The following is a 72,089-nucleotide window of genomic DNA, read 5'->3' on the forward strand; positions in this document are numbered from 1 at the left end:
CAGTGTGATTGGAGATATCCTAAAAATTGTAAACAGCTCTCAACAATCAGGCGTCTTTCCAGACTCACTGAAGACGGCTGTAGTTAGGCCCTTACTCAAGAAACACAATCTTGATCCCTCTGTGTTGGGTAACTATCGACCTATTTCTAATCTGCCTTTCTATGCAAAGTTTTAGAAAAATGCTTCTTTCATCAATTGGATGTGTTTCTACAGAACAATAAGGGGCATAACAAAACACAGAAACAGCACTTTCTTTCAAAGTAATTCATGATCTTAGGATGTCTGCTGACAAGAAAAATGTATCCGTTCTTTTACTTCTTGATCTAACGGCTGCATTTGACACGATTGATCATTACATTTTGATACAACGTCTGGAGCACTGGATAGGTTTGTCTGGTACGGCCCTGTCCTGGTTTTCCTCCTGCCTAAAAGTTATTTTGTCAATCTAGCTGAGTTTGACTCAGACAAACACAACATCAGTTCTGGTATTCATTCCACAGGGCTCGATTCTTGGTCCACTATTGTTCTCCCTGTACATACTGCCGTTGGGAGAACTTATTACCAATCACGGAGTCAATTTTCATTTCTATGCTGATGATACCCAACTATATCTTTCTGTAGCTCCAGATGATCCCTGTGCTTTAGATCCGTTGTGGACCTGTCTGTCTAGCATCAAATGATGGATGAGTGAGAACTTTCTCAAGCTAAATGAGGATAAGAAGTTCTCATAATCGGTTCTAGTGAGCAGAAAGAATAATAATAAGCAGACTTGGCAACCTGACTGTAGAAAGTAACAGTACAGTAAAGAACTTGGGGGTAATTATTGATTCTGAATTGAATTTTAATTCACACATTAATCATGTTACCAAGATTGCCTTTTTTCACCTTAGAAATATTGCACGAATCAGAGCCTATTTGTCATTGGACGATGCAAAAACGCTAATCCACACCTTTGTTTTTTCTCGGCTTGATTACTGCAATGCACTTTTTTCTGGACTGCCTAAGAAAACAACTGACAGATTACAACTTGTCCAAAATGCGGTGCACTCTTGCTTTTAATTGATCTTTTAATTTGTTTGTTATTCATGTCCTCACTGTATTGCAGTACTGCCATTATTTTTAATGTGTTATGCCTTGCTTTTCTTTCTTTCTCCATTGCTCTGTAAAGCACTTTGAGCTGCATTTCATGTCATGAAAGGTGCTATACAAATAAAGTTTTATTATTAATATTATTATTAGTATTAATATACTTTGGAGTCCCCCTGGGATTTATACGAGTAGGCCCCTTCATATACAACAAATCGCCTTGTAGATCAGCTATTTTCGCTCAATGTTCACCCCAGACACTTTCAAGTGGTTAAAAAAAGTGTTAATCTGTTCTCTGAGGAAGACGCGGTGACTGACGTCATAAGAAAGGGGGCCCCGGCGAGACGCAGTGGCCTGATGCGTGATGCCTGCATGCCATCGTATAAGAGCCACTAATGACAGTACAGGAAGCAAGTCAGCGGAACACGAAGAATAACCACAGTCGTAACAAAACAATGGACACCCAGTCAAGTGAACAGGAGGAGAAGTGGGCCGTTCCCCTGACTGCAGATTGTGTTTGTTCCCCCCTCATTCCTCGTGAGCGGTAATTGTGCTGCGAAACATCCTGTTTAGCCCTGCTTTGTATAGTGAAAAAATTGCAGATCTACAAGCTATAGCAGATTTGGTTTTGTTGAAAAGTCATTTTAGTACAGCAGCAGTGCAATGATATTCATAATTCGTAATTTGTAGATTGAATACTTTGAGTATTTCTAAAAGCAAGAGTTTTTGTAATTTGACAGAGCAGTTTTCACTTGCAGTTGAGTAACAATTTTGACCAGTACTCCAGTTGAGTATAGGCTACTTTGTCCACCACGGAGAATATAGTATGTCAAGTTGCGCAACAATGATGAGTATGTGTGGTGTGTACAGGAGCAGCTTATGGCCGACTAACATCAGCCGATATTTGGCCTAATGTCCCTCGACTGGCCGTATACCATCCGTATCTTTGTCATGAAGCGGAGGTCACGCAGTAACACTGCCTTGTTTATGTTTGCTGTAAAAATGACAACCCTGGAGGACATTAATGGATGAATTGATAAGAGGATGCGGGGGAGGGTAGTGAGGGGTGGGATGATGATTTATGCCAGGCCTGAGCTCCAGAGGTGGCCCGGGTCACGGAGAAAATGGTGACCAAGGTTGTCTGTGGGAGCAGATTAAGTGCCCAGACGGAGCCTGCCATTGAAAATACGGCCTACCGCTATGGAAGCCGTGGAACGCAGCCAGGAGACATGCGACGCATATGGAAGTCAATCAAATCCGCTTTTAGGGGGCAAAACTCTACACCACGAATTGCACGCAGGCGTGCATGCATTCGTACACACATGAGTCATGACACACACAGACACAGACACACACACACACACACACACACACTTGGGGGGGGACATTTTAGGACGTTAATTTTATAATGACATTTTGAACACTTTTCAACCCTAACCCTAAAACCTAAGTTTAAATGTCCTTGCAGACTGGACATGTTTTTCGAAAAAACTGCGGAAAAACGCTGCTAAAAATCCGAGAAACGCAGCAGTGTGCACTGTGCACTGTGCAGGGACCTCAACTGTATGCCGGGAGTCGTGCACCAAGCTGAGTGAAGAGCCGAGAATGATGTGCTATTTTAGGTGTGCAACAACATCGCACAACTATGTATAAATCAAGCATAATTCCAGCATTCTTACAACCATGCATACCGGTAAAACAACCACTTTTCTTGTGGGGACCAGGACAATGGTCTCACATCCTACTACTTGAGGCGATATTTGGCACTCACAAGCCTAATAACAAGAGTATACACACACACGCACGCACGCACGCACACAGGCACACACACACGCACACGCACACAGGCTGTAAAGACAAGCGCTACACCATTAGAACAGGAAGTGATGTAGACCTGCAGGTGCTGTTTCCTGTACAAAGAGGAAGGAGAGGAAAGGGGTTGGGGGGGGGGGTGAGGGACTTCGGCGAGCAGATGGTGACTCTCTCTCTCTCTGGAGTACAGATCCAGTATACCATGGAGGATGGGAAGGAGAGTGGACAGCAGAGATCAGGAAGGATGTGGGTTGGTGTCCCAGGAGGGGTTGACGTAGTGGGGTTGTGCACCGGGCCCTGCAGCCTGGGAGGAGTTGACGTAGTGGGGCTGTGCACCGGGCCCTGCAGCCTGGGAGTGGGACCACATGAGGTAAAGGCAAGGGGGGTTCCCTTGCAGCTGGACACGATTGAAATAATTTGTGTAACCGCTTGAACCCTATAGCGTCTTAAATCTACATTCCCAAGGCCATGGGGATATTGCAAGCAGGCCACCATAGTCTAGTAGCCAGCCCATAGAGCCCCATTGTGAACCCGGACATGTTGAGGTCACCAAGGTTTTATGTTATAAATGTTTAGTATGGGTACCCAGCATGAAGAAACTGCCGGATGCCAAACCGCATATGTTGAGCAGACTCCAGTCGATTAAGTATGTGTACGGTTTAAAGATTGAGTGCGTGATTTTTCTGTTTTCTATGTGGCTATGGAGTTAACATTACTCGGCATCCAGGCTTTTATTTTCGTTCGCATTCGGCTCAAATAAAAATGAAAGCCCGGGAGAATGTGACACATTTCCTGGTCTAGGAGAGTATAGCAGTGGGAGGAGTGAACTACAGTGCAGAGGGGCGTCGCTTTCCTCCGCTGATATCTACCAGGGAGGGGTGGAGGGGAGGCGGTGCTCTGATCAGTGAACCAATATTCTCCAGCGGTTGTTCCAAGCGCGCCCCTCTAGACCAGAAAGCACGCTGGCTAGGCCAGGCTACTCTAATAGACCCACAGCTGTGGTTAGAATATTCAAATGTCTTCCCTGCATGTGTATTTTTGGTTTCTTCCTAAAAGCTGAAAGCCTTAAAAGGCGAAAATACACATTCTTTGTGACATCATAACCCTAACCCCTCCCCCATTATGATACAACGCACAGCTGTGGGTGAGGCTTAAGTTTAGGTAGGTGGAGCCAAGGTGAAAACCAGGTATACTCAATGAATGGCCACATAAAAACATAATTTTCTGTACACTTTTTTGAAAAACATCTTCCTCCTATTGTATAATACTGTTATAGTACCTGATGATCATGTTTTAGGGTGAGAGAGAGAGAAGTGGAGGGGGGGGGGGGGCAGAGAGTATAGAGCTCAGTGTTGTTCGACGTTAACAGGATCATTATGCAGCATTTGTTCCCTGGTTTTCAAGTCACCGCTAGCTCTCTTGCCATCATGCACATTGTTACCTGGCGACCGCGGCATCCCACTTCCTTACGGTGTTTCTTTTTCTTTCATCCTATTCTGAGGCACATCGTTGCTGCTCAAGAGCGTAATCAGCCTCGACTCGAAGCAAAAGCAGGTGTGCGAGAGAGGCTGCGAGGGGGAGAGGAAGCAGGGTGGCAGTGTGTGTTGAGGTGGGAGAGGGGGGAGGGCTTTGTTTTTCATCCCCATCTCCAGTCCTGCACAGTTGCACGCAAACTATTGTATTACTTGACGATCAGGACATCGTCATTTTAGGACACCAGTTTTGCCATGAAAAACCAATCACAAAAATTACACACAAAATAGCAGATCTGCAAGCTCACAATGCATTGCAACGCGATCTTGTATATTGGCTATTCTTGGTGCATGACCCTGACACGCAAGTATAAATCAGGCATAACTCTAAACCTAAGGCCATAAACTTAACATCTAAATGTCTAATCCTAACCCATCCTGATGGACCAGGAAGATTGTCCTTACAAATGTCTAAGTTCTACTGCACTTGTGAAGACATTTTAACGTATGGCAATAATACTAATAATAGCCATAGAAATAGAACCTCTATAACAGACTCCACGCTGCATGCGTCTCATAGCCATACAGCGTCAGCTGTCTTCTAAAATGTCTTGCGATGACACAACAACAAGCAGCACATCCTGTTTATTTGACTAGCAGCAGGAAACCCTTCTCGACGCTAACAATGTGCACCATTAACCCCCCCCCCCCCACCCCCCGCAAACTGCTATCTCAACGACAAAGTGCCACGGGAAAGATCTGCATTAATATTCATTAACATGCAAACATACATAAACACGTCGCTGTCGAGAAACCTTGTATATGTCCAAAACCGTTCTTTTTTTGTTGTAGAAAGAAGAGGCAAAATAAATAATTTAAAATTGGGGAAATGGCACTAACTGCATGTGCTGTGAGCTTGTCGATGGGCTATTACGCTATACTTTTGTGCGGCGCTCTTGTAAGATTTTTTTAACAAGATTTAAAAATATATATATTTAGATTTTTATTATCGTGAGAATGATGGCTTCCATTTTCGCACTGCAACTTTTCAGCTTGGACTATTAGCTTGAATTCTCCGTCGATGATGTTACTGGTGGACGGGTTTATGAACTGCCCACAGCCCTCCTATATGAGTCACAGACTGAGTAGAAGAAAATGGTGCTATTTTATCATGATTATTAGTGAATTATATGAAGATAGGTTGAAAAGTGTTGAAGTAGTCCTTTATTAATGTACAGGGAGAAAAAAAAAACTATGGAGATACAAGGTTTCGGTCCGACAAGAGATAAACATCAAGTAGAAATAGAGATGGGGAGGGAGGTGGGGACATGGCATTTATTTGTCATTTACCTCGCAGTATGCAAATATGTTGAGTGCCTGTGCACCAAAATTACAAAGTTCTGCTGCACGAATACCGATTTCTCTCCCCCCTGAATGCAGCTTGGCAGATCACAAGTGAAAAAATGCCAGGATTTTGTCACCAGAATGCTGTGATAATAGCAGTGAGCTACATTTTTCCTTTGAGGAGGCGAGGAGAAAATTATAATATTTGGTTTATTGCATTGTGTTCCTTCGGTATACTTCGATGATAAGGGGTGACTGAGAAGGCGAGAGCGTGGAGGGAAGCTGCACAAAGGTTAAAGCCCATGCCACGTTGAATTATTAAACCCAAGTTATATTTAGGGTGTCGGAAATAGCAGAGATCACTATAAGTTCAGTGAGTTTGTAGATTGGCTATTTTCAGAGACAACTATAAATCTGCCATTGGCTGTCACCCCGGTGACACCACATATATACTGTAGGTACACCCGCTTTGAATGTTATCGACCGATAATCACCAGTAGGTTACTGTCTTGTGATTAGGAAATGCGTAAGTGAAATTACTGCCGCCGAAGGGAAAACATCGTGAAACTGACTTAGCCTACGTGGCAGGTTAAGACTGATATGAGGTATGGGGACTTACGTGGCCGGTTAAGACTGATATGAGGTATGGGGACTTAGGTGGCCGGTTAAGACTGATATGCGGTCCGGGGACTTACGTCACGTGGTCGGTTAAGACTGATATGAGGTATGGGGACTTTAGTGGTCGGTTAAGACGGAGGTTAGGGTTAGAAATAGTAACAACGCAACCAACGTCACGTCGGACGTTCATAATCACAGCCAGTCGGCTCCAAGTGAGCCTGCTGCCTCGATTGCATTCGAGTCATAAGTATAACCTACTGGTGATTATCGGTGATTTTCATTCAAATCTGCTAATTAGTACAACTGAACCGTAGAAAGACGCTGTTGTTCGTGAGGAAATTCTGATGTGCTCTTTGACTTATTTCTTTTTTTAAGGTTTCAGATGTGAATGTCTGCACTGCAGCCACTGCTAACCGCCAAGGAAAGAATGACCATTAAATGGATAATGGGGAAAACATGGAGGCCTTGTCATGTTGCTTTGACATATTTTCCACACTCAAAATAAGATTTAAATGAAAATTACCATTATTCAATTCAGGAGTTTTGGACATTTTGAATGCCCTATTTTAAGTGTAAAAGTGATCGACAAGCTCGCAACACGTTGCATCGTGACATAGAGTGTATTTCTGAAGGGTTTTGAAAATGTGTAAAACGTTTTGCATATTCATTTTGGCCTAGAATGACATGCTGAACATCTTAAATTAAAATTGCCTTAAGGGAGGACTGACCGGCGGGCTGGCAGGCGACGTACAGGTGTGAGGGCAGAGAAGCGGCCCAGACCTCTAGTAATAACTAACTACATCCGGTCCATTTGTACGCTGATTATTTCTTCCACTTCCTAACGGTATTGGGCATACACATTTTCTGCATGACAGTGATGATATTCTATTTGGTGTAGGCTATAGCACCAGTCTCTCTCTCTCTCTCTTTTGCTTTCTCTCTGTGCGTGTAATGTAAACAGCATGTCTCATGAATAACATGTTTACTGGAGATAGAGAGAGTGAGTCAGGTCCCAGGTGGCTTCACAGCACACACCAGGCCTCTGGATGCCTGCGTCATCTCAACTATAATGGGGCTTTTAAACGCATGCTACCCCATCGCAGGGAGAAGCTACTCCTCAGTAATCCATGGGTTAAGCACGTTGCTTGGCGGGAACCATTAAAAACACTACGGCCTTGAAACCTGGCTACGAGAAGGGAAATTACATGGCTTTTGTCCAATGGTCCCTGCAGGGAGCTTCATATAACCCACAGACTTGGAGAGGAAGTTCAGGTATTGCAGCGGCCTCACGAAGATGTTTCATCTGTGCTTTTGTCATGTGAAATGGTAGAATGTGAGATTCTATCGATGTCATCTTTGCATTTGTTGCGTGTTCTTCATTATGGATTATCTCTGGCAGAATAAGACCTTGAGCTGTCCCGCCCCCGGCTGTGTCAAAGTTCCCCTGAGCAAGGCGTTTGTCCCCAGGCGACCACCCAAAATAATGAATGTATTATATCACCAGTGATCCAAATGGACCCTTTTGGGTCTGTAACTCTGAGAGGGAGGGTTATATACGGTTCCATTTGTACTCACTCACTGAGGATTTTACAATGCAGATTGGGGTTCCCAGAGATCCAAGTACAAAACAAAGGCTTTATCAAGGTCTGTGGTGGCCTATAATGCATATTATACTGGGGGAGTAATGAAATGGAAAAAAGATTGAAAATCACTGCGTCATGATCAACGTGGTTATAGGGCTTGAAACCGTGGGCCCAGGATGTCATGGTTGTAATTAAGAGAGGTTGACGTCTCTAGGAAGATCCCTGATCCCCCCCTATACCCCCCTATACCCCACCCCATGCACACCCCCGCCCCGCTGCGTGTGACTGACATTGTTTATGTTTCACTTATCTCAGGCAGATGTTAGCCGAGTGAAATTGAATTCCTGGCACGGGGGGAGGAGGAGGAGGTGTGGGATTGCAGTGTGCATCCTTCTTTTATATGTCTGGGGACAGGATTTCTCCTATCCTGGCCGGCCTTGATCCCTTGATTGTCTGCCCCTGCAATGTTGTCGCTCGGTAATGACAAGGGTCAAAGGTGAAACAGGCCTTCTGCCTGAGTCACGGGGGGCCAAGGCGACGCTAGCTTTGGCACGTCCGCTCGTGTGCGATCTGCAAGCGGCATAATTGAGCCACAAGAGAGGAGAAGAGCCTAAACTGTGACAGCGAAACATATATATTTAAAAATATATATATATAATTTATTTTTGTAATGTTCCTTTTCTTCTGTGCCTACTGTATTTATCTGCCCTGTATCTGTAGCTTTTACTTCTGTGCTGGTTTTTTTTTGCACTATCCTCAAGGCCTGGTGGGTCCACAGGTTGAGAAACCGTGACATAAGGTTTCCAAGACGCACACGCACAACCTTGCTTCTTATGCTCCCGCTCCAGCATTCGCACAAAAGACTCTGTGAAAGATGAATCCCACAGTGAGTAATCTTTATCTGATTTTTCTGATGCATGCCGGGAGACTCGAAGATGAAATCTGCTGCTCGCAAACAAGAAAAAAGGCGAATGTGAAATGCTTTGCTTGTGCTCGTATACCGAACGGAACGGAACACATCGATTTGAAAGCACAGCCACGGGGACCCCCACCGCTTTTCCACACAAATTGGTGGTTTAGTTGATGCAGTGCCACTTTACTGTGAAAAAAAGAAACATGCAGAGAGGGAGAGAGAGAGAGAGAGAGAGAGAGAGAGAGAGAGAGAGAGAGAGAGAGAGAGAGAGAGAGAGAGAGGAAATGGAGAGTCATTTGTTGACGCGACTGACCTCATGGGTGGAAGAAGTACTCCGATTATTCACTTAAGTAAAAGTAACAATACCACAATGTAGAAATGCAACGTTTTACTTTACCAAAATGTTAAGTCGGCTATTTTCTAATTTCCAATGGCTTAGGAAGTTAAGAGGTTAATGTATGTGTAATATTGTACTAATAATCTACAAGTAACACGGTGTGTAGTGTATAGGAAAACAAATAAGTAAAACATTTGCCTATGAGATGTAGTAGAGTAGAAGTATAAAGAATCTAAAAATGGACATGATGAAGCAAAATAATACAAGTACCTAAAAATGTTTATTACCGTTTACTGTTACCGGTAAGTACAATATACTTTCCACCAGAGAGAGAGAGAGAGAGAGAGAGAGAGAGAGAGAGAGAGAGAGGTATAGAAATAAGGAGTGCAATTTGTTGTAATTTGCTGAGGGCCTGGCCTCATGTGTAGCTGCTCTGTTTCTTCTTGTTTACCCCGACCCGTTGCTCCAGAAGGGAGAGAACAGGCCTGTGAGTGAACATGACCGTCAGCTGATAGACTGCAGAGATGACATGACACTCATTACCAGCAGCAGGCTGATGACATAACAACACTATGTACGTTCGGTTCAACCACCAGTTTCTTTAGCTTTTCCCCTCACTGACGGAACGGAAACCTTGTATGCCCCAAAAATCGGTTACTTTTCAGGAAAAAACTAAAACAACTTGTGTTCCAATGGATTCAATGCAGTTATAAAAATAAAAAAAATTAAGTATCGTTGCTGTCGGTCAGAAACCTCTTATCTCCATATTCTAACTTTTTGTGTTTTTTCGTAAATAAAATCCCTACTTGTTCATACTACAGCGTCACACAAAAGCGTCAAAAGTAGCTTATCGATCTGCCACTTTTGCTACTTTTTCATTTGAATCCAGAAAAGTAACAGTTTTGGACTCATGAGGTTTCCACCTGACAGAAAGAGACGTTATATATAATAGATAGATACCTGTATTGATCCCGCATGGGGAGATTCAGGCACCAGAGTCAGCACAGCAGTAGACGCTATACAGACACTACTAGGGCATAGAAGTACAAGTTGTTACAGAAGAAAACATTACAATAAAGACACCCTCAAATAAACATGAACACAATCATCCCGTCTGCATGGTGCAATACAAGGAGACAACGTTAATAAATATTTAAGTATTCAGGTAACGTTACAGATGACAACAGAGAGAATGTTAAACCTGCTACTGAGTCAGAGAGTAACTTTCCGCATCCCTATGCATCGTTCTATATTCTCACATGAATGGCAAATGATTATGTAGACCTTAATAATCCCATGAGGGTGGGGGATTCATTTTACCAGTCTCACCCAGCTGATGTTTGATCAGGAGGGGAGCAGCTAGAGGTCAAGTGTCTTGCTCATGGACACCTTTGCTGGAGGCGTTTTAATGGAGGCTGGCTGTGACCTTCTGTTTCCCAGGTGGCCTCTCTATACCTTAATTAAGCTATGGCACCAGCGTCGAGCCACAAGCCACACTTTTCATTTTGAACATCAAAAGCCACAGACAGACGTAGTCCCTATTTTGAGCATGCTGCATGCGGGCAAAAAATAATATGAGGCACAAATAGCAGATCTACAAGCTCACAAAATACTACTACTTTTGTGCGTCACTGTCATACAATGAATGAAGTATAAAATAGGGCTTGCGATCATTTATGGAAATACATTAAAATAAATCTATAAAATTACAGGAAATACAAGGTTTCTGCCCGTCAGCGTTGTTTTGTTCTGTACATCCTTCGGTAATTGGATACGAGCAGAGCTGTATGGGGCGATAATTATCCATGTTTGTTCACCTTTTCTGTTGAGTTAAGTTAATTGACGTGGTGACATTGGCATTAATATGCTGGCCTTCCAGCACATATTCCCTGGGTAACCCCGGGCCCACTCCTACCCCCCACCCCTCATAATGTACATTCATGAGTTGTGACCATACATTATCTGTGCCCATGAATATCCCTTATATTTATCTGCCCTTGCACAGTACAGATGATAGCTCCCTGAACGGAGCAGCAGCAGCAACAGTTGGCATGCACCCAACTTCCATGGGGCGAGTTAATAAATAAAAACCCCTTCGCTGTAATAATTCATCCGGCGTATCTTGTCTGAGCATCGCACGCATGTAAGTGACGTGGTCCTGGCGCGCCAATGAGCATGAAGGTGTCCTTCAGATGCCTGTGCGAAACGTAAATACTGTACATTGGAGGAGGAGAGGAAAAAAAGGCCTCCAGAACTAAAACTGTCATAGTTTCAATTTGATCCCATGTACAGCATGAAGTTGACCCCTTTTATCTGGGCCACAGATTGAATTGAAGATAAGTAGTAACTCAAGGAGCTTTTGTGCGGAGGAGACTTCATCATTCATGGCTCAGAGCAGCCCCAGAGCTTTAAATACGCAGATAATGCGAAAGAAGGAGCACACAGGTGGCACCATCAGTCAAAGACGACATCAGAGATTTTGATCAATCCGGTTATATACGAAAAGCCAGCGCACAACGTGGCTGATCTCCATATTCATATGGGTAAGTCTGTGCCATGCCATTAATAATCTCAAAGACGGTATACCATAAACCTGGCGGTGTAGCAGTGGAAATCCAATATGAGTAAGCGGATGGCGGGGGGGGGGGGGGGGGTTGATTAGGATACAGGGATGGGAAGAGGATAAGAGGTTGAGATATAAAATCAGCCACACATCTGCATCCCCACAGGAGCGCCTTGGAGAGCAGGATGAATATGGATTCCCATTAGGGAGTGAATAGTTCATATCCAGGTGATTTGTTTTGGAGGCATCACATCAGCAGACAGAATCTGCCGCCGCGTCCCCGCAGCCCAACTAGCACTTTACCAGAGAAGTCATTTGTGAAACGAGATTTCTCCAGACACCCCAGATTAAAATGCAGTTGAATGAAGTGGCAGCTGGCAATCACAGCCATCTCGTCGGTAGGTCTATGGCGCCTCGTACCCTATACCCGCCCAATCCCAACCCCCCCGTTAACTCCCTTCATCCCGCTGCCTCTCTGCCTCAACTCTTATTCCATTGAAGTGCAGACGAAATAAAAAAATATATATATATTATATAAAATATATATTCATGGTGGATGCACGTCAGTGAAACTTGAGGAACATCGGTCACAACCTGATGCTAACGACATGTCATGATAGGCCAGGGAGGATGAGCCTTGTGTGATGAAAATGCATGCAGGTGCCCCGAGCGAGCATCAACAATGAGGCTTGCTAACGAGACACCATAAATAATAACCAGTTGAGGCTGCTGAAGACTTGAGCAATTTTTTACAAATGTGCCACAGCGTGCCCCCGCACCGCTTGCCTAGGGAGCAATGCTCACTCAGTGCCACTCTGCGGTGCGTAATAGAAAACAGCTAGTATATATTTTGGAGCTGGGAAATGAAGGATGCTCTCCCAGAACAACAACGCATTGACCTGGATTCTGAAAATAGAGCCATTAGTCGCAACATTATCAACAACGAGAACGAGCACGAGATTCACGCACAAGCCCAAGCTGTTGTTCGCCACCCCAAACTTCTGCGAGTCACAACTTCTTCATGCCACAGCAGATATCTGCTGCTCATCATGGTGGCACCTTGTCCACAGCGGAGCGCTTTCCATGGCCTCGGCGTGTCTCTGAATGGTGAGCCAAGGTCAACATGTTTGCACAGGGAAGAGATATGTAGAGGTCAGAAGTTTATCAAAAGGAAAGAAAAGCCCCATTCAGTGTCTCAGCCAGTGCTGGACAATGGACGAAGATGGTGGTCATGAGCGGACAATGCCGCTGAATTCACACATTGTCTGCCACCTCCATATTGCTGCACAATTCTTGCAAATCCTTTCAAACTAAATCAATGTGATTTTTACAGAATGGCTGAATAGGAATTTGTAGCAAACTGGTGAAGAATGTGAATACTGTATAGGTGACTGGCGCAATGGCACTCCACAAATATCTTGCCATGCCTGTTTTGGACAGTTATAGAGCGTCGCAGTCCCGCCCCCTCGAGAGACCCGGAAAATAAATCCCCGTTAATTTTCCTCATAGACTTTTCAGAAAGTATTTATTCAAAGACGTTTACGCAGCGGACAAAGCAACTCTTGTCGTGACAAATCATGACAATAAACACAATGCTTTGGGCCAAACAAAGAATTGGAAAGTAGAAAAAAAACAGCAGGTTACAACACTTTTTTGTTGTTTTTCTTCTTTGTAATTATTTGATTGGTCCAAAATATTGTGTGTGTGTTGTCATGATTTGTCACGACTCGAGTTGGCTTCGTAGGACTCTTAAAAGGTCTTTAAATAAATATTTTTTGAAATGTCTATGGGAAAAATGCATTGGGAATCATTTCCTGGGCCTGGCGTCGTCATGAAAAGGGGTGGGACTGCGACGCTCTATAACGGAAACACTGAATGAAGGCCTGGGACAGTATGACACAGTTGTAATTATTTTATAAGTGTGACTGTGACTGTAGCTACAGTACATGTGTCCTACCACCTGGAATGAATGATACAGCTGTCAAAGAACAGAGCAGGATGTTGCTAATCCTCTCATTGTCACATTACCTCTCCTGCAACATGCTTCAACATAAACCTCAGTGATGAAGGGCATGTTTCCCTTTTGTTGGCACCTTTCCAGGAACTACTCCCCCTGCAATGCATCCCAGTCAATCCCTGTGCTGTTGCCTGACTGACACGTTTTGTTTGAGGATGATAAAGCCAGGGGTACCTGCACTTTTGTTAAGTATACAGACAGAGATTGCTGTGTGTGTGCGTGCGTGTGTGTGTGTGTGCGCGCGCGCGTGCACGCTATTGTACAGCGTGACGATACCGTCTCTGCCAGGCATGCCAAATATGCGTATATGCTAGCGAGTGAGCCTCATCCTTTCCATCAGCGCTTCTCTCGAGCAGAGGGACTCCAAGAAAAACAGTGCGAGGCGAACATAAACACGGGGACTACAGATTGATGAGTCTGTAGCCCAGTTATATAATCCTCTCTGCCATTCTGGAGGAGTGTTTTAGGAGGGGATTGGCACAACATGCAGACGTACGAGAGCGGCAGCTACGGTGTCAAAAACACCTGGCGTGTTGCAACATGGCATGCCTGCACTTGTACGTGTTCATGTGAGATCTTTATTAACGCTGGTGGCTGTTCAGGTATGTTACACAACGCAACACTATGGCGAGCTATGAACACAATACAGACATGTGCATTGGATTGGATGACAGTGTTGTTCCGAGCTTCTTTTTTTTAACTTGGAGATCTCCTCTAACATCTACAGGTAACACATGCTGAGACCCCTCCACACGTGCATGCACAAACACGCACACGCACGCACGCACGCACACACACATGCACACACGCACGCACACAAGCACAGACACTCGTATGTGTTTTTAAAACATGTTAGCCACGTGTTGTTTTTTAAATTTGAAAGATCTTGACAAATGTAGATTAGATTTCATGTTTTAAACTCTTAAAGATGGAGTGCCGCGATTTTTTTCCACCCTAAAACATGATCATCAGGTCTTATTGTTATAGAAGGAGGTATACTTTTTTCAAAAAAGTGTACAGTATTTATTCAAATGTTTTAATGTGGGCACGCCCACCAGTTCATTAAGTATGCCTGGTTTGCCTGGTGGTTGGTGATGGGTGGTGATCCACCTGAACTGAAGCCTCACCCACAACTGTAGTTGTATGATAAAGGGGGAGGGGTTAGGGGAGGGGCTGATAGTGTGGTGTCACTATATTACTGTTTATTTCATTGGCCCGTTTGACTGTCAAGGGTTCCAGCCTCCAGGAAGAAACCATAAATACAAAGTTAATACACCATTGCACATAAAAACGACTCCAGGGTGTCCATTGCCACCTCATAGACACATGAAAAACTGGAAAAATACAAAAATTGTTTGACTCAAAAATGCAAGTTATGGTTTTGTGCAACAAAAATGGCCCTGTTATCACAGCAACCCCAGGTTGCAAACCACTGGTGTGGAGAAGATTGAAAAACCAAGCTGCAGAACATGACGTGATGATTTTTTAGGACGGCATTTTGTGGTCAGTGGGTGTCATGCTCATATCCTCTCGCCACTAGCACGCATTGTTTGGACCAATAAATAAGTCATTCAGTCGGTGGGAATTTATGGCATTGTTGTTCTTTGAAGAATCAACAGGGAAATGAGAGTTTCTTCAGGTGTGTGCAGAGCTTAAGGCCATCGCTGCTGGGCTTTCTTCAGCTGTTTTTGTGCCAATTAAAGCAGCACTTCAGTGACTTATGGAGGGAGGCCTTGTTAGTCTAATTAGCGGCCACAGGCCAGAGTTGGAGTTCTAGAACCTTCGCTGTGACACAGTCGCTCATATGAACAAGTAATCACAAGCCCAGTCTATGGCTGCAAATCCTCTTACTGGTGTGTCACACACAATCTTACAAGCACAGCTCAAAAAATTAATGAGACTATTATAATTTCATAGTTCCACTCACTTCACACTGGATAATGTAATGTAATCTGACATTTTTATTCTCTTTTTTTTTTACATAATAAAAAAAGGTTCTTTGTTTAACTACAACTCACACCAGGCCAAAAGTATTTTCAATCCATTGTCCACTTTCTGACATGATCTGTGATCGTAGCATTTCAACAGCTTTTCTATTGTTGTAGGAAACAGCTCCTTTTCAGGAACTCAGAAATTCTAAATTCCACAAAATTGGCAGGAGTTTTAAATGAGCACATGTAAAGCGCGTGGAACCTACAGTATGTACGTATACGTACATACTATATAGCTAGTGGCTCCCAACCTTTTCTGGATCAGGGCCCACTAGAAACTCTCGAAGACGTTCGCTGCCCTTAATTTTAATGATCAATCAATCGATTGTGTTTGGGCTTGGATCAATATAACTAACGATAGTATACCATAAGTTCATGTGAATCGGTTATCAATACATTCTTAAGGTAGGGTAAGTGATTTTCTTTTGTTAAAATAAGTGTTAAATATCTCTATTCTGATTACTCATGGCTATTATAGAAGTAACAGGAGTCCATGTCTCTCCATTTTCAGGTCAGAACACCAATTTGGAACTGGAACACTATGAAAATGTAAGCTAATAAAGGGGTAGGCCTACTCTCTACTCATTGGAGCAGATCTACAAGCATATCTACTAAGCTCACAACACATGCACAGGCATCTTGTAGATCAGCTATTTTGGGCAAAGAGGTTTGGTGTGTACAGGGAAAAGAGCATACCAAATACAGAGACAAAAGTCGAGTTTAGAAAGTCGTTAAATGTCTTTAGACTCCCTACAGAATATACTGGTCTAACCATTTTAAAAAACCACTTTTTGTTTTACCCACAAAATTACCCTGGCTTTAGTGTTTGGCCAATTATTTGGGACACGTGGAACCATGAAAGGGAGAGAAGTTTACATCCTCATTCCCCGCGGCCTTTTAATCCCCCACCACCACTCCCCCACCCTCACCCCACTACCACCCAGGATCTGACAGCAGGTCCCATCATCAGCATCGGTGTCCTCAGACATCACAGCAATGACAAGCCTCCATGTTTGACCATGTCCCTGGGCAGCAGCTGGCGTGCAAACACACTTCACATTTCCCTCCAAAGTCAGCCTCCTGTGTTCCAGCCATGCTCCCAGAGGCTGGGGGTGTGTGTGTGGGTGTGTGTGTGGGTGTGTGTGTTGGGGGGGGGGACTCGGTGAGCTAACAGGCAAACACTAAAGGTTACCATCCCCATTCCACATCAAATATCAAGGGCACCAGTAATTACCGCGTACAGTTGCGAGGTTCCGACGCCGGCATAGGGTATCTGTCCCATCTGACCTTGCAGTAACAACGCATTGAAACACTAGAAGACAAGTGTGCAGCTCTTGGAAGGGTCTACGCAAGACAAACGGAAAGGAAGAGAAAGAATCGTGCATATTGGATGGTGACACTCGCTAATTGCAGCGTTCCCCAAAGTGTCGTATGCCATAATTGCATGTCAGGATATGTGTGCAAGTTTTTGTGTGTATGTGTGTGTCACGGAAATAGGTTTCTATGCGAATATGATCCCACTGCCCCCCCGCGCAATCACAGCCCGGTTGGCACGGCTGTCTGCCGCAACGCCATGAAGGCTAATGTAAGTTAAACAGCCATGAGACGGCTCACTAGTCCAAGAACTTTCCGCTTCGATGTTAGCCTGTGTTACTTCCTAGTACCTGGCAGTAGACCCCCAGGGCAGGGGCCCATGGGGTCCCCACGAAAATGAAGGAATCTTAAATCTTCTCTTATGGGGGTCCCTGGCACAAAATCCTTTCACATGGAGCATAATACGTACCAATTTGGTGACGTGAAAATGTTTGAGAAACACTGTGCTATAACACACAGTTGCTCAAGTACGGTAGCCTCGTGAAGGAAGCAAACAGATGCTGGGACACAACTAGAGACAAACGTCCAGGATAGAAGAGCGACCGGGCCATGGAGAAGACGCAGAGAGAGGCGAACAGCGAGGAGGAAACACACAGAGAGGAATGCACAGCTTTTACTAACATGACTCCGTTACACAGTGCAGTGTTGCGTGTGGCTGGGGGGGGGTGGGGGGTGTCAGTTTTGAGTGAATTTGTGCTCCAGGCTTTGTGGGTGGCACAAGGCCTGAGGGCTGGCCGGGGCTTGTCTAATGCATAGTCCACTGGGAGAATTTGATCCCCTGGACTGGAGGGCCTGGCACATTGTTAAAGTCCAGGATTAGGCCTCCGTAAAAGAGAGGGCACGTTTACTGCGGCGGTCAGCGGGCTCAGCCGGGATCAGGGCTTTTATCAGGGGGGGAGGGAGGGGGGGGGGGGGGGGCTGCGCTGAGTGCCTGTCGCCTGCTGATAGCGTGAGGTGACATGACTCCCCACCGCTTGGACTGTCCCGCCAAGAGCTCCCCAACTGACCCACATATCGCACCTACCCTACACAAAGTCCCAAATAACTGTGCTAAAATGTGCCGTGGCTGCTAATTAATTCACACACTATAGGTCAGCTGGACTGGTCTGCTGCTCTGGTGCCCTGCTACAGTACCACTGCTACCAAGTAGACAGCTAGCAGATTATGTGGGTGTGCGTGTGTGTGTGTGTGTGTGTGCGTGTGCGTGCGTGTGTGTGTGTGTATAGTAATAGTTTGTATGTATATAGTACAGTGGTTCTCGATGTTTTCTGGATCAGAGGCCTCTAAAGTCTTGAAAGCATTCGCGGCCCACCCATCTGACCACTTAAAAATCAATCCATTGTGTTCCGGCTAGGATCAATAGAATTAACATACAGTAGTATAATTTCTTCCTATCACAATGAAAACTAATTTTTCAATGACTTTTGTTTTACATATAGGCCTATTTCTTTTTAATATGAATGCTGCCAAGTTATCAATAAAGTCAAGTGTTTTTCCAATTATTTGGGGGCCCACTTGCAATAATGTCACAGCCCACCAGTGGACCCCAGACCACAGGCTGGGAATCACAGATGCAGAGTATGTATGTTTGGCATGGAGTTGAATTGCAGAAAGAAGCTGCACTTCCACTCCATAACTTCACGATATTAGGCCAGGTGAGGATATGAAGAGCGTTTTCCCTGCCGTAATGTATTCAGGATGTGTTGACTAAAGGGGCTGCATTCAGAATTAGAATACTCAGCGAGGCGCCGCAATCGCGCCGAGAATAGCCATGACACAAAACTCAGAAAAGCGACTGTACCCAAGGTTTGCAGATCCGAGGCATGCATGTATAAGATCGAGGCGAAGGGTATGTGCCTATGTGTGTGTGTGTGTGTGTGTGTGTGTGTGTGTGTGTGTGTGTGTGTGTGTGTGTGTGTGTGTGTGTGTGTGTGTGTGTACTGAGAATGATCAATTAGGGGAGTCTCTCAGGTACCCCGGTGCTGTCACGACTTATTTGGGGTCTTGTTGCCAGCAGTGTTGTTTGCTTGTTGTGGAGGGAGCGAGGGGGTGTTGTAGTGTTTTCCCCGGGGAAAGCAGACATGTCTCCAGTCATTTACAGTCTCTGTGCTTGAGGTGAGCAGGGTTTCTATACCGCTCTTGCCTTTATACCTTCCACCAGTGGTGGAAACACTGGAAAGTAACTGAGTGCATTTACTCAAGTACTGCACTAAAGTACACTTTTGAAGTACTTTACCTTTACTTGAGCATTTCTGCTTTTCAATCATTTACTGTATACTTCACTAGATCCCAGAGGCAGATTATTTTATTTGTTTCATAGTTTTAAATACTATTAGCCATAGTTTATACACTATTTGCAAATGGCCAATCTCACAACGTGTCGGATTACAGTGCATTGTTGTTGTGCTAATTTCAAAATATTTTGGCAGACAGGGATAGGCAGCCTGCCTAGCCTACCTGTCTGCTCTGTCTATCTGCAAACAGTAAATTCCAGAGAGTATTAGTATTAGCTTACATGTGTAGTACAAATGGACCCATAAGTGTTAGTTAAGCGAACACTGGTTTTGACTGTGTATGTTGTGGAGGCGAGGCACTGGATTGTGTCACTGCTTTGCACTGCTTTGCCCTGCCCTTGTTTATCTGTTTGTTTACCTGTCTGCCATAGTAGTCTGCCTGCCTGACTGCCTGCATGCCTGCATGCCTGCCTGCCTGCCTGCCTGCCTGCCTGCCTGCCTGCCTGCCTGCCTGCCTGCCTGCCTGCCTGCCTGCCTGCCTGCCTGCCTGTCTCCCTGCCTGCCTGTCTTTTGTCACCTGCATAGTATCACTCTCTCTGTCGTGTTGAAAGCTTCAGTGTGACAACGTTTAGGGTTCTGATGACAGATACTTGTTTGGACAGTTGCAAAACACTTCAATAAATTACTAGTCTGCAATGATGCAGGGCATCTGACATTCTGAGCCTTACTCTGTGCTTAGTAATGTAACGACCTAGAAAATCGGGTTTAGGTGACTTCATATAAGCTGCACAGAGGACTTTTTATTTGTCATTTCTTTATTATTTATTTAAAGCGCGTCGTAACTCTATCATGATAAATTATCTTTTATTATTCCTTATGTCATTGCTGTAGACTGGGAGTATGACTCAGGCTCCTAATTTCATAGTATTACGTCAAGCTCATTACTGGATATTTCCACCTCTGCTCTGACGATTTATCAGCGCTGACAGCCCCTGAAGCAGGTTTGAGAAACGAGGCAGGTGTCACTCGTAGCCCCAAAGCCTATTTGACAAAGCGATTAAGGCCATTAGACCCCCCCCCCCCCCTCCCCCGCCCATTCCTTCTCCTTTCATTAGCATTTCTTTGGGGGTTAATTCTGTTTGGTTAGTTCATTGCTTTATGTTGGCCTGATTCCCCCAGGGCCCACAGGCAGAAACTGTGGACGCTGATGGCACATTGCACAGCTCACACACTGATTCCCGGAACCTGCCGGTCAGACACACAATAATGTGTGTGCTTCATCGGAAAGCAGTCATGAGGTATGAGTGACTCATTCTCAGCTGGCGATAGGTACGTGTGTATCTACTGAGAGTGTGTGTGTGTGTGGGGGGGGGGGGGGGGGAGAGAGAGAGGGAGCAGTGTATCATATGATTATTACTGCAGCAATAATTAAATCCAGAGACTTATTTTGCTCATCATGGTAACCATAAGGACAAGTGGTTGCATGTGTCTCTGTAGGCCTACTATGACTATGTTTGCATTCTACTTTTAAAAGGGAGTTGTTATGTATTGTGTATGGGTCAGCTAAGATCAAAGGGTTCACTCAAGTGTTCATTCACACAGAATTGCCATTATGTAGGCTTGGGAAAAAATGGACGTATTTGGTCCGAATGGGAGAGAGAGAGGCTAACGTGGAAACCATTACACTAAAGACAACTCACAATGGATTGGAACAAAGACAACAACACAATGGGTTATGAAGGGGAACAAGCGGGTACGCCGATAGGATTTCCCTTTGATAGTGAAAGAAAACAGAGAGAAAGAGAAATAGAGAGGGCAAGAGCGAGAGAGGTAGAGGGGGGGTGAGAGAGTGAGAGGATCGTGTGAAGGGAAATGCCTGTGTGACACACAGATCAAATAAATGACATAACAGTACAAAGTCTAACAGAGTGACTGCCGGCAAGTGAGGTCATGGTGGCGAGGATTTGTTACTTTGGCAACAGCAGGCTGTTAGCCGGCTCAGTATCTGTGTACTAATGTACAGACAGGCGCTGAGTCAACAGAGCTGGCTGTTTGGAGTCAACCTTTAAAAGTCACGACCTTAGGAGAAGGTGCATACTGCATAGGCTGATGTGTTTCCCATACACTTACGGCCTGCAAAAAGTTCAGGGGCTGCATTAGCCCTATGCTGCTCACGCGTCCTGACAAAGACATAAAATGATTATAAAGTATAGCATCTCGGCGTGAGGACCTTTTCTTGCAAAAGTTCACTGACGTCCACATGATACTGCAGTGTATCGAACTTTGCCTTGACAAAGCTTATCGTCCACATACTGTACAAAGCCTTCCTTACAGCAGTAGTGGAGTCTTTTAATGGTGTGACCCATGGCTTACTCATGACGAATTGCAGTAGCCGCTTAGTAAGAGTTTCACTTTGAAAGATTTTCCATTACCTTTGTCTTTCACGCAGTAGCCACAAGCTTTAACTTTGTGAAAGCAATCTCTGGCAGAACGCCAGACCTGTCAATATAAAAGTATTTCTGTCTTTGCACTTGTTGATCATCTTTTGTTTTTTGTTTTTATTTTCTTACAAACAAACAAACAAACAAACTGTAAAGTGTAATTTTGTACATTTGTGTATATTTTCTAACTGCATTTCTTTTCAGTATGACCATGTTTTCACAGAGCCTGTCAGCGAAGCAGACAGACAGAGATGATGTCTTCTTCAGCTAGAAGCTCATCCCTGATTCAGATCCACAAGGATAGCTCGACAGATCCAGGGGTGGGATAAAGAGATAAGCATGCGTCGGAGACACACTGTTCACGGTTGTATGAGGACAAAGACCCCCCGGGCTCTGACATGCCTCCCAGGTCAGTAGCATACGTGAACTTTAGATAGGGTTGGGGGGGGGGGGGCACACAGCCTGGGGCTGATGATGAGACATGATGTTACAAACACAGATTTGGAATCAGTTCCTAACTGAAGATAAAAGACAAGACTCACCCCTCCCCCCACCACCCATAACGCACCTTAACTGATAACTTTTTCTTCCTCTATTATGTGCTCCAGGTCAGGTCACTTTTTCCAGTCCTTCAAGCAATGCTGATGTACTACTGTGACTGACAGCAATTGGAATGAATGCTGGAACGACAGGCCATACCTACATGTCTGGCATATGTTGTTTTGTGTGTGTGTAAAAACATGCCTTGAATGCAGAGCAAATTGCGGCAGTATTTCCCAAACAAGGTCTTTTGTGAATGTGTTTGGGGCCCCAGGTAATTTCTCAGTGTCCTCACAGAGACTATTATTTTTTTACATTCCGCCCACTGTTGACCGCATCGCCCAATGGGATTGGAATTTTAAGATACTGAGAGGTGTGTTACATAACTGGAAATAATTATCTTGCATTAGGGAAAATGTAAACTTTTGCTCTTCTGCAATTCTGTTTACAAGACAGCCATCTGGAAATCTAAATGCAAATGGAAAATGCAATTTAGCATGAATGGCAGATTAAATCTCAGTTACTGGTGTCTGCAACGTCTACCGGCAGACTGAGTGAGACACAGTGTTGCCCTTTATTCAGCAAAATGCAATACATGCACCAGGAATTTGCCTTGTGTCCTGTTGAATTGGGTGATAGGTTATCCCATATCGTCCCGTCTAAAGAGTACCACATTCAGTTCACTGTGTTCAGGGTCAGGGTAACCTGATCACCCCCTCCTCCTCTTCCACACCCGAAAATGTGCGATGAATACATCCAAGGTCCCTAATCAGTGGGTTGGGTCGCTGTTTATCCAGCAGCCCGGATAAATACCTCCCCCGAAACGCTGAGTGAAAGCTGGTTCCCACAGAGGTTGGCGGCAAATAATAAAATGCCTCACATTCCTGTACCCGCGTGCAATAATGGTAGTAGCCTTTAGCACCGACCAACTAACGGCAGGCATCACCCAAAGGAAAAACAACACAGTCTGTCAATGCGCCGCCCTGTGTGAAACAATGACCATTGAACTGTCCTCTGGATTTTCCAGCACGTTTAAGATCCTCTAAATGAATCTCCTCCCAAAGCGCAATGATTAAACAATGTTCCCACTTACGGTGCACATTGTTTTTTCCTTTTTGAAAAACTGACATGGGAAAAGATTTTTTTAAAGGTCGAATGAAACTAGAATTTCATTCACTTTCATTCGCTTACATGCTTAAATGTACTAAACATTTTTGCTGGAGAAAACGATGGCGTTTTCTTTTGTTTTTCTTCAATTACCGGGAAACTCATGGGAGTAAACAAGAATGTCTTACAGTAAGATAACGAAACAAAAAAGTGATTCTGTTGCTGTTCGCTTCACTGATAAAAGTCAAGGCCGTGAGGCCTATAGAGCTCTGTACTATAGTTCCTCTTTGTACTATTTTGTTGCTGTTGCTACAACACTGTGCTGTCACACAAGGACATACACAACTCAAAAATGTAATCACTTCACTACTTTTTATTGACTTACTTTTTATTTTATCCTAGACTCTGTACCTCACCTACACATTGCGATTTGCGAGCATTTTACGATCTCCTTCCTTCTACATAAAGCGGAGAGCTTTGCCTGCTGATCAATATGCCCTAATTTGATGCCAAATGCATGTTCTGCAATGCCCTGTGGCATTAGCTACTTAAACCAACTTAGTTGAGCGGAATCCCTCCAGCCTCTGTAGGCCCCCTACGTTTTTCACTCTATATAAAATAGTTTATCCAAAAATAGCAGATCTCCAAGCTAACAACGCAGGCAGCTGTAGGGGCGGCAGTGGCTCATGGGTAGAGTGACCGGTTGGGAACCGCAAGGTTCCCAGTTCGAACATGGGCTCCCACAGTGTTATATTTAGTGTCGAAGTGTCCTTGAGCAAGACTCTGAAGTCTGAACCCCTAATTGCTCCGGATGTGCAGGTTTGTGCCTTGCATGGTTTTCTCCGGCATTGGTGTGTGAATGGGTGAATGTAATGCACAATCTCTGTAAAGTGCCGTGGATAAATTAACAACACATTCCAGCTCAACACATTGTGAGCTTGCAGATCTGCTGTTTTGGCCCCAGAATAGGGATGCTAGGATGGAATTGGTTAAATGTGAGTCCTGACATATCTTACATTTGTGTGTGTGTGTGTGTGTGGGGGGGGGGGGGGGGCTGTCACAGAGCCAAGTCCAAAGCTATTCCTGGTTACATGAACTTCGCACTTCCGACTGACTGTGAACCGGATTCTCTCATCATCAGCCTGTGGATCAGAGACTTGACTGTCACAAGAGTGTCCTGAGTGATTGCCGTGTGCAAAGCATGTCCACTTAGTAATGCAGCTCAAACACTTCCCCCCCCCACACACACACACAGATACATGGAAGACAAAGCACACGCTTCATCCTCAAGGTCAAGAGGCTTCTCCGAGGCAGAGGTCCCCCCTGCCCCCGCCTCGCCACCCATCATTGGCGGCGTGACGGACCAGACTCTACCCGACCCATTGTACACAAACACATGTTGCGCTGTCTCCTAGACTCTCCTAGACGTGGCCTGACAGCGGGACGGAAGGCCGACATCACACGGAAACCATCGATGCATTTCAATGAGAAGGAGAGGCCGTGTTCAGTCAGTGTTAATATTGTGTCTGCATGCATGTGTGTGTGTGTATTTGTGCGTGCATACGTGCATACTGTACGTACGTGCACGCATGTGTGTGCGTGCATTGCATGTCAATGCATGCCCACGTGCGCATCTCTGTGCGTGCTTGTGTGTCTGTGTGTGTGTGCGGTGGGGGTACAGGAGCAAACCTGAAATGCATTTGCAAGCTGGACAGCCTCTGCCCAGTATGTATGTAATCCAAAACCAGACCAACGATCATCATCTCTCCCCGCGAGCGCTGGCTCACTCCTGATTTATGATTCCAATGAATATTGATCCCTACCCCCCCCCCCCCCCACACCTCCTTCTTCTCCTCTCCCCGCGTCCATTTCTCCTTCTTACAAAAGAGTGAATGATGTATGTGCATTGATTTCCAATCAATTATTTTTATTCTCATTTTATTTAAGCTTGGACAATTTTTTCCATAGCCTCCTTCCCCCACGTAGGCTGATGCATCTCTATCGATGGTGCTGTAGCGGCCCTTGCTAACTGCTCGCTTGGTGCTACACTGCGAGGTGAAAGGATGAAAAACATTGTACTTCAGAATCAGTTGTCAACAACACACAGTCTGCACCCCTGTATAAAATCAAATCAATTAACATGCGTACCAATAAGCACCTTATAGTATTATGGTTGAAATACCGGTAGTTCAGAAATATGTTCATTACTATCAACTTCAGCACAGAGGAGTGGTCAGCAAAAATACTTTTCATACAAGGTTTCTTCGACTATGCATGTACCTCATGGTACCACTGTGGTACACAGCACCGGCTCAAAGGCCCTAAAAGCAAGGCTCCAGACATCACAAAACCAACTGGTCAGGCTACTATTGGCCTAGCCTCGATACCCAGGCTTTCATTTCGTCTGCGCGAAAGATGAAAGCCTGGAAAAAGCCGTGGGCTGAACCAGTCTAAAAGTGGGAGTCAACCCTTCCACGTAGGCGTCGCTCTAAATGATGTGACGTAGCGCTGCACTAGGGGGGAGAGGAGGGGCCGGGGGTGACGGACAGATCGATGAGATCCAATCAGGGTGCGCGCTTTTCTGAGACGCGACCCTCCCATCTAGGCCAGAAATGTCTCTGCTTAGGTCAGGCTACTATTGGCCTAACTATGATGAGGAAACCCCGTGCAGCTGGGCTTTAACATCGAGCGCTCGTTTTCACTTCTGCATTTGACCACCAAAATTTGGTGGTCAAATGCAGAAGTAGACCATTCTTCCGGGGGCTTCAAAACCTTAGAGTATAAAATATAATAGAGACGTCACAGAGAGGAAACCTTGAGGCGAAATGGACATTGCAGCTCGAGCCAGCACTGCATTGCGCACGTTCATGTTATGGGGCGATGACACGTGAACGCTATGTTTCATACATGAACGCGCGCAATGATAGTCAACGGCCAGCGCGTTCACGATTTGGCCCAATCCATCCCAGAATACACTCGCTTTTGAGAAACTTAATGCAAGTGGATGGGAGGAGAAATCCGGTGACTCTATATACTCTAACCACTGAGCAACTTCCACTGAAATGAATAGCGGGCAGCTGCAATTTGAAACTGGTCTCTGCAAAAAAGTTAAAGCCCCCCCCCCTATTGTTTTGCAAATAAGTGTATATTTGTATGTCTTTATATGTTCTGATGAATCAAAAATGGAGGACCCTCATGTAAACAAGTATTTTTCTGGTTTTATCCTTTCTACTATATTTTGTATTGACCTGTACTTTTCATTGAACTGTACCCATTCTATTGAATCAAACTGGTTCAGTTCCTTAAAAGTAGTTTCATTATGTATTAAAGTAGTTTCTGGGGGAACTTTCTCAACAAATAGAGCTGATCTACAAGTGAGCTTGTAGATAGGCTATTTTCTCAAAGAATTTGGTATACCAAAAAAAGCGGGAAAAGTGAAAGTTGACCAGGTACAGTGCCAAGTGGTTATAATCTAAGTGGTGCTGAGGACAAAAAAAAGGACCTTGGGATTAGGAACAAGTCTTGATTTGTTTACTATGATGCACGTTATGAAGAGCAGAACAGAGGGTCTCCAGTGTTTCCGCTGCGCCAAGGTTAGCCAGAAAAACCCCCTTAGAACAACTCACTGATTGGGTTGACAGTGATGTATTAAAATGGGTCATCCTGTAATTGCTCTTTCCTGTGGCTACTGCCTGGGCTGGGATTGCATAACGATGATAAAAGCTGTGGAACCTGGCTTCTCCCAGATAAAAGCTGCCATGCGGCACCCTGCGCATTCTCTAAATGCTTCATCAGAGGGGCCTTCTGTAAGAAGTGATTACTGTAGACCTCAACGCTAATGCTCCTTAGGGAGCCCAACGGTAGCCCTGTGATTCATCACACAGATAGTGTTAGGACCTCTGACAAAGTCTGAGATGCATGAACGATCAAGGCTGCTATATTAGTGCGCCATGATAAACCAAGCATTGCATTACTCCTCCGATGGCTGACCGAGATATTTCGGGACGTTTGTGATTCGTAAAAAAAAAAAAGAAAGTCCGTTATTGTGAATGGTACTGAACTTTTATTTTCTGCCAAAATGTCCAGCGAGGCCTGGGTAAGACATAATGAATAGCTCCCATTAGTGACACAAAGGCCAACTGAAATTCCTTTTAAAGGGACTTCTGAGGCCAGGTCCTGGGTTCATAAGACACATTGCATCACCATATGACTAAATCAGATGCTATGAGTGACAAATATGGCCCTGCAGTCGAGAGTGACACAATAGACGCTCAGTCCTTCGCCGGGGCTGGCTGGCAGCGGAGAAGACAGACACTTGGAAAACAATGTGGGTGCTGTCCAAAAATGTTGTTTGTCTCATCTTGCGCCGGGTAGCGTGCCATGTTGTATTCACATAGCCAATTGACTTTATGATGAACTTATGCAATTAACTGGACTCAGACCGGCCTCTCTTCGACTTAGCTATTATGGGTTTCCTCTGTACGTCCAAAGAAGAACCAGATAAGAATGAGTTGCATGATGTAATAATGCCATTGCCAAATAAACATGTGGTGGAATGTGACTGGAATGAAGAGAGAAGCTCTCAATGGAAGATGCCTGCATGTCACCGCATGCAAGTGGCATTATGGATGTTGGAACTTGTCATGAGGCATGAATGTGGAATCCCATTGCACAAGCAAGACAGGATGTACAAATCTATCTTACATTTATAATACAAACAATAAACTTAACAAATCATTTAACTTTAGTTTTATAATACACATATTGCATATTTGCATTAGATACACTGAAGCCCACAATAAGCATCAATCATCAAAGATGCCAATTATGAAAATGTTTAATGGCATTAGGACAGAATTAATACACACTTTTACGCTTTTCTAGGAACATGAGTTGGCTCTATACTCTTTGACCCCTATTGTGAGCTCTGCTATTTTTGGCTAATGTTTGCCTCAGAATATGCTGGGGTTGGTTAAAGGTTATGGCAGTGATTCTTTGTAATGATGTGCAATTTTAGTTGTACATCATCATAACTGATCTGACAAACATGCCTCAAGAAAAAAAATGAAGAAAAAATGAACATAATTATGTGGACCACTTGACTTTATTTAAACAGAATGCCATTTTCCCCAATTTCTGTGGAAAACTTAATTTCAAGGTAAAAGAAAAGGAGGAACGAAGGGGGGGGGGGGGGGGAGTGTAATCAAGGGTTGTAGGCAATAGTGCATCATGTCACAAGCCAGCGCTGCTGGTAAGTGGTAATGTTGCATTAGAATTAAATGTATCCCAAAAAAGCAAAAAGAGGAAACTGGTGTTGCGGCCAACGGCTCACATGCGCGCTCTGTGGTGAAACATGGAACGTTTTTACACAAAACACTTCAGCTGGAGCTCCAGCACTGAAAGACCACGGATCGCAGGCAGGCCAGCGCGTATATATATATACAGTTCTAAAAATAGCCGTCCAATGAACGCGAGCCGAGCCGTGAGTTAAACGCACCAATTAAAAAAGAGACACGGGGAAATTGTATCAACGGGCGCGCGCGATTGGTCGAGTGTGATATCATATGCGCTCCGGCGCGCTGGTGGAATCCGATTGGTGGACGCCGTGTGAGCGTAGACGCGCCGGGGGAGGGTTGCCTGCGAGGTTTGAATAGGGAAGTTTGCAGAGCGCACGACTCTCCTCACCATCCAGTCCACTGCCTGTGTTTGCAAACACACACACACACTTGAACGCAAGAACGGATCGTCCGATCAACAACTCAACGGAGCGTCTTATTTTATTCTTCTTCTTTTTTGTTGCATCGAAGCCGCATGCAAGTATACGCACGACAACAAGGATACTTGACAACACCACTTTTCCCCCTTCCCTGCGCGTCGCTCTGAAGAGATATTTCTCTTTAAAAAGTGCAGCTGATTGAACGCTTTTTCTACCACTTTGGAAAATGGATGTGCTACCCATGTGCAGCATCTTTCAAGAACTTCAAATAGTTCACGACACGGGCTATTTTTCAGCCTTACCGTCTCTGGAGGAGTACTGGCAGCAGGTGAATATTTCAGTCCATTTTAAAGTTATGAATGACTTATTTATTTTTTTCGTCGACACGGATGTTTACGCGCGTATGATAGGAGGAAATGTGTATTTACCACTTGAATCCCAGCACCGACAGCAAAAAAACAAAAAAATAACAAAATAGCAGATCGGCTATTTTTGGGGAAGAGATTTGGTGTAGAACCAAGGGGAAAAAATTGGGCCAAGTAAAGCGACAACTCGCAGGTCCTGTCTGTCTGGAGTGTTTAATTGGATGATGGCGTTTATTGCACATTATGTCATTCGAATACTAAAACCAGAATACGCATGATGAGGTGCACGTTTGATAAATGTGTAGACCCATATTATCATCTGACTTACTTTGTGGTGCGGAGTTCGTTCGGTGCGTGAAGTTGACAAGCATGTGTGGGCACAGTGACAGTGTGGTTTGACAGCTCCAGCATTGGCTCTGCTCTGCTCTCTGTCTGGGGAAGATGCATGGACTGGAGGAACTCGCAGGGTTCAGCTAGCAGCAGTCTGCTGTATTTTGAGCATGAGTTATTTAACCAGGTGTTTTCGATGCCTGGCTGGCAGGGTTAGCATTTAAGCTCTGCGATAGAGAGACCTACACATAGTCAGAGAGAGAGGCGATCCGTCACCTCGTATTCGGTCCGGAATGTTGTGTGGGGAGATAAGAGCGACAGGAACTCGCGTCAATCAGCGGATGTGCAGACTAGCTACTACTCATTCAAATGAGAATACAGACAGGCGTGTGTGTGTGTGTGTGTGGCGATACACTGCACTGCTGCAGAAATATCATGTGTATTGTAACATGAGATAGATTACGTGATTGTAATCGATCCCATTTTACCTTCAGGGCATTTGATGATTTTTGGCACAGAGCTCTTAACTTGAGCTGTTGTCTGATCATATTGTTTCCAAAGCAGAGAGGTGTTGTGGTTATAGGGAGCCCTTCTGTAGCAGTGTTTCATGTTGTACGTCTTACTTGAACTGAAATGCTTTAAATAGTATGCTTTTTCTCATTTGCTGGTTTATTTCAATCGTTACCCGTATCCAAAATGTTATTCCGCTTGGAAGGAAGCACGTTCATTTGCACCACGTGAGTCATCCTGTCCTGGGATTTGAACAGGATAGATGGACAATAATATGATGGAATCAAATGTCAGAGATGGCCAATTCCAGCTCGCATGAGTAGGTACCAGTGCAGCTGGAAAACATTGTGTAAGAGAGCGTTGCAGTATGCCTAGAGCCATGTCAGCTCTGCTCCCACTGTGCCATATGCACCTCATAATGAATGGCCTTGCTCGCCGAGTCCCACAGCTTTGAGTCACACTTAAACCAGTGTGTCTCCACTAAGAGCATTGGCCTGACACTGAGGAAGGATGTGATTGCATGTCAGCAGCCAGGCCCCCCTGCACGAGGACAAGGCGCTGAGCAGCTCACGTTAAGAGGGGAAGTTGGGGCAGCTTCCTTAAAAGGTCTCTAAATTCGTCCAGTGAGTCACTCGACCGCTGAAACGAGAATGCACATTAAAATGCTCCCTTTGCACTTGGGTGCAGAAAGTGGTCAGAGTTTAGGGGCTGACAGCTCAGCTCAAATGGACTCACCGCTTCATTCCACAATGAAGGCCCATGTGGAGCTGCTGATAACATGACACGTTGTTTGTGAGATGAACACTTGCTGTGCTGAAGCTTACATGCCTCTTTTGCCAGTAGGAAGTTGACTTGATTCTGGCGTAGCTCTCCAGCAGTCTACCAATTACACACTTCCGAGATGCTTTTTTTTGTATCTTATACTGTGTGGTACACTGTAGGATATGTACTTGTGTAGTACACAGGAACAACTTAACATGGACCCATCATTTGTCCATTTTCAACAATTCATACGTTCTTGCACAACACTGAGGTTGGTACTGTGTGTGTTTTAGACAGGCAGAATAACTACATCGAGCTTGGCTAGCAAATATGTGGTGTCCAAGCAGTCCTATGCATTGTGCAGAAGTGGTCAGCGAAGTTCCTGTTTGTATCTGCGATAAACATTTTGTCCACAATAGACCACACAGCACAATACTATAGCCTCTCTCTCTCTCTCTCTCTCTTCCCCCCCCCCCCCCCCCCCCTTCATTCTCCAGATAAAAAAAAGAAGCTCTATTGTATTTATGTGTATGCTGATAGCATTTTCTCATTTCTCTGCACATTTCTCATCCAGACATGCTTGGAGCTGGAGCGATATCTACAGAGTGAGCCTTACGTCTCCACAGCCGACCTAGTAACGTTCGACAGCCCGGAGAACCTCTGGAGCAAGCTGATATTGGCCTGCGGGGACAAAGCCAAGGCAGAGTCTGACCCAAAGATCCCCATCATAGCCCACGAGGAGGACAATCAGGACAGCCAAATTTTGGACACCAACAGTGTGAATTCGGATGCCAGCAGCGAGGCTTCAGACAGTTCCGAGGAGCTCTCGCCCACACACAGCTTTACCCACAACCCTCTGGGCTCTGTCCTGGTCGGCTCTGGACCTTTTAGCCCCTCCATCATTAGCACTCCCCCATCCTCTCCGGAGGCCAGCTCAGAGCCCAGCAGCATGATGCAGGGCTGGAGCGCCGGCGTGCACGCCGAGTTGCACTTGCCGGTCAAAATCAGGACCGGTGGGATCGGGAAAAGTACGGAAAAGACGGGACTTGTCTGCGGGGACACGTCGCCGGACGGCAGGAGGAGAGTACACAGGTGTCACTTCAACGGCTGTCGCAAGGTTTACACGAAGAGCTCCCACCTCAAAGCACATCAGCGCACTCACACAGGTGAGCTAACAAAACACTGCAACAGACAGCCAGGGTCCTCTCTGTGAGAGCAGGGATTGTTGACACATCTTCACTTGCAGCATAAAGACGAAAAAAAGGCTATTCTTTGTGGCCCCTTGCAGAACTAGTTCATCTTGATTCAGTGTTAAAGAACATGAAAACACATACACACACACACACACACACACACACACACACACACACACACACACACACACACACACAAATACATTATTCTCCAAAGAATCTTATAATTGTATGTTCAAAGTAGTGCAATTATTTTTGTCTTTCCACCCTAATGGCATTGTCCGGCCAATGTGTAATGTAATTAAAGGTTGTCCTCAGCCAGAGTGCTGTGAGTATTAGCTCTGCATGGCTGGATACCTAAACTGTGACCTAATCTATCTGGAATGTGACTGACTGGGTGAGAGAGAGAGGGGGGGGGGGGGGGGGGTTGGTCCCTCAAAACAGATTGAGTTCCACCATGGGAAAGGGTGATGGGCGGGGGGGGCAGGGGCGCTGACTTGGAAGGGTTTGAATGGTCATTTGACCGCGTCTTATTTTTGATTAGCAGCGTGCAATTGCACGTGTGGCTTTCTCCACGGGACCTCTCTCCCTCTCTTGACCTACAAAGTATTTTTTTTTTTTTTTACATTCAGCTACGTAAGAGCAGTCTTTGCATTCCTGACATGTTTCGCATTACATAATGTAAGATGAGAAGTTATCCAACAGGTTCAGTGGAATCTGGGTTTCGAGTGACTTTGTTACAGACTGTCTGTCTATGATTATGTCTGACCGGAGGCATTACTCAATTTCAATAAGAGTGGAAAAACAAAGACATGCACAGTGCCCTTGCATGGCTTTTAGAAGAAGCTCACTGGAGGAAAGAAATCTTCATTTCAGACCAAACTAAAGACAATTTGTTCTATGCTTGTTCTATTTTCCAGGTGAGAAACCATACAGGTGTTCATGGGAGGGCTGCGAATGGCGTTTTGCACGAAGCGACGAGTTGACCAGACACTTCAGAAAGCACACTGGGGCAAAGCCATTTAAATGCAGTCACTGTGACAGGTAAGGCAAAACGAGAACATGGCCTAGATCTATGTACCAGTTAGACAGAGATAGGATTAAAGGCATGGGTCCTCATTGATGTGCTCTGCTTTTGTTGTGCCATCGCAACAAAGCGCATGCGTTGAAAGATTGAAAACAATGATAGTGTATTCAAACGATTGACAACGATCAGTCGGAGTTAATTTAGTCACATTTGAGTGTTTTGCATTGCAAGTTACAACTAAGACAAGTTGATACACACTCACAAAATTCAGGCAATTCAAAGATTTCCCATCCCAAAGGATCTCATGTTTTTACAGCTCATCTTAACGCTAATCTAACGGATGCCTGTAGTGTAGAAGCTAAGCTTATCCATCTTTTTGTTTTGAATGCACGTTATTTTAGATCGCAGCACAGTAGATCTATTAACCATTTGTAGACTCTAAATATCTTTCTTCTTTGCCCTTCATATACAGATGCTTCTCCAGGTCTGACCATCTGGCTCTTCACATGAAGAGACACATCTAGAGCTGGGCGAGCATCAAACAACCAACCGCAGCGAAGGGGAAGAAATAACGCTGTCTCCCGACCGACCGGTCTCTTGGTTGAACTGCCCCAGAGCAGAGATGCGGGAGCGTGTTCCAGCCAAAGCATGCCATTTTGCACCATTCTCAATCCCAGTGCCTCTACGGACCTCTCTTTGGACAAAAAAAGGCGCTCTGAAGGTCATCTGCTTATTTTTGTGCAGGCGATGAAGAAGAGGACAAAATCAACGGATGGAAGAATCAATTTGAGAAGGACTTAAAGAGACATGAAAAAAAAATACAAAAAAATTTACAAAAAAGAGATGGACACAAAAAGGAATGAATGAATTGTATGTATGGTGCATGATGTTTTGGGGGGGTCAATCTCCCGGACAAGCAGATACACTGGTACTTTACAAACGCAAAACTGTCTGAGGTAAGCATGTGTGCACTGTGAATGTCTGTGACTGGCTGACTGCCCCCACCCCAACAACCACCCCCTCACCCGTGAGCGGAGAGACCAGAGAGGATTGAGGCAGAGACAGGAGCGGATGTATGTATGGATGGAGGGAGGGGGGAGGGCTGGTACCAATATTGCTGAGGACTGAATGGGTTTCTCGGGGGGAACAAATTCAGTTTTTGTTTTTTTTCGCCTCCTGGTCACGTGAGGATGGGCTTGAGAGGAAGTGCCTGTGTCTCAGGCACCCAAGACTGGGGCCTTGGGTTGGATGAGTAAAAGGGGGGTTGGGGAAGACTTGCCCTGCCCTCCTCTTGGGAAGCGATCCAGGGCACAACACCCCCTGCCCCCCAGTCACTGTATGAGAGGTGCTTTTTTGGTGTTTTTGGTGCAGCTACTAAATGTGCAATGTGTTATGTAGCCTGGTTTATGAATTATTTCTTTTTTTTTTCCTTTTTTTTTTTACAAGCTACAAAATTGATTTGTAGTAAAAATTGTATAAGCTGTGTGCTTAGAGGTATACTATAACTTCAGTATCATTAGACAGGTGTTGCATGGTTCTAGGGTTTGTACACAACTTTTCCTGTTTCCACTGTAATCAGGAGGACTGCAAATAGTTTAAATAAAAGTGCAGCTAAAACGCAAACCGGTTAAATGTTACAATATTGTACATAAAGCCTTGACGATCTATCTTCTGTTAAACGTCATCCATCCCTCATGCTTATTTCACGTTTTGGCTGGAAATATCACCACTGCTTACAGACACAGAAGTCATTAATGGAGTTATTGGTTGTTTTCTTTCACTCATCCATTGCCTTTGAGGACACATTTTGATTTTTGTACATTCTTTCCATTTTCTATCTGATAATGCACTGTTGACCTTAATGGTGCCTTATGCAAGTGACTTTGCCCTGTGATGGTGGTTCGCCCCGTTTGGGAGGTCACATTTGTTCTATGGGTGATTCGAAAAGCTTGTTCAAGGCTCAATTACCTATCAATTTGCACCTCTTCTGTTTTATCAACAGTTGCCCAAGCCCCTTCCCCCCTCCCGCCCCTTTATTTTCTCTTTTTTTTTTAGATTAGAGCTTAGTGTATAAAAATGTTTTGGAAATGAGTATCTTTTATTTATTTATTTTGATTTAGTTAGGATACTTCCTTGAGCAGTTGCACCAAATTAATTGATGTATAATAATGAATCACATTTGGTTGAGTCAGAGAGACCCTGTAAGACAAATGCTGTATGTGAAGAGCACTTAAAATCCTTGATTAAAAAAGAAAAGAAAAAAAGAATTACTACTGTGTAGTATGTACTGTAATCCATTAACACAACTGTACAAAACAAAGCAAAAAAAAACATATTTGGATGCATGTGCACCTATTTGAGGAGAACGTAGACTTGAATACGAAGCAGCTGCTTTAGCATGAGAATTTAAGGCCCACAGTAGCCCCCTGCCATCACCATCACCCTCTGCCTCCCCCCCCAACATCTCCCACCATTCCTGCAAGCAAGACTGAAGAAAAAGCTAAAGATTTATTGTAATTAACAGGCTGCAGTTGGACAGGCCTTGCCTTGTACTGCCTCTTGGTAATGAATTGCTAAAGGCTTTGTTGGCATGGAATCTGTCACAGACTGCTGACTGTGTAGGTTGGTTATTGACCTGTCTGGGGAAGCGTTGTTCTAGCCCGAGCTGAAACAGTATTATGAAAACCGGGTGGGGAGGGGGAGGGGGGGGGGGTTTGGGGTATGGTTGATGGCCTCTCTGGAACCAGATAAAGATCATCCATTTCAGCTGACCTGCCATCAGTGCATATACACCACTGGCAAAGCCCCCTGGCCATTTTATTTTTTTTGTTTTTACCCTAAAAACGGCATTTGCTTATGGGTTATTTGTTGCGAGTATATGCGGGGTCATTGGAAAGGGTAGATATCAAAATGATGAGATTATCTCTACTAAACTAGACATTTTACTCGACGAGCAGAAATCAGCCTGCTCAACGTTCGGGTGCTGCTGCAGTGGAGGGAGTCTGAGGTTGCAGCAAGTTAAGAGTGTAGCATGCTCCGACACATGGATTTGGATGGATGAGTACAAACTTGCCGTGGGCTAAGGTTTATTTGTTTTATGTTTTTTTTTTTTCTTTCTTTTTTTACTGTGGGATAAGAGAGCTCCCAAATGGCAGCCAATACTGTTCAGGTGGTAATTGAGCCTTGATTCTACTCCATGTTTGCTTGCATCTTAAACCACTTCTCTCACTTCTCTATCTCGCTCCTTCTTCCATTTCTCTTCCTATTCCTTCCCCTGAAATGTTACGTGTATCTTTCACACACACACACACACACACACACACGGAACACAGCTCTTTGTTCTAAACAGAAATGTTTGTATAAGAAACAAAAAGAAAAAAAATAAGAAAAAAAAACTTTTGTAAAATTGTTATGTTTATGCTTTATGAAATTTTTATTTGAAATTGTTTTGCAAAATTGTTATATTTCTGTATGAATGTATTTTTTATTGGAATAATAAGAAATTCTTATCAGACTTTTGCCGCTTTCCCTCGTCTTAATTTGTTGACTCTCCATTACGTTAGGGGTCCGTGTAAGATTTAACACTAGTAGGGGTGCAACTGTTAATGAAACTAACCAATTTAATCGATTCTAATTGAATAGAAATATTATTAATATTTGATAACACTTTGTTGGGTGTGTTAAGATGAAAAGTTTCAAAATATTTAAAGAGAATAACCAATTTCTATAAGATCTCAATGCATTGCATCGTGGCTTGCAGATTGCACTATAAGTATAATATAGGGCTAAAGAGGTTAATCGATGTGTTGATCTATATACAACATTCTTGATTATTCGATAAATACAAAAAGGTAATCAGAAGAATCGCTAAGAAAGTAATCAATAGTTGCAGCCGTATTCTGTTAGTGTAGTCCTGTAACTCCTATTACACACCATTACATTCAAGGGCTTATGGACTAGGAGTCTGGGCAGAATGTAGCTATATTTAATAGTTTTAACACACACACACACACACACGGTGAAGTGTGTGTGTCAGAGCTTGAAGGGTACATTTCCGGCGCTTAAAATCACATCATGAATGAGTATCACAGTAGTACTTCAATAAGCACAGCCAGGGGCCTCATTGTACAGATTGTAGATCAAAATTCTTGAGCCATGACTTTAGGAAATGATACAAGGGGGATTAATTCCTAGCTACTTCCTTACACATTTGTCATTCTGTTAGATTCGCTGTACCTGTGTTACTAGCAGCTTTGTCAGCCTGTCAGGGTGTTTACAACCCTCCCCTTCCTGACTTGTAAATGTCAGTGTGAAAATAACTCTCCAAAAACAGCAAATTATATCTTTTGGGGGAGAAAAAGCCTGGTTGCTGCAGAGAACTATGAATAGTACACTTAAGTAGCACTAGCTCTTGACTAGGTTTCTGTTTAGCTCTTCTCCCCTCAAATTTATAGCTAAGACATTGCAGTGGTTTCATTTATAGCAGCGACTGACTGCTATAATGGCTTAAAGCTAGCTAGCTAGCTCTCATCAAAGCAGTATAAATAATTTATCTCCATCTCTTACAGCCCATGGCATTTAATTAGAGAGCGCTTTTATACATTTGTTAGATAATTAACTCTACTTGACACAAATAATGGTACAAAACAGCAATGGATAAACCAAAAGAGCACAATTTATGTTACAACCAACAAGAAAATAATGATGGGGGAAGGGGGAAAAGATAATAAAATACAAATACAAAGAGTTGATCTGTCTCCCCCCTGCTCTCTTACTTCTGCTTACTGTATGGTTATGAGCTAGAAGGGGCAGGCAACGTCTAAGTTCTTCTGATTTGTAGTTGGTTTCAGTTTAAATGAAGCTTTGCCCTCAGTAGTTAATTAAGCTCAGTTTGGAGAACCTCTCAGCCCTGGAATGACAACGAATGTTATTGCCTCCACATATTGCAGCCCCTTGATCTCAAGCTACCAACTCACTTGATATATATCAGCCCCACAAACAAATTATTGCATTGCATAATTTGTGGTTTAGGTGCAACACGACCTGCAGGGAGGGAAGCAATGGTACTTACACACAAAGTACACAGTAAATTCCAGACAGTTCATCTGTAACTCAGAAAGTTCTGTGTAGTATTTCGTGAGGCCCTCCCTGCACAGAAAGATGAACGCTGCACATAAAAGTAATGAATATCTAAACTTCCCATGATCGGGCCTGGAAATGGAGATGTTTGTTTGGAGAGAATAATCCCAGATCACATTCTTCATCCAGGGGTCATACATTTGTCTTGTCTTATGAGGAAATGCAGCACACAAAGCAAATTCTCGCCCATTTAACTGTGACTCACATCCTCTAGATAGCGTTGGAACATCCTCTGGTTGAGTGAACTATAATGGACATATCATGTTTCTTCCCCTAAAAGCCGTTTGTAGGATTGTGAGTTTTGTTTGATGTACGGAGAGTGTGCGTCATTCGCATCATTTCCCACGTTGCTCTCCTAACCTGGTCTAAAGCCCAAAGGATTACCAGCAGCCAATACATTACCTTCACCTGTCACACTGCTCTTATCTTAATGTGCTGAGCATATATACACTGAAGATCGGGTTTGTGTCCAATCATTACAATGTGTACTATCGATACGATTTTGACACTGTGGGACGCATTATAAACTACTTGATATCTCATATACTACACTCACATCACAGCACAACTCATCCCTCAGATGACGAGACAGAGGGACATTCATTTGCGTAAATGTTCAATTTACTGATACCTTTATCTGCAGGTGGAATATCAGGCTGGTATTTAGCACTGGAGGACAATAGATGGAAGTTATTCAACCATTTCAAGGCTGCGTTAGCAGCTGTCTTACACCGTGTTTAGTGTCATCAATGAATCTCAATGAATGTCACTGTCTATCAACTGGTAATTACAATGGAAGTGGAACTGCTACTTTCGCTTTCACACAGAAATTGTGGCCGGTAGGGAAGCATTATTCAAAATTGCCTCTAAATAACAGACTACTCCCAGGAGAGATTACCTTAACAGAATATCATATGTGCAATGCAAAAATGGACTGTGGTGAAGAAAACTAAGGCCTACATACTTTGTCGTATGACGAAATAGCAGATTGACAAGCTCATAGCGCATCACAGCCGCGCATTGTGATGCTATGCGTTGTGATGCTATGCGCTGTGAGCTTATTGAGCTTGTAGATCGATCCGATAGCGTCACTATAACATTTTGGAAAATAATTTTCACCTATAATGACATAAAAACATGGACGCCAGGTTGAAAGTGGTTAAATAAGGGGTAATTTTAAAGAGAAAAGAAGGTTATCAGGCTTCCTGCCATGCTTCATTCAGCTGGTCAGACTGCAAGTCATCACATATGCAGACTACTCTGAAAGACCCGGCGTCAGGGCTTTCTCTCTCTCTTTCTATTGTGCTTCCTCTCTTACTGTTAATAGTGTCTATTAGGACTGGGCTGGAGGGGAAATAGAGCTGAAACCAGAGGTCATGGACCCTCTATTATGCTCTTAGATTGTCAGTCCCTCAGCCGTCACATTCGCTGCTAGTTTGTTAATGCACCACCACCACCATCACCATCGTCTTCTTCCTCATTAGTGTGCTCTTCAATGCTGTCCTCATCACTGGCCTCGTTATCGTCATCGGCAGTTTCGTCCTGCGATGTGCGCCGCGCCATCAGGCTTCGCTTCGCTGTCCAATCCCAACGTTTACCCCTACTTCAAATCTCCATTAAATAACGCATATTTGCTTAAATGAATCCCCACGGTAAATTGGATTCCTCACCTAATTACTGTGTAGCAATTAGCACCGTAAAGCAAAGCGAGAGAGAGAGAGAGAGGATCTAAGAACTCTTCACACAACGAAGGACGCAGACAGATAAGATGTTGTGCGGGTGCTTTTAGTTTTGTCTTTTTCCTTTCTTCTTCTTTCCATCCCTGCGTGTGTTAAGAAAGACACGGCAGCTCAGCTCCTCTCCCTTTTAACGCAGATTAATTTCAGTCACGACAGAAACTATAAAGGCATCACGATTTGTTTGAAAATTGAGACGCCGGCCTTCATAGAGCACGCGCGAGAGAGAGGATTTGCGATAGTGACAGAGTGTGTGTGTGTGTGTCTGTCTGTGTGCGTGAGTGTGTGTGTGTGTGTGTGTGTGTGCGTGCGTGCGTGCGTGAGTGTGTCGGAGGGGGTCGTACCAGAAGAGACTCCCCGCCCGGGTGATGTCACCCAGTGTGATCTCGTCGCTAAACTCAGGGTGAAACAGCGAACGCGTCTGTGGTCTTATGGAAGGCACAGCGGGTAGGGTGACGTGACGTGACGTGACGTGACTAGGGGAGAGACAAGCATGAGGGCAGAGAGAGGCTTGTATCTAATCACTTCCTGGAATCCTATTTACATTTATACCACTGTGGTGTTCATCAGGGATGGTACGATATGAGATACGAAATATGGTTAAAACATTTTCTATCACGATAGACAGTAATTACAGTGATTATCGTCCCATCCCTATAGTGTTCACATCCACTTGTTCATGTTATTTTTAATTTTTTTAAACATGGTGCATTATGACGCATGGAAAATGTGTGTGGTTAGCAGTATGTAAAACCTGAGATCCAGTGAACAGGATGGATAAAAGAATTATGCGCGCAACACCTATAAGTAACCGAAGATATTTAACCAATTATGAAAATAACTATAATCAATCACTCAATAAAAAAATCAATTGATAATCAATCGGTCTGTTTGGCTTGAAACGTGACGCGTTTTTAGCTTGTAGATTTGCTATTTTCACAGTTTGTGCAGTTGTGTGACGACGTATAAAATAATGTGGTGAGTGAATATTTGAAAAGTGAATCAATGTAATTATAAAAAAAGTCTGTCTGTCTGTCTGTCTGTCTGTCTGTCTGTCTGTCTGTCTGTCTGTCTGTCTGTGACTATACTTTTTGTGTGGAGTGTGTACACAGTGTGTGTGTGTGTGTGTGTGTGTGTGTGTGTGTGTGTGTGTGTGTGTGTGTGTGTGTGTGTGTGTGTGTGTGTGTGTGTGTGTGTGTGTGTGTGTGTGTGCGTGCACTTCCCAGGCGCACGTGCCTGTCTGAAACAGAAAGGCAGAGACGGAGGGGTTCTGGGTTGCTGCACAGTACTCAGCTCAAGGTAAATGAGTCCATTTTGAATACAAATCCAGGTCAGTGCGGGTCAGGATCATAATTGTCCCCATAATTAGATTCCCTCTCCCAGTCTCTGGCTTGTGTCATCTCTGACTGAAACACAGCGGCACTGGACCCAGGAGGACGCACTGAAAATACAGCCTAGCCTTCTGGGGCCGCGGGTCAAACGGTCAAGAAGAGGGTGTATGTACACATTCCCACATAATGGTCCCTGGTGTGATGATGTTGGTGTCCCTGACCTCAATGCCTGCTCCCATTAATGTGTTCTTGGTCGGTCACTCCTTTTTCACTGCTGCAGACACAATGCATCGCTGCTTGTTTGTATACAATACCGGTCCCTGTTGTTATGAAAGTGTCATTCTAAACAACCTGTTGTATGTCACCTTATGTCGCCGGTTCGGAGAGTGACGGCGTTCGATGACACGGAAAGGCCAACCCTTCGCCTTTAAATGCGCATTCTGATGTTCTCTCTGGCTCGCTTCTCCTCATCTCACCTAATCAGAAGGAGAGGCGCGGATTTAATACAAGCCACATCCAGGCCAAGTGTCAAGCTTTCTCAGAAAATGGGGGTGTGATTTTCAATTCATAACTGTACAGACACATTAGATGGCGTCAAGGTCTGACATGCTTTGAAAAGTCCTCATCTCCCTTCTCCAGGTTAACTGTGTGCATTTGCATTAATCACCATGACAACTGCCTCCTCGCTGTGTGCTATGCCCGGCAGAGGAGAGGAGAGGAGAGAGACTGTGCGAGGGGGAGAGAGGGGGCGGGTGGGAGGCAGAAAGAGACAGAGAGAGAGAGAGAGAGAGAGAGACAGTGAGAGACAGTGACAATCTCTTAACAAGGTGTATTTTAATTTCACACTCGGTGAATACTTTTCGTTTTGCACTTGGAATGTTATTCGTTCCGATTTGCCCAGGCGTCAATAACTGCAGCAGAGACCAAGTCGCAATGCACACAGGGTGAATTACTTTTTCATTCTATTGTCTGCTGATGCGTCCTTCATCTCTGCCACTGATATCAAGAAAATGAAGTGTAATACCATGTGAAAAGGGCTAAAATATGAGACTGCACTGTTTGAAACATCATAAAGGTCTCGTTGATTTAAGCTTGCTTTTACTGCAGCTGTTTGAGGTTCACTGATGGCAGTAGCACAATGCCAGCCAAGACCAGTCTTAAATCATTACGGGCACATCTGGAAATTAGATTTTGTAAAGCTAATATTAAAGCATGACAGGTGTTATTAGACTATTGAGCGTTTTAGTTCGACCACGAGGCAATTAACTTCTGCAGTGCTAAGATGACCGTTGATGCCTATATTTTTGTTATATTTACACTTCCCTTATTAATCTTCCTAAGGACTGAAACGTTCAGGACGGGAGCACTCATGCAGAATATTAATCTCTGTATGTCCCTAACTCTATCTCAAGAATTAATTTTAGCAATACACACTGGCATTCTTTGGTCTAGACCCTAATTAATTTGAAGTCATACTAATTAAATATTGACTGAAAGAGTGTGTAGAAAATAGCATGTGACTTTGCTAACGAGGAAGACGAAAGATATATAATATATATATTAAAAAGGATGTGTTGGCAGCAATCAGAGGCAATGGCCTGATCCTACACGCAAAACAATTTGGCACTTTGGAATTGGAATGGAATGTTTTGAAAATATGACATGGAGCAGCTATTAAATTCAAAATGCTTGTAACTTAGCAGCATCCATACAGCACGTACATGCAGTGGTAATTAATGAAATGTGTCTAAATCAAACTATCAACAAGTACACAGACCATACTAGTTAATAATTATAGATTTCCATGACTGCTTCACAGCACACACACACAACCTGATTCCTAAAAAAACAAAACCCAAAAACTGTTTGAAACAAATGACATTGTTGCGGTCGGGTGGAAAGCTTGTATATATGTTCACAACCGTTACTTTTCAATCAAGAGAAGAGAACCCATGTTCCAATGGATCCAATATAGATATTACCGTATTGTTCCGAATAAAAGACGACTCATTTGTGTAGTCTAGTCCCCGATTATAGTAAGACCCCCTGTCTATTAAGATATTTCCATTGGAGAAAAAAAAGTAGTCGCTAGGCCAATAGGGTATTTAGTCACAAGCTGTTTTACATATAAAAGCCACATGGGAACTCTTTCACTTAAAACGAATAATTGCAAAAATAGCAGATATACACAATCTTACGACGTGTCACCTTGGCTTGCGACACGTTGTGAGCTTGTAGATCAGCTATTTCTGCTACTTTTGTGTGACATTGCAGTAAGATGAAGTAGCGCATACATTTATGGGGGAGTAAACATACAAATTTGAAATATGTAGTTACGAGGTTTCAACAATATTGATCAATCAGGGAATTTATACAGTATACACGCACACGCACACGCACACACACACACACACACACACACACACACACACACACACACACACACACACACACGTTACATACTTCTCAAGGGATCGTCAAGATTAGAAATACAATAAAGTCAGTGACTTATTTCCATTGGTTTGAGACAAACAAAAAAAAACATTACAACACAGAACAGGCATTTTTCACATCCCTGTCATTCTGTTCAGCTCTGCTACACTGCTACAGTACAGTATGTGTAAACCCACTCATGGCAACAGCAGAGTATGCAAATGGCCCTCGCACAGCCAGAGGAGACACAGCACGTACTTTCTATTTTCAGCAGACACGTTATCTGTTTCAAAGATTAAGTGAGGGGGCCTACTGTCAGAATAAGACATATGTCCTCCAATTATTAAAGCTATAGCCTATTGTTTTCGTTTCACCAACTCAGCCGCGGCCCTCTCAGGTCAAGTGGGTTGTGGGGTGAAATATTTAAATGTTGTGTGCTGTGGGAGGGACAGGCCGTCCTGCATGCTGATAGGGCTATAGGCAATTAACTGAAAAAATATATATTGAAACCGACATTGAGATTTTTCATCCCCTTTTTCCCCTTTATATATCAACGAATCTACATGAAAAGGTTGTAATCCATTTTTTGTTTTAATAATTGAGTAAATGGATTAGACTGGTTAATCACATAACCCTATATTATACTTTGCGGTGGTGTGCAAACGCAGCAGAAATAGCCTTACAAGCCTTACAAGCTATTTTACTGGTGGACGTTTTTATTGTTATAAATCAGGTCCGTTTCTCGACTTAGGCAGCCTATAGGAGATTGCCTGCAGGGGTGCCGTGCCACCTGTACCCATATATAATTCATAGAGTATGCATATCGCACTGGCAGGTGTAGACGGTGGGTGAGTGCATTGCCAGTCTGTACCAATAAACAATTCCAATTTAGAAAGTTAAAGAAATATGAGGAGGAAATATAGACAAAAGTATACGGTAGATGTTTTTGTATCATGGACATTTTTAACCCATTTTGGGCGGGAACCCCTTTTGGTGTTAGCATTATGTTATGCTTTAGCTATTGAAAAATATCAGATCTACAAGCTCATAGAGGTCTGCTATTTTTGAATAGCAGACCTACAGAAAACTGTCAGGATGTAGAAGACATTTTTAGAATCTGATCTCAGGTCAAAATGGGTTTAAAGCATCCATCTGTCTCAGATTTTCATGAGGAAAGAGGAGGAAGGAAGAAAGTAAAGTAGGGTACTATGAGGCCTTGAGGATATTAAGTTATGAACTATTTTTATTTAAAAGGAACAGGGTTACAAAGGTCTCCTCCTACGCCGTCCCTCTCCTACTACAAAAGGAACAAGGTTTGACCACTCTCCCACACAGCACGTGTTTTCCATCGATTCCAAACCTGTGGGCTGAGAAACTGGCAGAAGAACATGCCTCTCAGAACCATTAATTTGGTTCTCTCACTCTCAGTGTTAAAGTGGTGGAAAGTAACTATAAGTGCTTACAGTAAGTGTACTTAAGTACAGACGGTGCATGGCCACCATCACAAATTACCTCATTGTAACAACTGTCACACTTTCTTTTTGTAATGTATACTATGAAATCCTGCATGTTGTCTTTGCAATTGACAACTGACCGGACTGTCACATCTCAGCGTAACCCAATCACTATGTTTCCATAAATAGTCAATCTGAGCGAGCTTTAAATCTACATCTTCTTTTGAAGCATACAAGTGCTTTTTAACAACTTTTTAAGAATCGCGTTGTGAGTTTGCAGATCTGCAATTTCTTTACATTCTTCATTATTTGTTACCCTGGCACAAAAGGGGGAAATAAAAACACCAAAAACGAAATAAACATAAATATAAATTGATATTTTAAACATCGGTGCATCCCCAATTTTCTTTTTTAAATATTTAATCTTGTATGGAGATCCCGGGCACAGTATTTTCAATACTTGTCTGCCGCAGTGTCTGACCGAACCATGGATAGATGCTGCGTCCAGGTGTATAAACGGAGCCTCCGTGAGGCTTTCTGTCTGGCCTGAAGGTCACAGCGTTCATCACCATCCAGCCCAGAGAGAGAGGCGGAGGTGTGGGTCGTCCGGCCACGCCGCGCCACCACGTCACTTCCAATCACAGCGGCTAGACCACACGCCGCCGCCGCGGCAACAGGTTATTTTGCATTTTAATTATGAGAAGGTCAGGCCGCGTACGGGTTTGTTCACCAGTGTTCTGTTTCATGTGATTAAACATGCACCCTGACGCATAATTTATAGAGCATGGAGGACACTTTGACCCCATCACAATTTTTACAATCTAGCAGCTCCAGCCTCGGCCGGTGTGATGTAAATAACACAGCCTGAGTAATCTATGCAACGAGGGATAAAGGCCATCAGTGAGATCGTGGGGACAAGGGGACGGGGGTTGGGGACGGGGATGGGGGGGTCAAATCAATGATAGGTAATTTCATTAGCTCTGCATTTCATCAAAATCATATTCTGTCCAGTAGGGCTGGATAATTAACCGGAATATATATCGAACCCGGTATTTAGAACCGATAACTGACTTAATCTTGTTCACGCATAGCTCACCGATTCTCAACCTGTGGGTCGTGGGCCCACTGGCGGACCGCCAGGGTTTTGTCCCCAAGTCCCCAAATAATTACCAAAATATCTTAATAATAATTATATAGCACATAGTAACATTAAAAAGTAATACCAATAAAAATATGAACTTAAGGTATACTATGTTAGTTTGCAGTGATCCGAGGTGCATGGAGCACAATCAATGAATTGATCATTAAAATAATCATGCTCTGAAAATGCACGTGGCTCACCCATCTGACCACTATTTTCAAGCAGTGTTGTTTTTGGCAGCACATTTCTATTTTAGTTTAGTCATAGTCTTTGGACTGAAACTTCATTTAGTTTTTGTCATATTTTAGTCACCTGGAATGTCTTAGTGTCTAGTTTTAGTCGACTAAACGTCATAAGATTTTAGTTGACTAAATCTACAGTTGATTTAGTCGACTAAAATGTATTTTGGCGGGCCTTGATGCCGTCGTAATGAGTGTTTTTACACTTGCTGAAAATAGCCGATCTACAAGCTCACAAGGCTATTTTCAGCATGCAACCAAAGTGTAAAATTACTTATACTGGATCTCTTGTCCACTAGCCCCTTCCTAACATTTTAGTCTAGTTTTTATTTGTCAACGAAATTGTCAGTATATTTAGTCTTAGTTTTAGTCATCGTAGCTTAATTTTCATTTAGTTTCCATTCGTGTTTGTCAGTGAAAAAAGGTAGTCGACGAACATTTTTCGTCTTAGTTTTAGTCGACGAAAACAACACTGTTTTCAAGTAGGCCCTGCTCCAGAAAATACTATTGTTTTAAAGAATCGACTAAATCAATCTGATTAACAACAACTAACCATGTGTTATATAGCCTACTAGATTTTACAATGGTGGCGCCTGGCGCGCAATAAAAGCAAAAATACCTCTTGCAGCTTAAAAAAACCCAACAACATTCAATGATCGTAATTGAGGCAAAAGTTTGCAATAATCGAAATATTGATTTGAAGTCATATCTCCCAGGGCCAGCCCTATTGTCCAAGCATCTGTCCAAATTGGGCTCATTCTAACAAGTGCTGCCCTTGTGAAAAGGAAACAGAAAAACCCACAATGACCAAAGCTTACATTTCCCACCGTAGTAAATCTGCGGTTGTGAATGTCAGCCTTGTAGTTCTCAGGAAGCAATTGTCGCTTTTGCCACCCAGCTGCTTGAGATGTGGTTCACTTTAAAAAAAATCACACATATATGTGCACACTGAAGTTCAGAAGGTGAAAACACACATATATAATTGACATGGGTTGCATAGCTGTGGTGGTGTTGAAAGATCAATTCTCCATGGGTGCCAGCTAGCCCACCCCCCCCCCCCCCCCCCCAGTGTAACCCCACCCCCCGTCATTTATTTCCCATGACATACTGCTCTAATTCACACCCCCCCTTCCCACACACAGACAGACACATGAATGCCTTACAGATGCCATTCACATATATAAAACAGTAGACTTTCTCTGTAAAGATCCAGTTCTCAGACTTCTTTCCCTTCCACTTTGCATACTGTATCACATGGGTCCACACATGGGAGGCCAAACAAACACTGTGACATAATTGTTCCGCTCAGCACATTATTAACACTGCGTGGCCACGGACACAGACTCCCATGTTCACATAATGGAGCAATATTATTGGGGGGGGTCTGTGATCAAAATAACGTGGTCCCACTCTGCCTTTAGGAGCTTGTTTGCCCGCCCGCATGTACAAATTACAGTACGGTATGTAAACAAGCTCAGTGGCCTTGTGGTTAGAGTGTCCACCCTATATGGGAGGTCGGGGTTCGATCCCTGGCCATGTCATACCAAAGACTGTGCCTCCCTGTTTTGCACTCAAGGGCTGGATTGGGGGTTAGTCCATGCGACATACTATAGCGTCGTGTTCAGGGGGTGCACTAGTACATGAAGCAGAAACAGGAGATAGGCTCCTGCCCTAATGGGCCTCATGGCAAGGCTTACTTACTTATGTAAACAATGAGCAAAACTCTGACCCGCTGATGCTACCGGGGTTACCCAGAGACTGTGGTGACATTTTGGACAATGGCCAGCACCGGCCATTGTGCTGGCAAACCCCTAGTCAGGACTAATTGTATACTGACTTGAGTGTTCACGGGGAAGGAAAGGTTATGGCCAAAAGGGCATAACAACTCCAGGTCCAGCCATGCAGGCAACATACCTGGAGGTATAGGTTATAGAAAAGGCCTTTACAGGCTCTATATGTATTAACATGCTGTGTGTTGGCTTTTTGCCTTCTTCAGGATTTACAGGGGTCATTGAGGATTGAGGGGGTTCTATGGGGTGCCCCACTCCCCAGCCAAATGATTGATATCTAGGAACCAAAAGGCTCCTTGCAGGTCTATACCTCTGAGTTAGAGTTATGAGGGTATATGGCCGCATGCATACCAAAGTGAGGGTCCTTGAACTTAAAAATAAAGTTTAAGAGCCACTTTCAGGTTATTTGCCAGATATTGTTGCAGGCATTGCATATTTTACCGTGATTACTGTGATGACCTGCTTCAATGTCAGGCCCCATGCTCACTTCCTGGAAGTAAATTTAGGAAAGAAAAGGGGATACCCATTTTGGAGCACACATTGCTCACACTCACTCAAATGCTTGTGTGCACGCACGCACGCACGCCCGCATGCACGCCCACACACACACACACACACACACACACACACACACACACACACACACACACACACACACACACACACACACACACACACACAGTAGGAGATACTTGCTGAGCCACCAATAATTTTGATGCTCGTTTCGATTCACCTCTCTTGAATTCTGGCTAAAGCAAAGGAAGAAGGGATGACATAACAGTCCCCAAAAAAATAACATCTCAACCTAGTTTATATTTTAATTATAGTTTACTTGTGTCGCATACTGCAATCATAATTCCACCCATATCCCACACAAGTTAATGGATCTCAACAAATGAAATGTACATTTGGAAAATTGAGCAGGCACGCTTCCAGAATAAAAGCCTAGTTAATCATTTCTAGAAGGTTATTCATCGATTCCCCGCATCAAGTCGACTTCTGGTACCAACGTTCCTTTGGTGTTTTCCCTCCGCGGGCCATTAATTCATTCTATTCATTTGTGTGATTTGTCTGTTCTGTTAAATCTTTTTGGCCCACTTCCTGGCGCGTTGTTTCATTTGTGTAAGGATAGGATATGTATCGGGGCTGTTTCAGCAATGGCTCTCAAAACATTTTCAAAAAAAGATTTGGTGCCAGGGAGGGACCCCCATAACGGAATAGTTGTGGTGTTAAATATTTTCAAGATATACTTAAAAATGTTCATGATTATTCCCTTAAATATTAAAAAGATCCTTCTGAAGTGAGTGGTGCTGTACTGTACTTGTGCTGTACGTAGTACGTACTGTACAAGCCCTCATCCCTGGCCTCTCTGTGTGTGTGTGTGTGTGTGTGTGTGTGTGTGTGTGTGTGTTGACACTTGGTGGTGAACAAACGCGATAGCGCTATTTTCGTGCTCGGACAGACAGAGCCACCCAGCCAGGGACAGAGGGACACACATAGCTGTGGTTGCACCACACAAAAACAGCAGATCTATAGTTAACAGAAGTATATAGTTTTAAAGGTGTTAAACTGGTTTCAATGCTATATACATCTTGCTTATGGGGCACTGCCGGGAACTCCGTCAAGGAGGGGGTGGGTGACTATAAGAACCACCACTGTTTTAGCATAAAAGCTTGTGGCTGGCCCAGACCGCGGCCTAATGGAACGTATAGAAGGAGATAGGCTGTGCTTGTCATGCCCGGCTAGCCCTGTGATCGGCAGACTGAGTGACGACAGATACTCACCCCGCCGCCTGCATGCCAATTAATCCAGACCTCGGAATCTCCCACCCTGCTGCCCATTGTATTCACAAGAAAGGAGGGGAGGGGGGATGGGGGGGGGGGGATCTGGTTGTGGAGAAAAGGAACCGTTATTAGCCCCTGCTATCCCTGTGTGTTCACCTCATGTGCAGAGTTTGTAACCAGTGGTATAATGTACAATTGTACATACGAGACCTCGCTAATCCGCCAGGAGATTTCCACGTTTGCCAAAGCGTTTTTCTGCGTGCAGATAATCAGGTTTTTGCTGAATTGGGTTTGCATTGCACGCTCGCATACGCCATGACATTCAGGAGGGGGGATTCAGGGTTTTTTATTCCACTGAAGATAAAATGAGGCGCAAAAGCGACACACAGTTGTGTAGGATCTCTGTGTGGCAGCAGGAGTTATGATTATTGTAATAATAATAATCAAAAGTAACTAGTAACTAAAGCTTTCAAATGAATGTAGTGGAGTAAAAGTACAATATTTGCCTCTGGGATGTAGCGGTGTAGAAGTAAAAGTATCCACACTTTTCCTGGGCTGTGTGTGCTCCAGTTCCTGTCGATTTGATCCAATGGAAGCCAATGAAACTGGTCAGATGACCAATGATATCCAATGAAATCAACAGGAACTGGAGCACACACAGCCCAGGAAGTGTGGATACAGCAAATTGGAAGTACTCCAGCAAGTACAAATACCTCAAAATTGTACTTTTTGTGTTAGCTTTATGTTATGCTTTAGCTGTTGAAAAATAGCAGATCTACAAGCTCATGAGCTTGTAGGTCTGCTATTTTTGAAAAATCGAAGAACGACTGACATAGAAACATAGCTTTTTCAGAAAACTGTCAGGATGTAGAAGACATTTTTATAATCTGATCTCAGGTCAGAATGGGTTAAGTACAGTACCTAAGTAAATGTACTTAGTTACTTTACACCTATAAATCTGGGCTTTTTTTAGTTGCCTCTTAGGATCAGGTTTTTCCATCTCCTCCTTGATATGGTGCATTGGTTAAAGGGCACATTCAGGCGTATATTAGCATGCCGCTCAGGCAGCCACTGAACATTATTATTCTCTTTTATTTATGTGTCAAAGCAGTGGGAGGAAACCTGGGCTCAAAGCGGGGCTCCTGGCTCCATCTCTGTATAGTGCAGACAGCCTGAATATCTTTAATCCATTTTGGCCTGACATCGAAATTAAATTGTATTTTTTTCATGTTTCTATATCAGTGGTTCTCAATATTTCCTGTCAAGAACCCCAAAAATTATATATAATATGCCACCGACCCCCATCTGAAAATATGTTGTTCCAGGGACCCCCCAGAATCAAAGATTTAAGTTAAAAACTGAAACTCTGAAAGAATATATATTCAAAGATTTGAGACACATTTTCACGACTTTTCAAAAATAGCAGACAGTGGCGCGCTATGAGCTTGTAGATCTGCTATTTTTCACTAGCTCAAGTATAACATAATGCTTAAAACACCAAATGGGGTTCCCGCCAAAAATGGGTTAAATGGCCAGTCATCACCATCTGAGCGCAAGATAAAGATGGATTTCAGATGAAGATTCATCGAACGAAAACAGACCTGAGCTTGCTGTTTCTAGCGCCTCATCATTCATCACGGATACCCACCCGATACATGCTTACAGTTACGAAAATAAATAAATAAGCGAATATATATATATATATATAATCATAATCTGAAAACCACTCATACAGCTATTTTACAAATCAAAAAGTAGACAAAAAAACGTCCATTCATCATGAATAATGGACGTGTTGGCTCAGCTCGCGAGACAGCCAGAAGAATCCGGGGGTTACAGTTTATGGGGTAAATATTTCATGGCCAACATCTGTCTGTATATTCTGTGCCAGCATGTTTTTGAAGTTGTTACAAATGATTGTCAAACGGAAAGTAAAGCGAACAAGCCGCCAAGGGACAACGGAACAAAGAGAGAGAGAGAGAGAGAGAGAGAGAGAGAGAGAGAGAGAGAGAGAGAGAGAGAGAGAGAGAAAGGAAAAAGAGGAACAGCAAATACTTTTCATATGCTCGTCAAACTAATTAAATATTCGTTGTGGTGGGTTCATGTGGCAGTGGTTCTCAAAATGGAAGAACTTTGAAAATACCAGATCTACAAGCTCAGATTGGCTGTTTTTGAAGAATTTGGAAAAACATTGAAGAACTGTGAGTGACAAATAAAACAAAATAAAAAGCACCCCTAAGTATTGGATCTCTGGCACACTATAATTTGGGGGTGCTTCTCGTTCTTTTGCTTTCATCAGAAGCTTACAATAGTGTAACCCTGAGCACCCTGAGCTGTAGTCGAACCCCAATCTCCAGCTCAGCAGAACAGGCAGGCAACTAGCCACGCCAAGAAAGCTATAGCTCCCTAGGAGCTCAATTCCCACTATTGAGCTCCTAACATCGATGTCTTGTAAAATCACCTCAATCTGAGCTTCATTTCCGAGAAAAAAAAGAAAAAAAATCGCACTTATAATGGAAGTGGACCGAGGGGAAACATTTAATTGACCGACCACAGCGTAAGAAAGCGTTGCCTATATAGCGAAGGGGAACCTATACGGTGAATATAAAAGAGTCTGGCAAGGTGGGTTTAGTACGTAAACATGAGAAATCTCATAATGGGCACAGATTGAGTTAACATGAGAAACATTGAGTATACACTGGTATAGTGTTGTTCCTGTCTTGTGTGGATTGAAATGAGAAAAAAGAAAGGCAGTAGGAAAGGGGGTGGGTGACAGGGGGGGGGGGGGGTGTCTGCACCCTCACGGGGCCCCTCCTGTCCCCTCAGACTTGTCCCGCCTTCCGCTGGGACGGGGCCAATGGACGGGCCCTGGCTGGGACAGTGCGCGCATTCTTCCCCCTGCTTATCCCAGGACACTCTCAATTAAGCTCTAATAGGAGACCACACACAAAAACAGCTCTCCGACAAGGCAAAGGGGAGCATTCAGCAGCCTTTATGTCCCAAATTATTTTTGGGATCCCATGTTCAAAACTCTGAGGGGAAATGCCCACCTAATGCCAGCACACTGTGGTGGTCTTTGATAGCTGGGCCTGGGATGTTACTTTGTGGAATATTTCAAGTATTTCAGTATCTGCTTCCCCAGGTTTACGTCAAGGGTTTCTGATTTGATTAGGGGGCTTGACCCTGTGGCCGCAGGATCTCCCCAAAGGCAATTGTCTGCAGCTTGTTTGGATGTGATATGTATGTAATGTATAGGAGAGCCTCCGAGCAACCTAATATAGTAAGATGACGGCTCTGTTTTGACAGCCACCTTTCTGCCACGGGGCCAGCTAAGGGTCGAAAGGTCAAACGGTCACGTTTAACAAAATCCCGGTTTCTGCCAATAACATGACAGCGTAACGTACCTATAATTCCACATACCCTACAAGATTATACCAGCTTTTTCTGCAGATCCCAAAGAAAATACTCAAGTCACCATTGTGTAGTCAGGAAGAGCGACAGTGAGACTAAGGTTGAATACAAAGTGCCTATAGCAAAGCATACTGGGTGCTAACTAAAGCACTTGCCACATCAGAGCAGCACATCCATATGAAATGAATTACCGCTGTTTTTCACTTCATAGAATATGGCACAGAGTAAAAAACCCACACTTTGAAAGTGAGAAGGCAAAACCCATCAATGCATCAATGTTGTATGCTAGATGCGAAGGTGTGAGTCAGGCCAACTTCAGCTGAGTCAAAAGGTAAAAAGGACACGTCTGATGGAAGTCAGTGTGTTTGTGTGTGTGTGTGTGTGTGTGTGTGTGTGTGTGTGTGTGTGTGTGTGTGTGTGCGTGCGTGCAAGTGTGTTTGTATGTGTTTGTGTGTGTGTACAATTTTCCTGGTCCTCACAAGATAAATAATTTGTTGCTTTATTATTACAAAAACAAAGATTGGGGAGTTGGACTATTTGGAAAACATTAATTCTGGTTGGCGATAGGGTAACAGTACGGGCGACAGCCGACGGATTTCCCGGAAGTGCATTATTTGTCTACGGGACCCGGCGACTACCGGCGATAGCAGGCGAACGGGCGATGGTTGAAACGTGGGCGGGGCAACGTCGCCCGAAAAGATAAAAAATGATTGGGCGATGTGTCGGCCGATGCTCGCCCGCTGTTAAAACGTACTGTTAGGATTATATTAGACATTTAGAGGCTAGGACAGTTAGGCCTGATTTATACTTTGTTGCATGCCGGTGTCTCACACCGAAAATAGCAGATTTATAAACAAGTTCCAGCAGGAGGATTAAGGTTAAAATTGCAATTCATGTAAAAATTGCATTCCTAAAATCGCCATCCTAAAACGTATAGTATATAATACAAACGTGTGTTCACGCGCATGTGTGCGTGCGTGCGTGTCTGTTAACAAACAACAGTTTGTTTTGTAAAAGCAGAATAACCATGAATGCCAAATAGCAGCCTTTCTATGTTCCGACTCTCTTGACTTTAACAAGGGTTCTCCAGTGAAGATGAGAGCATAAAGCACGAAGAACCTCAACAGTCGGTACTTCACACTTAACTTCATAGGAAAACCTCCCCAAACAGCCACCCTACAGCATTATGTACTGTATATCCATCCTCTATAATCTTTCGCTCTCATTTCTTTATGTTTTGTGTTTACACCAAATATAGACCAACGTTATAGGGTGAAGTTAATTGCTTAAAATCGAATCCCAAGATACTTCAGCGTTGTTGAAAGCAAAGGCAATGAAGGTCATTTATGAAAAGCAGTGACTAACAAGTTCAAGTGCAACAAAGGCCTTCCCTCATCTGCATCCTCTCAAGAGAGAGCGTTTCTTCCTCAAGTGCTGCAGCCGCAGCAAAGATGTCTACAGACATAATTTGGATGTACAATATTCAGAAGTAGCCGCATTATAATGCAATGTCAATTTGCCGTAGTCCCCAAAACCGTGACATATATTATGTAAAACACTCTGAAGGGGAACTTTTGCTAATACTTTACAATGACATAGCAAGTTTGTGACCCAAGCAACTTGCGGCATGTAAATGGGGTAGATTTGGTCAAGGAACCACATGCCTTAAAGGGTAAGACCACTTTTTTAGAGATTTGGGTTGTTTTCTTACCTTATTATGGGCAAACTATTACATTCCATGAGTTATTTCGCTCCGTTGTGTTGTTTATTGCTTGACACTAAAAACATACACAATGGACGTGTTTGAGGGAGACACTTTAGAAGACACTTTAGAAGAAGTGTGTAAAGTGTTTGTGTCTGGGATTACTCATATGCGACGGTGCAGTGTGGAGACTTCTGTTTACAAACGAAACCTCGCAAGACGGCCCGCGAGAGTTGGGAACGCCGTAGCACTGCTTCAGTCTATCTCCGACTAAAATAGTAACTTTATAAATCTATCTTAAAAGACGAAAATAAAACCACATGAGTTTTCCTGAATCAGCTTTTGTTGCGTTGGTTTATGTGCTAAAAGAGTGACTTTGAGAGCTGTTTCTCCGTTACAATGGAAGTCAATGAGCGACTGTTTTTTATTCTTAAATTGCTAATAAACAACACAACGGAGCGAAATAACTCATGGAATGTAATAGTTTCCCCAGTATAAGGTAAGAAAACAACCCAAACCCCTCAAAAAGTGGTCTTACCCTTTAAGCACTTAAGCCCTATACCTGTACTTGGTTGTAAATGGTGCATTTATATAGGTCTAGGGCCTTTATCCAAGGCAATTTACATAGATTGTGCATTACATTCAGCCATTCACACACACATTCATACACCAATGATGGCAGAGGAAACCATGCAAATCAAAAACCTGCTCATCAGGAGCAATTAGGGGTTCGGCGTCTTGCTCAAGGACACAATCCTGACTAACTCTGGCCTGGGGGGGAGCCCGGGATCAGCGGCCACTCTACCCCTGAACCATGGTGAATATAGATGTGATGTCAGAACAGGCCAGCTTCATACAGCATATGGAGCCTGGGTCAGGTGCCCTGTCCAGAGCTAAACGTGACAACCGTGGGTCCGACCGACTCAAGGCCGGGCATCGCACACTCCCTGTGGGGGTGTGGGACGTGTGTGTCGAATTTGAAGTCGGTGCGACGAACGGTTCTCGAGTTACTTGGATTACGGACGTATGTCCACGCAGAGACTTGTTTGTTCACATTCAAATTCACATTCTGATGAACAGCATGGGTCCAGTTGGGTGAAATAAAATATAATCAATGAGGACAATATGAATTTGGCTGTATCATCTTCCCATTATGTGATATTAATAAAGGGTGAGGTTGCCAGTCTTTGTGAGTGTGTGTGTGTGTGTGTGTGTGTGTGTGTGTGTGTGTGTGTGTGTGTGTGTGTGTGTGTGTGTGTGTGTGTGTGTTTGTGTGTGTGTGTGTGTGTGTGTGTGTGTGTGTGTGTGTGTGTGTGTGTGTGTGTGTGTGTGTGTGTGTGTGTGCTGTAAATGCAAGTGTGAAATGGTGTCATATAAACCCATGAGGGTTGGGCACATTGTGTGCAGGACAGAAAAATAAATAAACATTCAAATCAATCAATATGGAGTTCTGTGTCAGAGGCCTTTTGTGGCAGTTCTGTCCGACCGACTCGTGGCCAGGCACTGCACTCCCTGTGGTGGTGTGGACCGCATGTTGGCGTATTTGAAGTCGCATTACAGATTACAGACATACAGAGACAACATATTTTAGATAGATATAATACACTGAAATGTTTTTTTTTTTTTTTCCTAGAATGACAAGCCCAAAATAGGGAGCCCATGGTTTAAAGTGGTTAAAACCTGATCCCATTCACTGCATCACCACCGGAACCACACACAGGATCAACGGGTGGTTGGAAATCAACACCATATTATCTTGTTGATTGCCGTGCTCTCAGATTTGTTGCCACACTTGGAAAACGTCCATCCAGACTGTGGGCTGAACCAATGGAGAATTTACCATTGAATCATGTATCGGGATAATCCCGGAGACCCTTTCAGCCCCGAGTCGGCTTTCAAGAGCACCAAAACCGGCTTTGCACTTTAGCCACGGTCCTGTAACACCCCCCCATCCCCAACCCGGCTTGTTTTCTTTTCAGTGTATCCTGGGAACCTGGAAAAGTAATTACATCATTGTGACTCGCTCCTTTCAGCCTCGTCTGATTGGTTTGGTGGGAACCTCGGCGCAGGAAGGAAGGATTGTGCAGGTGTGTTTATAATTACTGGCGCACAGAACAATGGAGTGGACGAAGCCTGTGTGTAATGACTGTGTTATATGCTTGTGCTCTGTGCGTGTGTGTGTGTGTGTGTGTGTGTGCACACGTGTGTATGTTTGATGAAGCATGTTTGTATTATATGGTGTCATCACTGGTGTTATCCTAATACAGTGGTTTTCCAAACGTCTTAAATGTCAAGAACCGCCCCAAATAGGCCACAGAATCCCATCTGAAAGAAAATGCATTTTCTTCTTTTAATAAATAGCCGATCTAAGTTCACAACATTTTCAAATAGCCAATGTGTGGTTAAAGTGGTAAAAGTGAAATTTGCTATAGGGAGGGACCCCCTGGAACCCCCTCAAGGACAAGGACCACACTTTGAGAACCAGTGGTCTAATATAGCACCTCTTCATCAGAATGAGCAGCAGGTACTGTACAGTATATACTGTACATGGTATTAGACCATATCAGTGCGTCGTACACACCATTAAGGTGCAAAGAGTGTCAGCACTCATTGTTCAAACCACTACAGTCCACAAAAAGGTTGGTTCAGTACAAAGCCTTTGGCTGTGATTTTCCAAACTAGTAATGAATGAAAGCTGCCCCGCACCATTAGGATACAGTTGTAGATGAAAGCAAAGCTATGGGGGTCACACATGCACTTAGCCTCATTAATGGACTTTTGTGCGACTGCAGCCCCTCAAGCAGGTTGTTTACACAGCTCAAGTAGACCCCCCCCCCCCCCCCCCCCCCCGACACGCACGCACGTACCCATACACACACACACACACACACACACACACACACACACACACACACACACAGACACACACACACACACACACACACACACACACACACACACTTCCATAATCTTGGAAAGGAGCGTGGCTGAATCTGAAAACCCACCCATTAGTGAAAGAAGAAATCAACAGCCAATCGCCAGAGTCACAGCACAGCATGTGGTACAACAGTGTGTGTGTATGTGTGTGTGTGTGTGTGTGTGTGTGTGTGTGTGTGTGTGTGTGTGTGGAACACAGAGTTTGTCTATTTCAGAATAAAGAACCCCCCCTAACCCCCTCTCTGCTGTTCGCTCCATGCCATAGTATTTGTTATGCCGTGGTGTATGAAGTGGAGTCCCCATGCGACTGGCACTTAAAAGTAAACCTGCTGCACACGGAGCCGCGGCCGCATTCGTATTTATAGACGAGGATTTGGTGCAACTCTGCCTAATGAATGTATGTCGGCGACGACGGCGAGGTAAAAGTACGTTTTATACCATGCACCACAAAAAAGATGAAAACAAAACAAATTCTGATTGTACAGTATTATATCTCTACCTTTGCTGGAGCAAGTCTCACCGGATGAGTATGGGTGTGATCATAGAAATTACATTTTCATTAACTGGTTATTAAATCTGTTTTTCTACTATATGCACTTGACTCGTGAATATATTAGATCTCCAATACGGGAGGCGGTGGCTGTGCGTGTGGCTCTTTGAAACTCGTCTGCGTTCGCAAATTAATTCTGACAGACGAAATTTCAGGAGGCGTATCTTCTAACAGTATGTTGATGCCGTACTAAACTTATTTTTCAACGCACCCACTTTCCCCCTGCGTTCACTGCGGGTCAGAGCAGCTCTCAGTGGGGAGACACCTGCTCAGTGAACAACACCCACTCTCACACGTTTTTTTGCACTTCAAAGTCTCACCGCGCACCTTGAGATCACCAACTCTGCATCTCGGTTTGCAGAATAACAGAGATACATTATGCTTTGAAGAAATTGATCCCCAGAAGATGCATGGCAGGCTGGAAGTCAGCCAGAGTGTTTGAGATACTGTCATGGCTCAGTGAGGCCTGTTTTCCGTCCTTTGTGAAAATGATACCATGAGATTTACAAGGCAATGCTCTCCAGACCCCCATGCCTGTGTCGCCACGGTCCTGGTCTTGTTTTCGGGTGTCATGTCACATGGGAAAAAATGTTTATCTGCAATAATATTCTATGAGGCAACTGTGATCTGATGCCATTTGCATTAATTCAAAACAAAGCTGCTTAGAGGCATCTCAATGACAGGCAGTCCAGTGCACATCCAAGGCAAGAAAAGAAGAACTGTGTGCAAAACTGTAGGCTAAACCGGATCTGTGACCAATTTGATCATTTCAAATACAGGTTATAAACTTTGTTTGGGTTTCAAGTCTCAAGTCAACTGGAGTCATGTCAAGTAATTCAAGTCAGATATTTGTATTTTCTTTGCAAATCAATAAATTATCCAGGGACAATTTACAGCTAGATTTGTCAAATAAATGTGGTAAAAAAAAAAGCAGAGATTGCACAATAAGTTTTACATGAAAACAACCACACATGTATTCATCTTTGCCTATCTCAAACAATGTTCAAGTCCCTGCAAGTAATTATGGTATCAATTGAAATGGTTGGCAATAATATGATATGGTGAGTCATAGTCAGTGAGAAACTTATGCTGGTAGACCACCGGTATGGTTTTTGAAGACGAGTCCACATGTCTGGGTGAGTCAACCATACAAAGGAAGGCCTCAAGATGCAAGAAGACATATTGACTTGACTTGTCCAATGTCTTCCACTGTGTATACACTGGCCTGCTATATGACTGCTGGTATGAGAGAGAAGCAGCGTGGACCATACCGCACATTCAGCAATCAATGGGAATGTGAAACGTGCTTACTGTTCACAGGACCACATATGGGGGGGGGGGGTCCTTACTCCTGACACAACATTATTTCTATGAGTCTATTAGAAAATAATGGCATTTGCAAAGATGGAGGGAGGAATACATTATCAGCAGTTAGGCTGTAAATGACAACGGGCATTACACAGCGATTAGTTTACAACAAGGCAGCTAATGGATCCAATCACAGCACATTAATAAACAGGACATTTAGCTTTGTATCCACCTGAGAAGAGCCTCATAAATCTTTCATTGAGCTATCGCCGAGGGCCTGGCCAAGCGGAGCACACAGACACAGTGTTTTGACAACTGGGAATAAAGCAATGGCAATCTCTCGATTTAACTTGTGCAGCGTGTTGCATAAAAGTTGCAATCCGAACTCTTTGCGTACGCAGAGGTTTGAATCAGTGAAGTGACCAGACCACTAAAAGATACTGACATGCACATGCCTGGCTGGCACAATATCAAATCAACATATCGATCCAAATGTGAGAGAACGTTACATTTTAAATAGTATGTGGCAGGGTTCTAATAAGATACAGCAAAGTGTTAATAGATCCTACATAGCATTAATTAATTATGCATTAATTTTGACTTCAATAAGGCTGGCTGATGAGTTTAAATGTTTGATTTAATTTATCAATATACAGACTACTAGTATAGTGTGTATAATAATGTTTCTGTCGGGTGGAAACCTCATTATGTCCAAAACTGTTACTTGTTAATTCAACGTCAATGCTAGTGATCTCCTTTACACATTTAGGATCCCCCGTTACCCCCAAAATGCATAGCGGTGAGTCTGTCCATGCGTACAGTGTGTCTCCACACACTGACGTTGAGGTTTGGTTACTCTTAAACCACGAGGTAAAGACATCAACCCAGTCAGGACGAGGAGACCAGGCCCCCGCAGTCCATTGATATACATATACCAATGACAAGAATGAAATAAACTCTGAATCGGTGGGCACACGGAGATAAATCAATCTATTATTCAGTCAATTAATCATCTGAAAAAATGCATGTTTATCAGTTGTCTGTAACACTTTCATTCTGATGGATTACATGCATTACAGCCCCGCTGCCGAACTGATTTGTATTCCACGCCGTGCTGATTACAAAATTACACTGCTGATGCATTGGTTTTCTCTGTACAAGATTGATGGCGTTGATGAACGGCGCAGAACAACTTAAGTACAGCCTCCGGACAACCAACACAAAAAAAGATTGATAAGATAAGATAAGATAAGATAAGATAAGATAATGAGTGAATGAGTGAACAAAGTGTACAGTCTATCAATGAATGCATATAAATGATGTGAATATATGGATCAATACAGTTTACATATTGTGTACAATGGTCTATTAACACTGAGTATACAGTACTACACGTTGCGATCTCTCACCTGGAGAGAGACGAGTCATAATTATGTGAGAATGATGTTCATAGATTACAGCTCAGCAATGAAGCTTGTAGCTGGATTCTGGACTTTCTGTAAGCACGTGGTAAGGTATCAAAAATAACATTGAAAAAGTCATGACTTCAATGGCTATATGAATAAAGACGGTTAAATAATAGTTTTTTTTTCCTAACCAATGTGTGAAATTCTATCAGCTTCAGACTGCATGTTTTTTCTCTAAATGCTGGCTGTCTTTGTCATCTCCAGGGGGCATGCATGCATAAACAACAATGACTGCTGCGTGATGCTCTCCCAGCAGAGCGGTTACATGGAGATGGCCAGTGACTGATGCTTTTTTAAAGTGATGTTCAAGAGTACAAATTACAATGCTTCACAAATTTTCTTTTCAATATGGATCCTGGACTTGCTGTCAGAACGACCACAAGTGGTATATAATAATGAATTTAATGAATTGCATTTTTATAGCGCTTTTCCAAGAGCTCAAAGCGCTTTACAATGGTTCATTCATTCATACATTGGGAGGTGAAGCGGCGAACAGTCAACGCCAGCGTCCTCACTTCCCACATTCAGACACCAATGGTGGCAAGCTCACACCGACCAACACCGACCACTCAGAGTGGAGGAAGGGCTCCTCCACTCTAACTGTCAGCACAGGAGTCCCTCAGGGATGTGTTCCGAGTCCCTTCATCTGCTCCCTGTACACCTATACGACTGCATGGCCACACGCGGATCTAACGTGGTGCATTGGTCAAGTTAGCTGACGACACAACGACAGTGACGATGGGCTTGCTTGATCACGTACGGCGATGAGACCTGACATAATGGTGCCAGGAGGACAACCTGGCTCTCAACGCAGGCAAGGCAAAAATAGCTGATTATGGACTACAGGAAGGAAGGCAGGCAGATAGAGAGAGAGAGAGAGAGAGAGAGAGAGAGAGAGAGAGAAAGAGAGAGAGAGCACACCCCCATCCGCATAATGGTGCTGCAGTGGAGAGAGGGTCAGCGAGTTAAAATTCCTAGGAGTGTATATCACTCACTGAGAAACTCACCTGGAACGTGTTGTACACCTTGTTCACGGGTGGTATCCTTTCTCAGGTTTGGTTTTCGTTGATTGAATACTTTAATTGGTGATTATGGTACAGGTACAGGAGGCAGTACAACAAATAAAAACAAAACACGGCAAAAAGGGTGACGCAAAAAAGCCAGAGGCTTGTTTCCATTGTGCTCGATTAACCCTGTTTCTATATCAGTCGTTCTCAAACTATTTCATGTCAAGGACCCCAAATATCATATGTAATTGCCCGTTGTCCCGATCTGAAAATATGTTGTTCCAGGGTCCTCCCAGAAGCAAAGATTTGAGTTAAAAATGTTCGCTCTGAAAGAATATATATTCAAAGATCTACCACATTTTCACGATTTTCAAAAATAGATCTGCTTTTCTCTGCGAATGTTCCCCCCAGAAAAGGGATGCTATAGGGAGTTCAAGTGGTAAATGAAAAATAATAGAAGTTCCTATCACACAGAGATTTGGCAGCCCCCCTGTAGTAACTCTAAGGACCCCCTATGGATCCCGGACCCCCTGTTGAAGACCCATGCATTACTGGAAGTGGCCTTTCCTCCAACCAAGCTACGATGAACAACAAATCATGAATGCTCATACAGTAGGCTAGTCACCTCAAACACAGACTGTTTCATGATGCCAAATGGAAAATGACTCCGTAGCCTTGAGGCAACCGGCAGAAAAACTACTAGATAACTTCTTCCCCAGAACGATCTGACATGCAGCTGAATGACCTAATGAAATTAAAGCTGAAGAAACACTAATATCGCTCCCCAACACCCACCCATGACCTGAAGCACTGAAATGCACAGCACAGGAATATGGTGGTGAAACGGAGAAGGAAATACAAATGTGCAGAGACGGAACAGCCAAGCGGTAGACCAGCTGACTGACTGAACCCATGAACAGCTGGGAGATAAACACAAGACAGACATGCGTCCATGCACGCACGCACGCACGCAAGCACGCACGCAAGCATGCACACATGCATGCAGCTGAATGCCAGCCCTGGCAGGGGATTTGGTAGGGGGCATATTCCCCACAGTAAGACAACCGGGCTGTTCTATCTACTCCACCATGTCTGTCTGTCTGTCTGTGATCAGGCAGCTTGTGTGTGTGTGTGTGTGTGTGTGTGTGTGTGTGTGTGTGTGTGTGTGCGCAGTATGTGCATGCGTGCGTGTCTGTTACTTATCAAACAAGCCGAGACCACAGGGAGATGGGAAGACAAGAGACAGATAGACACAGACAGACAGACAGACAGACAGACAGACAGACAGACAGACAGACAGACAGACAGACAGACAGACAGACAGACAGACAGACAGACAGACAGACAGACAGACAGACAGACAGACAATAATCTCACAAATGTACTGCCAAACACACATGCTCACACGTGTGTACTCTTGTGGGCGGGGGACATTCCGTTATTCCGACCCCACGTGCGGTTAGTGTTAGTAGTTAGGGCATATAGGGTTAGTATGGGCGGATTTATTGGTTTATGGGTGTCGGATTATTGGGACGTGATGAGCTCTGTGAGTTACCTGTACGTGCAAAACTCACAGAGCTCATCTACAGGTACACACACACACACAGAGAGAGGGTGTAGAGAAGTTGTGTTGAGGGGGCTAGGTGCCAACAGGACATTGTGTGCTGCAGGCAGTTATCTGAGGACGTATAGCAGAGAAAGGGAATGGTCTGGGAGAGAGAAAGGAGGAGAGGAGAGAACTGTTTCACAACGGTATCACTGGCATGCTGCCACAGCAACATGCATATAAATCTGATCTGTGTACATTAAACAGTACAGTATGTGATAGCATGTTCCGCTCGTGCGCTTGCGGGTCCTGGGAGGGAGCGGATTGCACAGTATAACTATATTGCTTTTGTGTTGCATGTTGATAAGGTACCGTGCAGGCTTGGCACGCAATACATGTGTGCAGCAGGCAGCCCTCAGAGAATACATATGTTGCACAATCCATTTGTGGGCATTCACGCTATCCTGAGGACTGTCTGCAGTCACAGCGGTGTGGGATTACACTGAAGATACACGGCCCGGCATGTGCGATTTACAAAGACGTACGGCACTGCGGAGGCCCATTCACTCTGCTTCTTACACCCCTGCTTGTTTATGTCCATTAAGAGGGATGTGACAGCGGCAGAGCAGGCAGGCGGTCGGTTGGTCGGTGGGGACCACTAGCTGGACTAGCTGGGCTCAGATGGAGCTGAAGACGGAGTCTGAAGGACAGCCTTATCTCCAGAGGAGCTACGTACTGCATGTGTGGAACGTGTGCTGGGACTGATGGAGGCAGGCATGGCAGGGCAGGGGGGAAGGGACGTTGTACCAAAACTAAACCAATGCATGTTTTGTGTTGTAGTATGTAATTGGACACATAATACAGATGTGCCATTCCGACCCTTCGCGCTTTCCCTGATCTTTTCCTGAAGGCTTTCTGAAAATGCATGTTTTCCCTGCAGGTTTTATTCACTGATTAGCCTTGCTAATTCTACTGCTTTGCTGCTGAAAAGTAGTGTCCTGCAGCAGAGGAACTATCTATTCAGGGAATACGGATACAATTAACATATAACACCTTGGCCAATGCCCCCCTTTTCTCACTGACGATGTTCTGTTTCTGCCAATGCACTGACAATCTACTGAATTACCAATATGTGAAGTTCTCAAACGGCACATCTATAGGTATATATATAACTAGAATTTCGCGGCCGCTTCGCTCATCCCAGAGTTACGTTGCCGCGCACTATGGGAAGAAGGAAATTGCGGGAGTTGACTGCACATGTAGTAACGGATGGGTTATTAGTTATTATTATGTGTCCTTATTAGTGTAGTGTAGTGTATTCAACACGTTATGGCTCATACACACTGCCCGGTATTTGCTCCGATTATGCTGTCGGGGAGCATTTTTGGCGCTGGCCGACAAAACCCCTGATCTGACGTTAAGCGGTGCCCAAAAGTTATAGATCACAAAGGCTTTGCAGGTAGAGCACATGACATGGCCCTAAAAATATATATAATTTTAATATAAAAAACTATTTTTGCATCTGCCGCTTGAGATGACTTGATTGATTGACATAAAATAGGGCCTGTCAGCTCAAACACACAATGCAATAGTTGTTGTTGCGTACAATCATCAGTAGCAAAGTCAAATACCAAAAATAAAAACCCTACCATTTCCATTTCCCCCCCTCTATTTCCCACTCCATGTGCGTTTGTCTTATAGTTTCTCTGGCCTCTGTACTACTGCCACCTACCGTCCATTCATTGTATTACACAGTGGGTGAAAAAAACACACCCCTTAAGACTAAACCCGACGCATCAGAGGTGTGGCTTCCAGAGGTACCTTTAACATGACATTTTGTGTGTGTGTGTGTGTGTGTGTGTGTGTGTGTGTGTGTGTGTGTGTGTGTGTGTGTGTGTGTGTGTGTGTGTGTGTGTGCGTGTGTGTGTTTCGATGTGCAGGGCGTTGCTGAAAATGAGCACCTGTGCTCAGCTACTTCCCTGGGTAAATTAAGAAAAAAAAAAGAAAAAAAAAGAAAGGTACCTTTCAAAACCTATAGAAGTCAGCCTGGTACAGACGAAGGGGACAGCACTGTATGTAGCCTCAATTACATTTTGTAACTATTTTCTGCAATGGGATGATAGTTTTATTTGGTGGGTACAGCTGGTCGTTTTGAAAGTAGCTCTGAAGTAAAAAAAAGTGTGGGCAGCCCTGGTATAGATGAATATATATATATTAATTCCGTGGGTAAATCCCTGTAGGCTACCCACATATTTGTAAATATATATAGTAAATATATATAGTAAATATAATATATATATAATATATATATATATAAATATATATATATAGAATATTAGTGGTCCATGACATGAAAATGTTTGAGAACCACTGCTCTAAAACAACATTGGACAATGATGTTTGACAGTCAGCAATATTGTTGCTTATTCTAGATTTATTTTCTGACTTGATCTGGCCTGTTAACATTTTCATAGACCTGGTTGCTTGTTTCCCTCTCAGTCAATGTGGCAACCCTGGTCAATGCCGTGTTGACTGTTGTGGTTCTGTATGATGATTTAGCTTAGCACACAACAGCTAGGAGGATGCAGCAGGCTGATGCCGTCATGTTTAACAGTATTTTGCGCAATTTATGTCCCCAAATTTATGGACTTATGACTCCATCGCTGCCTCTTTCTTTAGTAGAAGTAGAAATTTAACGTGTTGCTCCCTCTCACACACGCGTGCACACACACACACACACACACACACACACACACACACACACACACACACACACACACACACACACACACACACACACACACACACACACACACACACACACAGCTGACGTCCTCTCCCACCGACGTCAGCTGTTCATTTATCTCCTTATTCATACACGCTTTGAGCTGAGAGAAGCTATAAAGCGCCTTTTAAATATGACAATGCTGTATATATATCAGCTGCACAGTTCAGGCAAGTGTCTGTGGCATATGTAACTTTAACAAAATAGGTTTGACAGCTTAAATCCGCACGGCAGTGTTGTGTGTGTGTGGGACACGGGTAGTGTTGTGTGTGTGTGTGTGTGTGTGTGTGCGTGCAATCAGAAGTACTGGCAGTAGCGAAATAACAAACGCGATCTGTCTAATCGTAGTAGTTAGGCACAAACCAAGTACTTTGTAAGAACAATGTTGATGTAACTAAGACATTCGCTGAGCGAGCTATATTTTAAATTCAGAGATTTAGAAGGAATAAGCAAAATGGTGAGGCGACTTTCTCTGCGGAGTGCGGAGTGGGAGATCCATAGGGGAGATCACATTACAGCAGCCAAAGAGGGAGGGGGGTGGGGGTGTGGGGGGGGTTGCGAACTGTTTTTCATGCGCACATCTTTTCATTGGCTAGTTTGCTTGCGCCACGTGACAACTTCTCACTTGTTAATATAGATACAATAGATGGTTTCGTTACAGTGCATACTGAATGCAACATGATTTAAACTACTAAAATTGCCAATCTACACGCAGACACACACACACACACACACACACACACACACACACACACACACACACACACACACACACCACACACACACACACACAATCAAAACTGTGTAGATTGGCAATTTGGCATGGTAGATTGACGTGGAAGATTGTCTTAAAAACCAATTCCAAACTTGTCTTTTTAACAGACTTACAACGGGACCAGTGGAATCCGCGCAAGCCTTTGGCTGACATGGAGGTTTTGACACACTTCCTTATGTTATAATCCAGAATGTGCAACCGGGTTGTTTTTGTTGCCTGGCGGGATGCATGGTGAGACCTGTGGGTTTGCGTCAGTATACTGTATTGTGCCATTACTCCGTGTTGCGTGTCCGGGTTTGCAGAGAGGGTCCCACCCCCCATGCAGGTCTCACCTTATCTCCCCTGGGAATAATCCTCACCCTGGCATAACCTCAATGCCACATGACGCCGTCCCGTGAAATAAGAAGAATGAAAACGTCTCCATCCCCTGCACGGCACACACCCTCCTCCTGGTACAGTTTCTGTTACGCCTTTCATTCCCCTGCATGCACACACACACACACAGACATGCATGCTCACACACGCACGGACGCACGCACACACACACATACAGAGACACACGCAAACACACACACAAATCCCTGGGCTCTGGGGTGGCTCCCAACATAACAAAGAGACACGCCTCTACCAGTGTTTTAACTGGCCCTGCCAGCAGAATCCACTGGGCCGCTGCCAGGCCAATTCATTCACACACACACACACACCCATGTTGTTTCACTCTTTTATTTTGGTACGGAGCGTTACAGTACACACTCATTCATCTCTGGAAGCCACCCAGCTGTTTGCTCTCTCTCTCTCTCTCTCTCTCTCTCTCTCTCTCTCTCTGTCTCTCTAAGTGGGAGAAGTGATGTTTAAATTCACTACACCTTGTGAATAGATCATGCATATATCGTCGTCGCTGTTGGTTGGAAACCTTGCATGTCCAAAATGGAACATAACTCACTGGATCCAAAGTAGTTATTATTATTTACTCGCAACTCTTGTTGTGTCGCGGCGTGACTCGTTCAGAGCTTGCAGATCAGCAATTTCTTTGCTTTTTATTTTGCATCTGTAATGATCCACTCATCCACTGCGTCAGGCACCCAGCACTTGAGGCAAGTAAATTGGCCTTATGGGAGCCAACCCAGGGCAAAGCCAGGAGGGGGAAGAAGCGTACCACCTATGTAGACGTGCTGCGGTGCGACAGCTTGGCTGACAACACTGAAGAGCTCAAGAACCTGATGTTGGATAGGAAATTGTCGAGGGCAGCGATCCAGGAATCCCGAGTTGGTGTTGGCTAGATCTCACTCTCGCAGCACACTGTAATTTTGCATCACACTGTAATACCACAAAGTAGGAGATGCGTTTAGGCAACGAAAAACAAAAATACAATCTAAAACGTTGAAATGGGGCAGACACAAGGTTTACGCCTGGCTGTATTCATTCAGAAGCACAGCAGACTATAGCGTAGTTGTTGGTCACAATGGCAGCGATGAAGGTAGTCATTATAGTCTTATTGAAAAACACAATAGTGAAAAAATCACTTCCAGTTATCCAGTGTTGGATTACTGCTGCAGGTCTTCAACAGCCATTGAATTAAAAGTTCAACAAGTTCACGCTGCAATAGTGGAAATTAGGTCTTCCTTCACTCCTCCCCTCCCCTTCCCTCCTTCCCTCCCTCCTTCCTTCCCTCCTTTCCAAATCCAATCTCTATACGTACCTGTGGTTCCCGCAAGCTATCCTGGAGCAGGGCCCAGGTGCGCGCCCCACCCATGTGACCAAAATCTAAGTTGTGGGCCCACAGGTTGCTGGGAACCCATGCTCTATTATGTTTACCTTGTTGTGACGCTTGTACTCCAAACGTAGTCATTGTTTGTTAGCAGAGAGAGAGAGAGAGAGAGAGAGAGAGAGAGAGCAGACACATTGTCCCAGGTGTTTCTGTCAGCCTCTCTCTCTCTGCGTGTCTTTGTTTGTCTCCTCTCCCCATGTCTCTCTCACACACACACACACACACACACACACACACACACACACACACACACACACACACACACACACACACACACACACACACACACACACACACTCTCTCTCTCTCTCTCTCTCTCTCTCTCTCTCTCTCTCTCTCTCTCTCTCTCTCTCTCTCTCTCACATTACAGCTTTTTTGTGTATACACCTGAGACAATTACGTCAGTCAGTAGTCAGGGATATTCACTGGCTTTCATCTTTAGATTGTGAGTATCTACTGTACCAGACACGTATACTCACACACACACACACACACACACACACACACACACACACACACACACACACACACACACACACACACACATGCACGCACGTCTCATTTCGGTGATATGGCTTGGGGAGAGAAAAAAAGACGCAGCGGCAGCCGTGATGTGTTAATATAGATTTCCCCCCGTCTCCCAATTAATGAAATCCATTTTAATTTTGATGATGGCTCAATACGTGTCTGACACTGGTGACACTTAATTTAATTTCACAAATTAAATAAATTTTACCACCATTGATTGTGCACCTCCGTGACTTTAATCAGTAGACTGTAGCCACGCCAAAACAGGATATATAACACTGTATATTCAGGTGTATCTATCACACCGCATCAATAAACATCCTCTTTGTCCCTTCCTCTTCTCCTCTGACCTGGTAGCTCCCTCTTCAGTAACCTTCTCCCAAAGTATACCCCCTCATCCCTCCTCTGCAGTCTGCACATGATGCCCAAACCATCTCAACCTCGCCTCGCCTGCCTTATCCATACACCATCTATCTATCTATCTATCTATCTATCTATCTATCTATCTATCTATCTATCTATCTATCTACAGTATCTCTTCTCTATAATCTTTATGTTACATTTATACTTTTATACATCTCTTTCTTACATTTAATTTAAATGGGTGCTTAGCCCAAACTAACTTAAAACTTCAACGGGCTGATTGATTTTAATGAATGCATGACCGTGCAATGTGAAATGGGTTGGTTGGTTTTTATAAAAGACGCCATATCAAAGAAAGGCTGGGTTTGTACCAGCGATACGTGACTCACCGCAGGAGGATGGGGAACTCATTATTCTGTGATTCTGGAACTCGCACAGATGGAGAGGACGAAAGAGAGAGAGAGAGAGAGAGAGAGAGAGAGAGAGAGAGAGAGAGAGAGAGAGAGAGAGAGAGAGAGAGAGCGTAATACGAAGGGAACTGAGAGGAGAGAGCCAGTGTGTGAGAAAAAGCTTGTAAGTGATCAAAATTCTAGTCACAAGGCGGCGAGCGCTTGTGCTGTCTCTTTTTACTCTGTGCAGACAGGCTGGCTCTGTAACTCTGCCAGTTGCCAAGGACATTGCATCACGAAAACAAACTTAAGCCCAGGAGGGAGAGCTACTGAACAGTCCATATAGGATCAGAACCGCGTGACAACATGCCTATACAACATCCCCTATACTGTTAGGACTTCGTGTTTGCTTGTGTGCCCTTCTATGTACTGTATACTGTACTGTAGGCAGTGCCACTGCCATGTGGATTTCAACACTTCAACTCTATACTCCCCCAGGGCTCTAGTCTATACTAGGTCTGCCAATATTTCCCTCAGCATAAATTCTCTTCATCGAAATTAGTGGATTTATACAAGCTCACACTTTCGCATTGCGACACGTTGTGAACCTGTTGGTAGATCTGCTATTTCCGGGCGAATGTATCCCCGCAGAATACGGATGCCTACACGGTTCATGAGGCTAAGGCCTCAAACAAGCCAACTATACAAGGGAGGGATATTCGATGGTAACAGTGTGAGCATGTTTAGCTGTTCTCTCTATGCATACTTAACCTGTCTTCTCATTTACAGTACATGATGATGCAAAAACATTGTACACATATGTAGTGTCCTTTATGCCTGCTGCCTAGTTTAGTCTATACTTTCAGATTGTATACACTACTCTCATGTCCTATTGCAGTGTGTGCTCGCTGTGCATGCCCATGTATGTACTTTGCCAGCAATTGCTGCCAAGGTAAATTCCTTGTACATTAATTTCATACTTGGCAACAGAGCGACTGTGATTCTATTCTAATGTGCATCAATGCATGCCTACCACTCATCTCAAAGGAGGAATGCAAATGGTATTTTATCCATTAATACAAGACACTGATTGAATTGCAAATGTGCTAAAGAAACTTTTCCAAAAAGTCATTTAGAGCGGTGGTTCCCAGAAGTAGGGGTCCCCGAGGACC

At 44.0% G+C, this 72,089-nt stretch overlaps 1 protein-coding gene across 1 annotated transcript; it reads left to right on the forward strand.

The window, feature by feature from the left end:
* Positions 1-29,082: 29,082 nt before the first annotated feature.
* Positions 29,083-36,849, forward strand: klf6a (Kruppel like factor 6a). The gene is made up of 4 exons (XM_083777928.1): positions 29,083-29,476; positions 31,690-32,281; positions 33,229-33,352; positions 33,808-36,849. The coding sequence occupies exons 1-4, from the start codon at positions 29,375-29,377 to the stop codon at positions 33,857-33,859; spliced, it is 870 nt and encodes a 289-aa protein (XP_083634054.1). The 5' UTR covers positions 29,083-29,374; the 3' UTR covers positions 33,860-36,849.
* The last annotated feature ends 35,240 nt before the right edge of the window (positions 36,850-72,089 follow it).

Source organism: Protomyctophum parallelum (assembly GCF_964188405.1).
Source record: "Protomyctophum parallelum genome assembly, chromosome: 12".
NCBI classification, from domain to species: domain Eukaryota; kingdom Metazoa; phylum Chordata; class Actinopteri; order Myctophiformes; family Myctophidae; genus Protomyctophum; species Protomyctophum parallelum.

What these genes read in the sequence shown, in the direction of transcription:
- klf6a (XM_083777928.1), top strand. Translation starts at nt 29,375, where the DNA reads ATGGATGTGCTACCCATGTGCAGCATCTTTCAAGAACTTCAAATAGTT. An exon ending in TGGAGGAGTACTGGCAGCAG is followed by an intron (nt 29,477 to 31,689) that starts GTGAATATTTCA and finishes TTTCTCATCCAG; the next exon opens with ACATGCTTGGAGCTGGAGCG. An exon ending in ACATCAGCGCACTCACACAG is followed by an intron (nt 32,282 to 33,228) that starts GTGAGCTAACAA and finishes TCTATTTTCCAG; the next exon opens with GTGAGAAACCATACAGGTGT.